The 72089-nt window shown below is 41.1% G+C and overlaps 4 protein-coding genes across 5 annotated transcripts; 3 read left to right on the forward strand and 1 right to left on the reverse strand.

The window, feature by feature from the left end:
- The first annotated feature begins 12675 nt into the window (after positions 1–12675).
- Positions 12676–32167, forward strand: LOC147248728 (androgen receptor-like). The gene is made up of 8 exons (XM_086179024.1): positions 12676–13981; positions 18597–18748; positions 19010–19126; positions 23228–23503; positions 24397–24541; positions 27988–28118; positions 28249–28400; positions 28855–32167. Exons 1-8 carry the CDS (start codon positions 12822–12824, stop codon positions 29011–29013), a joined length of 2292 nt encoding a protein of 763 aa, XP_086035150.1. The 5' UTR covers positions 12676–12821; the 3' UTR covers positions 29014–32167.
- Positions 32168–33716: 1549 nt separating this feature from the next.
- Positions 33717–59029, reverse strand: ophn1 (oligophrenin 1). Its single transcript, XM_086226484.1, has 24 exons — positions 58356–59029; positions 56722–56817; positions 55542–55603; positions 54724–54795; positions 51512–51613; positions 51315–51425; positions 51068–51172; positions 50848–50977; positions 50645–50745; positions 50451–50542; positions 48244–48322; positions 45015–45048; positions 44834–44896; positions 44212–44286; positions 43246–43330; positions 42835–42893; positions 41803–41908; positions 40856–41015; positions 39253–39400; positions 38287–38595; positions 37558–37702; positions 36659–36709; positions 36096–36141; positions 33717–35955 (listed from the first exon to the last, which is right to left on the reverse strand). Exons 1-24 carry the CDS (start codon positions 58507–58509, stop codon positions 35944–35946), a joined length of 2397 nt encoding a protein of 798 aa, XP_086082610.1. The 5' UTR covers positions 58510–59029; the 3' UTR covers positions 33717–35943.
- Positions 59030–62732: 3703 nt separating this feature from the next.
- gjb1a (gap junction protein beta 1a) lies at positions 62733–66336 on the forward strand. 2 transcript variants are annotated; one of them, XM_086225610.1, is made up of 2 exons: positions 62733–62864; positions 64773–66336. In XM_086225610.1, the coding sequence occupies exon 2, from the start codon at positions 64787–64789 to the stop codon at positions 65507–65509; it is 723 nt and encodes a 240-aa protein (XP_086081736.1). In that variant the 5' UTR covers positions 62733–62864; positions 64773–64786; the 3' UTR covers positions 65510–66336. The 2 variants fall into 2 exon arrangements, with proteins under 2 accessions (XP_086081736.1, XP_086081735.1); XM_086225609.1 differs by lacking the exon at positions 62733–62864 and adding an exon at positions 63200–63414.
- A 1521-nt stretch (positions 66337–67857) lies between these two features.
- Positions 67858–71979, forward strand: gja2 (gap junction protein, alpha 2). The gene is made up of 2 exons (XM_086225983.1): positions 67858–67892; positions 69773–71979. Exon 2 carries the CDS (start codon positions 69824–69826, stop codon positions 70892–70894), a length of 1071 nt encoding a protein of 356 aa, XP_086082109.1. The 5' UTR covers positions 67858–67892; positions 69773–69823; the 3' UTR covers positions 70895–71979.
- Positions 71980–72089: the final 110 nt, after the last annotated feature.

Consider the following 72089-nt stretch of genomic DNA (forward strand, 5'->3'; position numbering starts at 1 on the left):
TGAGGGAGGATTACATGTTCCCTGCCTGCTTCTAAAAAAGTCATTCAAATAGAAACATCACCAAGCTCCCGTAATTACTTTTGCATTGACTGACTGAACATCTTTATTATGTTCAGTCATATCTCATGCAATGATACTTAATTGAGGGAGAGAGAGCTTTTTTCTTTTCTTTTTTTTTTTAATTTGGTTGAGCGGATGAGTAGATTTAGTTTGTAAAATATATCTTGAAGGTCTAAATAAGGCACCAAAAAGAGGGGTTGCCCCGGTAACAACAAATGCTACAACTTCCTGCTCTGTGGGCTGCGCTTGGTCAACTAAATAAAAGCTGATCTGCAATGTACGTTTGGAAAAAAAATATATATATAAAAACCGCATCTGATATATTCCAAGTTTATTTATGTGTCGCAGCAATTCAGGTAGCAGGAAGAAAGTGTTGTTAAAAGAGGTTATTGCTCTCTAACAGCGTAACGACAGCGAAGCTGGAGGAAACTCATGGTGTCAATCATTATAAATCACAAACTTGTGTCCCACATGCGGCAGCAGAGGAAGAGAGATCCCTCAGCTTTTAGAAAGTCTCATCAGCAAGGGAGGAAATCAATTATCAATCAGAAATGACTGCCGATTAACTTTTTATTCGTCAATAATCATTACATATATGAGGTATACGGGATTTGATATTTTAGACCACATGTTTAGGTGCATCCTACGACCCTCAACGGATAAGCGGTATACAAAATGGATGGATGGATGGATGGATGGCTGGATGCAAGGATGGATGCAATCTAGTTCTCCTGATGAGCAGAATAGATGCAACTGTTATAAGACCCTGATATGAAATAACGTCTTTGTATTTTCTTGTATGTTGTAAAAAGGATGATATTAACAACATGCAAATAAATGAATGAACCTGAAATACATAACATACACATAGAATTCAAGTCTATCTTGGTCTGATACATTTTTTAAGATTATTGCAACATAATGTTTTTGTAGGAGTTTATAAACACCTTTTGTTTTTCCATTTTTTTTGTGAGTCATGATGGTTTCTCAACCTTGGTTATACATTTCTAAGCATAAACAACCCATATTTATATTGAATTGGACTTATAATATCACAGGAATAAAAAGTTATCAAAATGAAAATCCTTTTTTGATAAATAGGACATTGGGCCTTGTTTTGATTTTGCTTTTCGGACTTAAAGCTTTGTTCCACACACCTAAACTTGAAAATGAGTCAAATTTAGCATGTGAACCGTTGGAGGGTTTAAGATTCTGTTGCACTTGATGGCAAACTGAGCAAAGTTTGGTGAAGGTGTTTTTATTTTTTTTTTTTTTTGTTCTGTCAGACAGAGAAAAGTTAGGACGAAGTTGCCTGTTATGAGATATTTTGTCAGTTTGCTGTCAAAACAAACCTTCAAGGCTTGATCATATAGTCTTCAACACCTTTTCTGTAACATCTGGCACATCTGCAGCAGCAGGAACCTTCTAATGCTTAAATACTGAACAATATATATAGAATTTACCGTTACAGAGGGCGCTTGAAACCTGAGCTAATTTCCTTTAAAAAGTGACTCCACCTTATAGAGAGACATTCTGCTCAGAGTAATGGTGACATTTCTGTTGTTAAAGTGGCAGCATCCTGGTTGGTTTCTTCCTGCAAAGGTGCTGAGGACCCATCGGGGACCATCGCACCAACTCCCCATGTGAGAATTTTAGCCCAATTGTTGAAAATCATATTTCCATCATAGGGAGGATGCATTTTTTTAAACTTTTAGTTATAAATACAACCCAGCGTCAAAGCTCCACTGTTGTGAAGTAATGCAAACTGACTTTTTTCTACGTTAAGAGATTAAAAACAACAACATTCAGAAATCTAAATCTGTGTCATGCCAACAGAAATGCTCTTGATTCATAGTTAGAGAGCAAAGATGCTGACTTTGACGGATCCTCGTGAGAAATTCATCATACAACTGTGGGTTGCTGCAGAGGAGAGTTGATCTAATTACACTGAAAGTTTTGACAAGAAACCACACCGGAGTTCTGTTGTATAAAACACGCTTGTACTCAAACTTTCCTTAGGTTTTTTTTCTTTTTTTAATGAAAGACATCACAGCTAATAGACAAGAGCATTTCCTTTAAGCATGACAAGATCAATTTGATTTGATTGGGTGTATATGCAAGAGGTTCAAACGTAAGCATGACAAACATTGACCAAATAAAACACCACTTCATATAGAATACAAAGCAAGTATTGTTCAGTACCTTGTGCTATAAACGCATACGCACTTTAGCACTCAGCACTATTCCTGCACTTGAAATTACCCTGCGTATTTGTATATTCCTGTACTGTCAATGTGGAAGGAGTCCACTGTGTCAGGATACATGTACGCAACTCTTTTTGTGATGATGTTTTTGCCTTGGCTGTCATGAGGCAATGAAATGTAATTTTGTTGTTTATTTTGAGAATAATTCAGTGGGCATTTTACACTCAAAGTGGGCTTTGACTTAAATTTAGACTTTGTTGCATTGTGGATTCCAAGACTGAAGTAACTGAATAACTGCATCAGCCCAGCAGCTACAAAGGCTTTCAGTTCTGCCGTCGTCTGAGAGGATCTCTGTATTTGGAAGAGCGGGAAATTAAAACTACTGCCCCATTTCCTGCTGATTCAAAGGATTATCCGGATGGGTTGCACAGTAAATAAAACACAAGCAGGAACACAAACATAATCCTTCCTACTTTGCGGACGTATGAGAGAAGTAATTGCTTATGTGTACGATTAATTTTTCGATATTAAAAAAGCATTTAGCATTTTATTCTAATTCTCGTCGTCGATTTTGGGTGATTGCTGAATGCCTTTTTTTTTCATTCAGCGTGAGCACATGTGTCCTGCTACTAGAAATACTGTAAATGTCATGCATGGAACGACAATCATGAAGTGACATTTTAAGTGTGATTACAGCTCAAATAAGGGCCAATTCAGGGACGAAGCGAAGACGGGTTAATCCTGCAGGAATTTAACTGTTAAAAACAGCAAAAGAAAGTGCAGCTGCCATGTAAAAGTACTCACGGGAGAACTGCAACTCAAATTTGTGTAATTTCTTAATGTGTTACGCAGCACAAGAAAATGTCTCTTTTAACCATAATTGTGTTGAGCTGGTTGGCAGAATCTCTGCGGCAGATATCTGGAGACCAAACCTCATCCACATACTCAGTAAATCTTAGTGTGATTTGTTATCATGCATTAATCAACCACTGTGGCACTGAGATGTCTGTTCAGGGACTTTGTTTTGCTGAAGATTTTGTCTCTTTGGTTAATAATCTTTTTGGTGTCCAAGAAGAAAAAAACAACAACAACAAAAAACCTCTTTGCTTTGGAATAGAAATGCTTAAAGTACGCGAGCAAACTACTCGCAGTGCAGTTTTCTGAATATACTGCCAGTGTATACTAGTAATTAATGGATGATGTCACAAATGGTGTACAACTTACACATAGTTTTCAGTTTTTCTATGATTTTCCTGTTTGCAATATTCTCTAAACAGTGGAGTGGAGACATAACAGCACAGTATTGACCAGAGGATTGTGACTGAATCTCTATAATGTTGATTGTAGATAAGCAGCTTGTATCGTCTGCTGTGAAACATTCTTTAACTACTCCTTCTATTTAATGAGCAGCGTCTGGAATAAGGAAAACAAGTTTTTTTAATAGATCTACAATTATGGATATAGAAAAAGGGTAGACAGCACTCAGAACAAAGAAATCTTTCTATTATGGTCTGTGTTTTGACTGTCACACAGGTGCTGCATGGAGTGTGACGCTAGACTTGAGAACATGAAGTACAAACAGAGACTGCGCAGCTGTGTTGCTGTAGTGTCGCATTAACGTCACGACAATCACACACTTATGGATTCATAGAAATATAAGTAAATATATTCATATGAATCGGAATAAATGTAAATGTACATAAACTAGCAGTTCCACCAGATGACATTCACGTTGTAAGTGATCAATGTGCAAAAAAAAAAAATAAGCCCATGAGTATGAATCATCTCTGACTGTTTTTTACTACCAGTGCAATGTCAGATTGACCCCATCATGTTTTCTTTCTCCAAAGTGTTACATTATCTCATTTTTATCAGATTATAATACAACAAAAAAGGAAAGTATTATTGTGTTCCTTAATTTCACTGTAAATACACCTGAATAGAATTATGCATGGTTGTATTAGACACTGCAAAAGCAGCAGAATTATTTAATAAGGCAAAGACAGCAATCTCGGAAACGATGACAGCATAGGTTTAAAATGGAAACAGTCTGACGGAAGGGAAACATGAACGCTGGCTCGGACTATTGGGGCGTACAACCACAAAATGATCCAACAATCTCTGCTGCAACAAGAAGCCGTAAACTACTGAGCCTTGACGTTGTCTCCATCCCGTCCAACGGCATCGAGGGTTCCCCCGTGACATCAGTTGTCTTCTGTCAATCGTGTTTTTAAGCTATTTCTTTTTGCAAATAAATTCATAGAGTCCATCACGTGACTTGAGGGAAAATGATAACATATTGGTAACATATCAATGCATCCTGGGATATTCTTTTCTTTCTTGGCTATTCACTTTAATGTGGGATTTACAGATTGACATCCCAAGAATATGCAATTCCTAAGCCAGGCAAGTTTGGCATGAGCTATACCATTGAGTTTTGGCAACCAAAACACAGCCCTTCTCATGTCATTCCTGTGTATGTGTGTGTGTGTGTGTGTGTGTGTGTGTGTGTGTGTGTGTGCATGTGCGCGTGTGTGTGTGTGTGTGTGTCAACCCTCTTGAAGGACTGCATTATTTTCCAGCAGGGTGAGCACTACGAAGGCCATGAATGACTGCCAGACAAAAATGTCCCAGATAAGAACGCTGCCTGCAACATTTAACACCTGCATTTTCCACTTGGTTCCAGGTCTGGAGGAGCCTTGCTTGAATCCGTTTTATAGGAGGAACTACAGAACACAAAGTTTGGTATTTAAAGCATTTAAAATGCTGTAGAGGTCAATGAAATAAACCAGACTGAATATCTCAGTGCAGCAACATCGGGGTGCAACCTCCGTATTGAAAAAGCACTTTCCTCATAGAATTCCCAATAACTTCCACATTTCCTGACTCGTGTTGGTAGTATATGAAGCCCAATATTACTCCCTTAGCTGAAAAAGGGAAGAGATAAAGGCGGGAATGCGTGGGAGGGTAGAGAAGAAAAAAGAGCAAGGTTTCTAAGAGGCGAAATGCCAAGGCTGAGACATCAGACCTTCTTCCCCTGAAAAACTGAGAAATCTGTGAGAGTGAAAATTCAAGGTTACTAACAGCACGGGGGTTCGCTAAGTTTGCGCTATAAGAGCAAAGAAACCTCGAAGATCTTTAGTTGAAATATGAGATCATTAAGGTTCATAGAGCACATCCTTTTTACTGAATTGAATATTAGAGAGCACAAACACTTGAATCCTTTAGTCACTGACGGTGATGTGCGCCGTAGAGAGATGCAATCATTTCTTAAAGATCGGTTTCACCTCCTTCAACAGCTAAATTACCTCGATTTTTTTGCCCCCCTGGCCAATGTGGACATCTGCAGAGATATTCCTCCAGGACAGAATCAAGGTAAATGTGGATCAAAAAGACAGATCCTTGGCCTACATGGACTGCTTGGGTCACATGAGTGAGTTGTAACATTTGGCAGCCTGATGTTACTTCACTGATAATTTAACCCTTAAAACAAACCCCGCGACCCAACCCTGGATAAGCGGAGGAAGATGGATGGATGGATGAAACAAACATCAAATATTCCTTCGTGGAATAAATCAAACTTCTTAAACTTGGATCGAGTTCTTGGTATTTGTCACTTAAAGGGCTGCACCAGTGATGAGAAGCCTTGACGTCTTCGTGACTGCCAAGTCAACTCGCCGATGCATATCAGCTCTCAGCTGCTTCAGAAAAAGAGTGTTTTCCTGTCTTTTTTTTTAATTTGCTTTGAATGTCAAGGCTCAATGCTCTAAATTTAGTGTACTTATTGCCAGACAGCACAGAAAAAAAGAAGATATGAATACACGTCGACATGTGACAACATTTATTAGCAGCTTCATCTTAACATTGTAGACGTGGGAGTGTAGATGTCCTTCATTTGTTTCACACTTTAATTTATTTCAATGAAAAAGTGCAAAAAAAAAAAAAACCCCAAAGGATGATGTTCAGCAGCTGAAAATGCCTCAGGTGTGATTAAAAAGCTGGATCTTAAGAGAGACTTTCCAGGTTTTTATTTTTTAAAGGCGATTGTAATTGTCTCTCAAAAGATTGTCGACTGCCTTTTTCTGTTCACAAGTGCCACATTTGTATCATCCTGCATACGACTGAGAGACACTCAGAGTTTAACAGCATGACTGGAAACGTCAAACTTGACTCCTCTGCAAAGATACAACCGGCCGTGAAACATATCATCTTTTGTGTTATTTTAAACTTGATTAATCCTGTCTGCCACACATTTATTCTCTTTAAATTGGGATTATACACAAAACTTCCTCTGATCTTATTTTATTACGGTTCTTGTTGTCATTTTTTTTTGAACACTCGTGCTCTGACATGCAGTATCTCCACTGTTTCCAAAAGCGATAAAAAGAAAAGCTGTGGAAGTTTTTCATGAGGGAGCTATTAAGAAAAGGAAATCACTCGCACGTGCCGTCAAGTCGAGAACACTGTTATAACTGTTATACATACAAATACATACAGTATATATATATATCACTACCAAAAAAAGAAAGAATAGCAGCACTCGATCGCCGTCAAGTTGGAGTAATCAAAAGAGCGAAGTTGTGAGTCATTAAGTAGTAAAATGAATAGCCATGAGGTTACGAGTGTGCCGGTAGCCAGCACGCTGTTTCTCAGTATGCTGTTTTACGAGTGCAGCCGTTTCCTGGTGAACTCATGAGCACCTTCTTCAAATTTACCTCACACTTCAACAGGTTACACCGCGGTACACTGGTTACGCCATGTGTGGTGTATTTGAGGGGCTTCACCAGTGATGAAAAGCACTGACAAAAGTACAAAGCCAAGTTCATTCTGAGAGACGAGCAGATGGAATGAAGACCCAGCTCCGTGTCCCACACCAAGTCATCTTCTCCCAGCTGGCAATGGATTAAAAGTTCAGATAAGAGAGATATAAAATAAATCTGTGAAGGACAGCCAATAAAAAAAAAAAAAAGTTAAGATCAGAGCTCAAACTTTATGAGAAAAACAACTCTCAGATCCACTACCAGGGTCAAAGTCAAACTAAATTAACAGTATCAAGGACACGGTGAGAGGAGACAACAATAGAGACGTCCCATCATGTGGCAACACAGAACTGATGTTCATATCTTAAGCTGCTACGTCTTTTCTTTCTAGTGAGCTGACAACATTTTTTTTTTAACTCAGTACAATGCAACAGTAATGATCTGACATTCTCTTTACTGGTGGATTTAAAACACTGAGACAAGGTGAAGATGGAGACGTGATGTCACACAGAAACCAAACCAAACCCTCCTGCACTTCCAGCAGCATCGCTGCACACAATGTCTTTACCGTAGCTTCAAATAATTTGAGTTCATTCGTTCTGAAAAAAAACATTCTCGACACTTTTAAAACCAAACGGGTCGTACGGTGACTGCCCAGCGCTCACGACCACTTGTGGCTGAGAAAGTAAAGCCCGAGAGGCTCGGATGTTTTCACATTGAAATTCTGACCACGTATTTTCAATTACAAAGGCTGCACTTTGGAAGTAGATGGTAATCGTTGAGACCTACAGGGCGCTGCAGCACACTAACAGCAAGTAAAGGCTTTAAGGCTTTAAAAGCAGGGGGATTGAAATTCAGTCTGGTACACTAATGGGCCCCGGTCAGGTCAGTTCTCCATCTGACCAACATTTTGAGAAAATATAATCGACTACAATATAAACACCCCAATAACAGAAGCCAGATAGAATTACCCTTTTCTTCAGTTTTTATATGTAATTCACTGAGAAATTTCCTCAAACAGAAGCACCGATCAGGGTTTTCCAGTCGTTTTCAAGGCCGATAATATAGTCTTGATTTTTGATCGTTTGATGTAACAACGGCACAAAAATGTTACATTTTGTGCAAATGGGCCGAACACCCAGTTAACTTGGCATTTAAAACCGCAACTAATAAGCACTTATCATCAATTTGTCAAAGGAATGATATCCTGCATGTCAAGACAATCAGAGGGTAGCAGAACAACCCTGTCAGATGTGTGTGTGTGTGTGTGGGGGGGGGGGGGACATTAATAGCTCTGTTGCTTTTCAGCGGCTGAATGTTTATAGCAGTGTTCAAATGAATCTAAATATAATTAATGCACTTTACACCAGGCTATACTGGCAAGGCAAAAGCTCTAACTGGAGGTGCTGCCGCCTCATCTCGGCCTCTATGGGCGGATGAGTGAGGAGCTTCAGCTGAGGATTAGTTCAGCCCTCGTGTGGGACTTAACTGTGGGTGTCAGCAGGTCCATCAACATCCCAGACATCACCAGCATTCAGTCTTATGCCGCTGCAGGTTAAATAGCCGACAAGGTGATTCATGTTTATAGACTAAACCACCACAGTGTGACATCTTCAAGCAGTAAACACATGCTTGGACACCATACCCAACTCTCTGAGGGCGTATAACATTACATGACCCAAACCTGATGGGAACAAGCAGCAAAGGAGGTAAAACCTGACAACATTTGGATTCTGTGCGAAGGCTTGTGAGTCAAATATCATTTCCTGCATCCACTGAGTGATGCTGGAAAACACACACACGTCCTATAAGTTCTGTAGCTGTGCGTCGTGTGAAGACAACACCGGAATTCTGATGTAAATCAAATGTTTGTAACTTCAGGCTTACTTCCTGTTACCACTAAGTGGCGCTCCGACTTAAGTTCAGCTTTCAGTTGCGTCTTCTGTTTGGAAGTTTTGGACAAGATCTGACGCCGTGGAGTCCAGTTAGAACAGTCTCATGTTCCGTGTCTTCTCGCCATGGAAACATCAATTAACTAGAACACTCAGTCTGCACAGTCTTTGAGTGCTGAAGACATTTCTGACCAGATCAAGGTGTGAAACTAGAGATATGACATCGAGATTGTATGGTTCAGCCATTTGTGCCTGTAACAGCGACCTTGACCTTTGACCTCAAATGATTTTTCGGGTCATCCTTGTGTATTACTGGATGTTTGCAACATAATGGAAGAAATTCCCTCAAGGCGATCCAGAGATATTGTGCTCATGTTAGGTGACGCTGATCTCCGACCACCAAAGTCTTTTCAGTTCATCCTTGATTCCAAAGTGGACGTTTGGAAAAATCCCATCAAGATTTTCCTGAGATATCATGTTAACAAAATGGGTCGTACAAGACAAAGCGCCTGCAAAACCCTGATGCTTTCCAAACCACTAGTTGGCGCTATTACGAATAACACCCCGATGTAAAGGGGTCTCCTTTGGCCTGTAAATCAGCCTCACGGTTTTTGAGTTATCCTACTGAAGAGAAACAGACGAACGTAACAGAACACGTTTTCTCCAGAGTAAGTCAAGCAGCAAATGGTTGCATTGTGAAATGTTTTCAAATTGTATCGACTGCTAATAAGAACAATCTGAGTTTGGAGTATCAAACAAAATATGTTAGAATATTATTGCTTTGTCGACTGTATTACTCAAACATGATTATATTCAGCGATTTTCGAAGGATCTGACGGAATGGAACCCTCACGCGTGATCAGAAACACACTGGTTGCTTTCATGGCTTCATGTTTTTTCATTCCAAACAAAATGCCACCAGAAATCATGAAGTGGAGCTAATAAATGTTGCCTTAAGAGGCTTAAACTATCTCAGATAGTTTGAGTAATGACAGGCAGATAAAATCTGACAAAGCTTCCATACCCTGTTCCTGTTTATTACTGAAAGAATGTTTTGAGCTTTAGGGCACTGAGAACAGAACGCAACGCGAGATCTGGATTGCAGAAATCTTAGCATCTGTTTATAGTCAAGACTGGGACCAAAGAGGATTCTTTAGAAGTAGATTTGATAGCTTCAATACCACACGAGGCAAACACTCTGTGAAATATAATGGGGAGTAATAAAGAGCTGTATAAATTCTCTTAATAGTCAATAGAAATCATTTTTTATGTGCTGTGCTGGGTTTTTGCAGGTTTCTGCGAGTGAATGACCATCTTCTCAAGGGAGGACTTCGAAGTCGGTGTTGGGTGAGGCTTCCGTACACAACTGCTTCACACGCTCCCTGGTCAACCGGACTTTTTAAACATCGGACAAAGCAACGGGTAGCGACTTGACGTCTGATTGGTTCGTTTGAAACTGACTCTCACTTTAATTCCCAGATACAAGGCACATTTTGGCCTCATTTGAAACTATCTTTGCCACTGACGGCTCAGTTATGGCACGAGCAAATGTTGCACGTGCAAGAATTTGTCCAAAAGGAATGAGTCGGGCTAAACCTGGCCGAGATGTGGCTCGTAACGATGGAGCGGCAGTTCGGTTCAGTCATGGTAAGTCGCTGCATAGGTCGTAGGAGACGTGAACTTTGAACAGATGGTTCATTGCTCTCTGGGTTGGTGGTTGAAGACAGGAAGATGGATGGACATTTCTTCAAAGCACAAAATGACATCTTCTTCCTGGTGATTGTGAATCCGAGAGACAGTGGAAGACTGATGGGACTATTCCGTTCCCCTCGTCAAAGGTTAAAAAAGTCAACTGGACAACTATGAAAAGTTTTCCCTGGCAACAATGACAGCAACGGTGCTTGTATCCAGGATTATTTTGTAATAAATAGAACCATTTCTGAGAATCAGTGACACTTCAAATACTATTAGCCAAATAGTGCGATGGTCATTTGAAACCCGGCTCTCGGTCTGTGTGTGGTTTTGGCCGGACAGCTCATTTCTTTCATGGCTCTGAACGACTGACTTCATGGCTGCCAGAAGCTCCAGACTGATCTGTCCTCATGCTGGTGAAGCCCAACACACACAAAATAAAATAAAATCAGCATTCATACAATACCTCTACCTTTATAGGATCTTGTCATCAAACTCTATTATTGTCTCCCCATGTCCTCTGTTGTGTTACAATGTTGGATGTCATATTAAACAGCCATTAGAATGCATGGAACTTTTTTTTTCTTTTTTACTTTTGTGTTGAGCTGGCGACACAGAAGCCTTTAAACGTTCGTCTGACAGGTGCAGCACGAGCGTGTCTCACTCACCCCATCCCACTCAGAACTTCTTTTCAAGTTTTTGGAGGTTGTGAGTGTCTCTCTCTCTCTCTCTCTCTCTCTCTCTCTCTCTCTCTCTCTCTCAAAAGTGCTCTTTTTGATTGTAAAGCCAAATTAAGAAGGGGCAAGCAAGTTCAGGTGCTACCACTCGGCAGGCTTCTGCTTTTGAGGGAGGGGAGCTTTGAAACAAGTTCTCACAAATGTTGTCTGGAGCTCACAAAGATGTTTTACGCTGCTGCTTCACTTCTGTGTGACTCCAGAAGGCAGAAAGAACCGACTGCGTATGTTTAGCTCAACGTAAATACTGGCCCATGGCCACCGACTACAAGCAAAACGATTTTAATATTTGGGTGACAAAAGCTCAATATCAGAACAATTAACGGCAACATCAATTTGATGCAGAATACTGAGGATACCTGATGTTGCGTTATTAACTAACAGGAATCGGATGTCTTCCAAACATCGGAATGTCAACGACCGCATAACCAGACATTTTAAAAACGTTTGAAACTGAAATTTGAGCTGTGGAATCAGACCAACATTGGACTATAATATCAACCAGAAGAATGAAAAAACATTTTCATACAGTCTATATTTAATTTCACTGTTTGACTGTTTGAATTGTTGTAGTTTGAATCTCCAACTCAGATTAGTTGACTGAAGGTGGAGAAAATCCTCCTGGTGTCATTCTGCACGGCCGACGACAAGTCAAGCGACATCGAGCCAAACATGGTCTACATTCCTCTAAATATGGGGGGGGGGGGGCTCAAAATATGCCACACTCAAATCCAGGGATTATGGGGTTAACAATAAAACTCGGAATTCCCACAGTATTTCAACTGAAGACCCAGAGTTTGTTATGGAAACTGCTTCACATTTGCGTTCCTTGGCTGGAAGTTAATGGCACTTTAAAGACTCTGGGCTGCCAGTTAGAAAATGTCTGACTGTAAAAAAATTACAGAAGAATCCACGTGCCACCTCTGCACAGAGGCATGAGCAGAATTATGAGCAACATATCCAGAAAAAGAATTACGTTTTGTTTTGGTTTTTTTAGTGCAAAAGAAAATGACTTCATCTAAGGTTCGGAATTACATGAATCAACCAACCAGTTTGTGTTGTTGTTGTTGTTGCAGCACTACTACTCAAACACAAAAGTGGGGTTTGGTTAGTGTGAGTCCACGTGGCACACAATTCAGTTTAATATCACTCGCGCACTATCGTTCCTCCCTGACGCTGTTAGAAAAAAAACAAACAAACTAAAAAAGTGATAAATTAATCATTCGACGCTCTTGTTCGTCCGGATTTCACTGGTGGGAAGTGCGAAGTTTCAGGCAACAGACGACATAACTTTCAGTCTGTGAATCAAAGCGAACCGGAGCGTCTGCGTCTGAGGAGCTCAGTTTAGGGGGAGGTTGCGACTCCTGCTGCTCCTCCAGGACCTCAAAACGTGTTTTACAACGTGAGTTGGTGTGAGCGGTTGCAATTAGTGGAGCGACTTGTAAGTTCGGAATTGAACTAGTGAATCATCTTCGGGAAATGAGCAACCCAAACGGACAGTTATCCTGCCGTAAATTTTGTTCAGGGAGGGAGAAAATAAAGACAGGTGACGTTGTGGTGAGCGCTCCCAGCATGCCGCAAAAAACTGAGGAAAGTCGCTTCTGTTTCGCCAAAGACTCCCCCGGAAATGGTTGCTGCAACGTGAAAACATCTGACAATGCGAACGCAAATATTTACGGACTCGGGCACATTGATCCGCAACCCTGTGACATGGAAAAACACTTATGTCAAGCAGCTGCTGCACCTCAGGAGGAGTTGTTAAATGCTGAGTGCCGAGTGGGCGACAGCCGCTCTTTTTCCGGCTGCGCCACCATCTCAGAGACAGCCAGGGAGCTCTGCAAAGCGGTGTCCGTGTCGCTGGGACTGGCCACTGAGCCCCATGACATGAGCGACTTGGACCCTGCGCCTCCCCCGTGTGCTGCCGCCGACCATATGTCTGGAGAGTATTTATTCCGAATGGGTGCTCGGAGCTGTCCGGAGGTTCTGAAGCACAGGTGCTCGGGTCAGGACGAGCGGTCGCAGTACGTCCACAAGCAACTGTTGGAGATGTTCAAAAGTTCCGAGAGTACGGCGCCTCTGCGGAACCTCGCCTCCGCTCGGACGTCTGCCGGCGAACTAAAGTTCCCACCGTGCGAGGCTGATGACATAACCTCTAGAGACATAGATCATCTGGACGCGGCGCGTAATGCCGCGTGCCCCTATGCCCCGTCCGCGCTAGACAACTTGGAGCACTCAGCGGGCCACTTGGCCGTGGAGCGACCGTGCCGAATCTACAACCCCTCCCAGGACGCTGGGGACTTCGGGGAAGCGATCGAGAACAAGTTCGGTGGTTACCGGCCAGATCAATACGGTGTCAGCGTCAAATCGGAGGACAGAAGCGAATCTGGGGCTGTGTGGAGCAGTAATTACACTTTTAATGAGAGGTACCACTCTCAACTTTGGGGTTCGAGACAGCACATGAACGCACATGGCACAGGAGGGACCACCACCGCCCTCTTATGTAATCCATACGAGAGGAGCTCCATGCGTCCCGAGCAGTGGTACCCTGCTGGAGGGATGCTGAGGCCGGCCTGTCCCAACCCCGGCTACATCAAGACGGAGGTGGGCGAGTGGCTGGATGTCGCCTACAACGACAGCCGGTAAGATGGAGCAATAAGAAGTATAATAATATTAATAATATAATATATCTTTCTCTGCAGTTATCCTGATGCTAAATTTATTGACCACAGTCTGACCTTACACACTCTCATCCTCCATGATATGTGTGTGTGTGTGTGTGTGTGTGTGTGTGTGTGTGTGTGTGTGTGTGTGTGTATGTGTGTGGTCAAGTGTGTTGATAATCATCAGGCAAACAAAACATGGGATGTGCACTTAATTTCCAGATACTCTACGCATCCATCCATATTTTTTAAAATTCAACAGACAATCGTTTCAATGGGCAGTTATTATATTGAATACTTAATAATAATTGGAACAACAATTTTAATGACGTGAATTTCACCAGCTGGTCCACATCTTTGTTTTGTTTTTACTTTTCCTTTATTTATTTTTCAAAAGTCATTTGATGACTTAGAGGTGTTAAATGAACACAAGTAATATATATATTGCAGCTAATTCTTTTAATACATACATACACACATGCTGTGGAATAAGTAGAGCAAAAAAATAAATATTTTTCATAGACTGCCTCGGTAACTTGTTATGATAGAAGTCTGGAATCACATTTGGGGGAAAAAAAAGTCTGCACCTCCGTACATTCTTCACATGAATTGTTGTAAATGATTTAGTAAAAAGTTCCAACAGGATGAAAATCCAACAAATGTACTTTTCTTAATAAAGTTGAGCAGAGATCATTTCACCAAGCTTTTAAAGTTTCCCTTTATTTTGAATGGAATGTTAGCCTCTCCAAACTACCTGGTGGCATTTTTAATATTTAGCCACATTGGAATGTGTCTTAAGTGTGAATTTGGCCTCAGGGAGGACATATAGTGGACATGCCGGCTGTGGCGACGCGCAGCTGACGTCAACTTGCCCTTTCACTGACTGTCTGAGATTTGACAGGACTGGTGGATGATTGAAAACACTCTCTCCCATCATGTCTCCGTCTATTAAAGCATAGTAGAGCCATAAATATCAGAGCCAGGAATAAGAAACATGAGTAAATATTTGTTTTTTTTCCTTCTTTTTTCAACAAAAAAGCGGAAGACAGTGAAAACCAGCAACAAAATCCCAAACGAGGAGCTTCTCTTCCTCCCGCGATGGCAGAGAAACAGAATGGGACAGTCGCGGCTCTACTTTGTGCTACTGTACTTTGAAATGCTGGATGCTTTTTATTTTATTTTTACCGGGAAGTGCCTCATGTGAATATATCGTGACTCTGGAGAGCATCTGGAGACGATGATTGAAGGGAATAATTTATGATATTATTTATTTTACAAGTCTTCCTCTGTCAGACCTCAAACTGAGTTGAGACTAGACCGCCAGTTGGGCGACCCGAGTCCAGCTCCCTTCTGGCTTATTAACCCAACTCCAGGGGCTTGTTCCATGCTGCTCTTAGATTGGGCCCCTTCCAGGTTTGAGTCATCCTGAAAAAAAAAAAAGAAGACTTTCACGTGTTTACATTTCCCTGAGTTGATCTGTCCACATCTGGCCTGTGTATTTTGCATGTCATTCATTTTTTCCCCATGCTGTGTTTTGGAGCTGATTGCAACCGGGCTCACAGTCAGACAACAAGCCTGAGTTTTTGTAACTGTTGGTGGAACGAGTGGACAGGAAGGTTTTTGTTAAGGTGAGAAAACAGCCGGGAGAGAGGTAATCATCTGTACAGCTACAGTCGCTCTGTCTTTTTAAATAGTGGATTGGATTGATAGCTAACAAACAAAATCAGATAGAGCCTACTGTACTCAGTTGGCCTTCAGCTAGCTGCAGCTGCAGAGACCATCTGCTTGTTGTCCAGCATCATCTGCCATCTTGTCTCATATTGCGGCTGTTTAACCTCCATCTCAAGAGATTATTGTGTAGCGGTACGTACGTATCGATAAGTCACAGTTGCGCCTGTATTGTGACAGCTGGGAGGAATAGCAGTTTACTGTGTAGGTGTAGATTCTGGCTGACCGACCTGCAATACTGGCCAGCCGTCACGCTTGAAATAACTCTGATGAAAAAGAAACAAAAAAAATCCTGAAGTTAAATTTCACCTTCTGTCTCTGTCTTCTCTTGTAGTTATTTTTTTTCTTTTGTTTCGGTTTCTGAGCTTAAAGCATCCTGTACACTACGCAAGTAAAGAACCCGAGAGTTCATTTCCGGCCATTGTTTTTACTGAATGGGTTTTCATAGCATCGACTTTGTTGTATAGGATGTCAACTGCTTTCATGTTGAATTATTCAGGCCCTTGTCACAGCGTCATATCAAGGGATGATGTCACCAATGCAGCGGATTTTGAGAATTTTACGGAGTGAACAGCAGTCGTTGCAAGTGAGTTTACGCCGGGAACTCCAATGTCAGCTAGAGCACAGCGGTCATCGCTAAATTTATTTATTTCTAACACACTGACTGTTTCTCTACAAAATAATGTGACATGAGGCAGGCAACCTCAAAGCAGTTCTCTACAAGGAAATAAGCATTACAGTGGGTTCATAGGTATTTATGTGCACAATCATCAAAAAATTCTGTTAAAACACTGTATCATCGTCACGCAGATCACTTGAAGACTGTTTTACAGCTATTAAAATGGTGGAGAGTATTAATCTTAGTAGGAAATGGTTGGTTCAGTACAGTTTAATGTATGTTTCAAATTTTCTTGTGCATTGAATGTCCAGCCATGCATCCATTTTCTGTACCACTTATCTGTTAAGGGTCGCGGGGGGTTGGAGCCTGTCCCAGCTGACATTGGGTGAGAGGCGGGATTCACCTTGGATGGGTCGCCAGTCCGTTACAGGGCCATCAGGAGCAATCAGGGGTTCAGTATCTTGCTCAAGGATACTTGGACATGGTCACTGGGGGAAGTGAGGATCAAACCAGCAACCCTTCGGTTGCTAAACGGCCACCCTACCTCTGAGCCACGCCACCCCGCATTGAATGTGTTTATAATCCAATAATTCCTCTCGTCTTTGCATACAGCCTTTCTCAGATTCGAACTGAAATTCTAGCTTACTGCCATAAATGTCATAAAAAAGCTGAACATATAATTTTTACACCAGAAAATCAGTAATAACCAGGACTTTAGCCTCAGAGACAAACATTATTATCAGACATATCCAACAGTCCCGAAAGCTCAGAAGTTGATTGTGGTGGTGGTGTATTGCCACTTTGACTAATTACCCCATCACGCTGCCTAGAGAAACAACAGCGGTTACTATTTGAACAATCATGGCTGTTAGGATGTTAAGTCTGGCACAAAGTAGTCTGGTTTGGTTTTAAACAGTGACTGTAATGTATTTTGGGAGGGGGTTGTTAGATGTCAGTGTAGACTTTTTCAGCTCTGACACTGATGTCTGGACCGTTGACAGATTGAAAATTGTAACTACAATCCAATATGGCCGCCACAGGGTATTAGCAACGGTAACCAAAGAAACTGTGAGTCACCAAGTTTGGTTCATAATGGAACTGTGAGTATGTGTTTAAGAAAGGAAAATAATTGGTGTGTACAATGATGCTGTGTGGTGACGTAATCATCATTTGATCATTGATTACTCTCATGGCCCTGCACAGCAGTTTAGTGGTAGAGTCAATTTAACACATGGTATTGTTGAACAATGAAAAATGCAGATATATTCAAATTGTCATATATGTATTTCGCAGGTAGAAGATTCACCCACCTGGATGCGCACGTGTGATACACCGGCGTATCAACGCGTGTGCGCCTGCTGCGTTGATGCTGGTAGCATCTTCCCGTGTGTGTTCTTTGGCATTCTGAAGTGTGCGTGCATACTAATCACATTTATTTCGGAGGTATCATTAACTATCTGGCTTGTTCCTATGACTGAACTCTCCTTGTTTCAACAATCATTCCTTTTTGCAACCACAGCCCTGCAAAGTCTGAGCTTCGGTCTGAGCTCCAGAGAAACATCCAACTATTGGACCTGTAATCACTGAACAATAGAGGCCTGACATTCAATACTACAGTCAAGGAACTGCTTTTAAACACAGCTCAGATAAACTGTGTTTCTTCATAACACAGAAAGATTCCTAAAGACCAGATTTAAGATGTAAACTGTCCTCTAATTTCCCTTTGTTGCTGTAAGGTGAGCTTTTTCGGCTTCCTTCCTGTTTCATTTCACGCCAAACCGTCATATCTAAACTGCACGCCACCCAGGCAACGTTATGTCTGAGGGTTTTCCAATCTCTCTGTGTTCAAGGCTGAAGGGGGGGGGGGTGCATCTCCCCTCCCACCAACCCCACCTCCCTTTGGCAGCAGCGTTGGTGCCAAATGTTTCCCAGACCGTCCTCAGTCATCAGCCATACACTGAGGCGCTGCAGAAACTCTGTGCTGGGGAGTGAACAGTAACGGCTTTGTGGTTACAGTTTGGACAGTGTTTGCAGTCATGGACTTACTGCAATATGATAAAGAGTTCAAGGTTCAGCTGTATTAGTCACGGATGGGCTGTTAGGTTTGCAGGATCATGACACAGGCAATGAAAATAAAGTACGGTCCATAATAGTAATACTAGATAATACGATATTACACCAATATGACCAGCAGTGGCATGTTTTATCATAAAGGTAAAAATTCCATTTGGGTTTGTTTGGCTGCAGGTTTGAGGCCAGCAGGGAGCACATGTTCCCCATGGAGTTCTTCTTTCCGCCACAGAGGACATGCCTGATCTGTTCAGACGAAGCATCAGGCTGCCATTATGGGGCACTCACCTGCGGCAGCTGCAAGGTCTTCTTCAAAAGGGCAGCAGAAGGTAAACAGGGCTTATGTTTAGAATTTCAAATTATTTCACAAGACTTTTGTTCACTCTGTGTCCTACATCTCGCTTTTGATGGCATCACGAGTGATCCGAGTGTTCAGGCCGTCAAAGGGTCAGACGCTGAGCCCCCTAAAGACGTCACCGTTTGAGCTCGTGAATGTAGTGATACTTTAAGTGTCATTGAAGTGCCAAGGCATTTCCAGTATTTAACATTTTCAATCATGTCTGACGTCTGATTTCTTCTTTCTTTTTCAGGCAAACAGAAATACTTGTGCGCAAGCAAAAACGACTGCACTATCGATAAGCTACGGAGAAAAAACTGCCCATCGTGCCGGCTGAGGAAGTGTTTTGAAGCCGGGATGACTCTGGGAGGTGAGATGCTTTCATGTGAAGTCTGATTAAAACAATTTTATTGCTGTTTTTTATTGCAAATTATCACTTTCTTATTAATCCCAGCTGGATTATAACGAATCCCTGGTATGAGAAGGATTTCATCCCACAGAGTTGACTGGATGGACCGTAATGAGCACCCTGCACTACGTATGATACAGACAAAGGGCACTACAGAGAAAGTGAAGTTGTAAAAGTGAAACTATTAATGGATTGCCAAGACCAAGTACTTTATTCTTTCTACACTGCACATCTTAGCTGACTCCCTTCAATTGCAGCATCATCACAATAGGGGATGTTACTGATAATCAAGCCCCAGACTGAGCTGCCATGCAATTTAGACCTATTCCATTCACTTCTCCTTACTGTCAGCCAGACCCGCTCGTCATATTAGGCTGTAAAGATTGACATGTAGTGGACTAATTTTAGCCTTGTGTTCAATTTCCACTCCCTTCCATTTTCTCATTCTGTTAACGGTGAAAATTGTACTGGAAGCACAAAGCTGACATGAGACATGCGAATTAAAGCAGCAGACATGCTGGTAATTTGGCCACTAGTCACTGACAAACCCATGGAGTGAAAATGTGATCTAATGCTATGATTGTGGGTAAAAAGGCACACCTTTTCTAGTTGAGGCTAAAGAGAGGTTCCTTTCACTTCTCTTCTCCATCATAGATATGTAATTTACTAGCAGCATCTCACAGGAAACTTTATCTAAATAATTGATACATTTGGCCTTATTATCCAAATATACATAAATGCTAAATTACAAAAAAAGTAGTGAAGGAAAGGAAGTTGGACTAGGACAAATTGGTTTTTGATTCACCTAAATATCAATGAAATCCTAAACTTAATATCGTCCTATCATGAGAAGATAGTATGTTTTTTTCACTCACTATAGTTGGGAAAGTCTGAGGAGAAGCGAAAGGCAAGAAACTTTGATTACCAGCTAAATTGATTCGTTGAGTTTGGCATCTGTTCAAGATTGAGGGAAGAAAAAAGAAGTGAAATTGCTTGAAAGTTTCATTTTGATCATTTGAATTCCATATTATTGGTGGAATGTTAATTACTTCCCCAAATAGAAGCTGAGCAGAGAGGTTACTTTTACCAATCCAGGGGAGCATCGAGCAGAGGGCTGAAGGAGCCTCACTGCACATCTACATCCAGGCTTGAAATGCACGTTTGAATCATGTGACTTAACCTCTCAACTGTTAGACCACGATTGACTGCTGTATGGAGATTAATCCCATCATGCACTGGTGCTTTGTTGTTTTAAATGACTCTGTAAAGGACTACAGTATATTACGTGTTTGGAAACAGTAAAATGACACTTATCATTTGCTTTTCTTTCATGACACACACTTCTATAAACTTTAACCGCACTAAAGGGAAACGACGGCAAATTGTAGTTCCACCCATTGTCTTTCTGACAAGCATGTAAACAAGAACGTTGATAAACTGTGGTAGTGAAGGCAGAGGTTAGTCACCCTGGTCTTGAATCCGGGTCCAGGTAGTAGCAAATATACTCAATGACCACAAAGCTAAAGATCCAGGCTTGTTGGTCCAGTACCCTTTGAGAAGAGAACCCATGTACCTCACATATACACACCTCCCTCACACGATCCTCCCCAGACCTCTAGGGTGCCCCCCCCCCCCCACATGCGCGCGCGCACACACACACACACACAGACACACACACACACACACACACACATACTAGGAGTCCCGTGGTACTAATATCTTCACCCTTTGCTACAGTCAGGTCTACTAAACAGCACGGTCTATCATCATTTTCTGAATAAGTGCAAAACTACTGAACTATCAATGCAGCACATGTAAGTGTAGTCAAGTAGAGCTTGACACCGCATCGGTTAAGGGGCATCAGCAGAGTTTATGAACAAGCTGTAGTGATTCAGCTCCTTGTGAATGAATGACAAGTGCACCGGATGAACAGGTTGTACCTGCGATGTGTGAAGGGGGTTCACATCCCTCTGACATTCAGTTGTCCAGCAGTACTTGGAAGCTCCCTGAACAAGGACCTCTAATTACTCCTCAATGTGTGAGCTATTAAGAAATTTAGAACCTGTTAAGGCAACGCAGACCCTTTATAAGTGAACCCCATTTTACCATTACAGTCATTTTGGCTACCATTTCACCAACAGCGACTAGATGTTTAACTTTTGTAGGACGATCATTCACGCCAGCTGAAAATCTTCAGCTTCCTAATAAAGAGAAAGCAGTTCATTTGTACAGACATATACAGTATCTAGACAAATTAATTAATATGTGAGTGTAATAGAATCCATGGTTTGGATGTCTCCTCCTGTTTATATTGGCTTCTGCTCAAGGATGGAGATCTTGAGGTTAGCTTAACCGAACCTATTTACACTCCACTTGGCAAAGATCAGATGCCTCCCCGTGTCACAGTTGACAATCCCCTGGAAGGGTTTTTAATTAACAATTTTTATTTGAAATGTTTGTTTTCGGATTAAAAAATTGGACATGTTAAGACTTGCAAATTTTATATGTAATCTGCAATTTGCTTTCAACCTCGTTAGTTTTGAGAAAGACTTAAGTTGTGACTATAACTGGAAATTAAATATTTATGGAGGTGAAGTGAGAAGTCAGGTGGCAGCTTTAATGAGATCCTCTCTCGCACAAAAGCTGCGGAACTGCGAGATGATTAACAGTTAATTTTTTACTGTCAGTCAACTTAGATTATTGATTGAAAGAAATAGTATTTCCCTTTAGTTCCTTTAAACCTCCAGTTAAAACTGATTGTCAAATTAGATTGCATCATTGTACTTATTTTAAAGATCTCATCCGCTTTGGGAGACGAACAGATCAACTGAATAACACAAGCGTGCGTTCTTTAATGCTCTCAGCAGCCAGTTGCTGGTTGATCTATTTGTCTGTCACTTGGGCACAGCTGTCAGTCTGAAATAACAGGCTGAGCTGGAACTGAACTGCTCTTAGGTCTGTTAACTGGTGGGAAGAAAACATTCAGAGATTGAATGGAATGAACGGTTGGCAATTTTTAAGGAGACGAACACAATGCATTTGGCAAAATGTTTAGCAAGATTTAATTCCTCCGTTCTGAGCGTGTCATTTTTTTCCCCCTCCGTGCACCGAATTCTGCGACCAATTTAGTTTATATGTGCAGGTTGTCATATAGAGCAGCTGCCTCGGGGTTGTCAGTATTTGTGGGGAAAAGTAATGTCATTTTTGTCATTGTTCAGGACGGAGGAGCACTTAATAATTAATATTTTTCATTGGGGGGGGGGGGCTGTCGCTTAAATCCTGTATACATTTTAGTGCACACAGGAACACGAATGATGTAATGCAAATCTGAATAGTTGTGTTGTTTGTGGATATCTTTCCAACTCTGCGATATCATCTATGGAGGGAAAAACATATAATAAGATGCATCCACATCCCTAGCGAGGACTGGCGCACGACGACCACCGAGCCCTCCACCAGACGAGGCTCATCTGTTCGGGGAGTTTCTTTGAAATGAAATACGATTCAGAAATTTTAAAGCTTTTAGAACATTAGTCTGACTATTGTTGGGTAAAATTGACATTTTTAGGTTATTTAAAAACCCCAGTTGCAGGATGGGGTATTTCTAACAGATGATTTTGAAAGTAGAAACCCTTAAATTCTCAGCGCAGATGTTTTTTTGCACGAGTTTCCTTTCGTGTTCAAGACATTTAATGGAAAGCCTCTGATAACTTGAAAGAATGGCTGAATCAATCCTAGTTTTAACTGCTTCGATGACACTTTGATTTATTTTTTGTTACTTTATTTTCTTGTCTCTCTTTTACAACAATGGTGGTCTTCCTTTCTCTTTAATCTCTGTTTTATAGCATTGCTAAATTTGATCTCTTTTTTTGTGTACTGCAGTAAATTTATTATTCATGTTGATATTAAATCAAAATGTAAGAGTTGATAAATATGGCTTTTATAATCAATCCATGATTGTCGGCGTCATTTTTGAAAGGGAAACCCTGTGGTATCGAGCACCATCTTTTTTATTTACATTTTAGTGTTAATTTTCTTTCTTTTCTTCCTTTTTTGGTATAGCTCGTAAACTAAAGAAGATCGGACAGTCGAAAAACCTCAAAGAGGATCGTCCTGTTAGGGACTCAGCAGAAGTTATTCAGAACATCCCTAAACCAGGCCTGAACTTCAACTCCCAGCTGGTCTTCCTCAACATCCTGGAGTCCATTGAGCCCGAGGTGGTAAATGCCGGACATGATTATGGCCAACCAGACTCAGCTGCCACCCTGCTAACCAGCCTCAATGAACTGGGAGAGAGACAACTGGTCAAAGTGGTCAAATGGGCAAAAGGTTTACCAGGTAGGACACTGGTTGAAGCCTCTTGGAAGTGTTTATGAACTGATTTTTAATTGGCATGCAGCCATAATTTATAAGTCCTTATAAAAGTTGTTTGATTTGTTTATTAAGAACTTGAATACTTTGTTCCCTCAGCTCTGTTCTCCACTACAAATGAAACTGGTGGTCCAGAAAATACTCCATAAATCAACCTTCCTTTTTGTATCAACAGTCAATTTTCTGAATAGATGACAGATTGATAGTATGACAGTAATGCACAAATAACGAAGACAACAAAATAGAAAAACCAATCTAAAGTTTCAGGATCTAAGATTATTTTTTTAACACATCAATGCAGAATTCAGAGGGGAATAATCCGTCCCTTTGCATTCATACTTAATCACAATGGCTCATACCAGAGGACATGGGGTCCTGTTTTAGCTCACACATTCCAAGTTTAATAGGCAAATATTCAGTTGCAAGAATGATTTAAAAAGAGGTAAATTAATGTTGAAATCATGATGAAAACTGATGAAAAACATGTAAAGACTTTGAAACAGGTATTATGTGTTGTCTCGTTACCTAGTCAGCACTCGGGCAGTTCTGGATAAGCTGTAAACACCAACATTCCTGACTTTTCTTTAGACAGACCACAAAGAAAAGTTCATGTCTTTTCCTTGCAGTTAACATGCAAAGAACATTGGGATGGAAATTGATCCCTGAGGAACCCCAAAAGCTATTTTACTCTGAGAAACTGACACAAAGAATCTTTCCCAGAAAAATATGAGACAACTCCTTTCAAACGAGAAAGACAAATGCGCTCTCTCAGTCCATTTGATGTGCAGTGTCAATAGTACCTTTACAGCAAAATATATCCTGTAACTTCTAAGCTTATAGTGCTTAATCTTTGTTTGTAGGTTTTAGGAATCTCCATGTGGATGACCAAATGACCATCATTCAGCAGTCATGGATGGGAGTGATGGTGTTTGCCTTGGGATGGCGATCCTATAAGAACGTCAATGGCAGGATGCTCTACTTTGCACCTGATCTTGTGTTCAATGAGTATGTACACTTCTGCACTCCAGAATCCAAGAATTATCTGGTACAGACACTAGTTTTTCTCACCATCATTCTGTCATTTGCTTTCCTGCTAGTGCACAGATGCAGAGGTAGAAATTAGATTTTTTTTTTTTTTTTTTACAACCGTGAAGTAGAAAAGGTTGCCCGTTTTCTAGCACCATGTTCATCCAATTCCTTCCTTAGTTGTCCTTTTGTTACTGTTAGATTAAAGTGAGGAACATTAATACTCAGCATTCAAATGCTCATGGCCCAAGTGAGTGAAACGGACTCCCATCTGAATATCACTCATCATAGACAACAATAGTGGAGAGGTGTGTGTGTGTGTGTGTGTGTGTGTGTGTGTGTGTGTGTGTGTGTGAGAGAGAGAGAGAGAGCGATAGAGAGAGGGAGTGAGAGTTGTGAGGAATATTAATATTTGCAACTGAAATCTCATGCATCTCCATGAATGTTTTCCATGCCTATATTTGTGGAGGAGGCTGCACGGTGGTGCAGTGGTCAGCACTGTGGCCTCACAGCAAGAAGGTTGCGGGTTCGAGTCCCGGCTCGGGCACGGGATCTTTCTGTGTGGAGTTTGCATGTTCTCCCCGTGTCTGCGTGGGTTCTCTCAGGGTGCTCCAGCTTCTTCCCGCCATCCAAAAACATGCAATTGGGGACGAGGCTGAATGGATTCTCTAAATTGACCGTAGGTGTGAATGGGAGTGTGAATGGTTGTTCGTCGTTGGATATTTGTGGAAGCTCCTACAAGTCAATTAATAAATAATTGTTTAATCAAATAGCACTTAGAATACCAGCGTACGAGTCCAAACTAATTAAAAAAAATTCCATTCATATGGATGTATGAATGCCACGCTGCTGTTTGTCTACAGTAGCCAAAGTTTACTCCTCAATAATTTAATCATTTTTTGATTTATTTAGAATTGTCCTTGTTTTATCATATTTTACAACTTTTAGTTGCTGAGTTGAATCCCATTTTCATTTAGATTGAGAAAATATAGCTGTCTTATCTTGTTGAATCATGATTTTTAACAAGATCTGTCAATGCTGCATTCAAAGTTTGGGGCTAAAGGGTCCACTAATGTGCAGTAACAGATGTTGAAATCACGTTTCAGTGGAGGGCAGAAGATTCGACAGAAGTATCCTGACTTGAGCATCTCAAAGAATCTTACATCCAGAGAAGATAGACAGTAAAATATGTATAAAATATCATATTGATAAACGTATAGTTGCTTGTCCAGTCATGACTGGAAAGATAAATCTGAGCAACAAAAACACAAACTGCTGAACTGAAGTTGTGTCCACTGTCAAAACCGTTTGTCGGTGGCCGAGTGGGAGGCTCGATGTCACTGACAAAAATTATTTGCGCTCGGCGAGGCAGCGCTGAATAAATAAAGCTCTTAACATGTTCAGTGTCAGACAATAAGAGAATTAAGTAAGGACTCGAAACGTTAATAGTGTCTCACATTGCTCATAAGTGAATTCTTTAAACCCAAGTTTAAAAAAAGTACATTAAGCTTTTTACATTTCATTACTTGGAGAGGTTCGCTGCTGTATGGCTGTTGTTTGGTCCACTGAAGTCAAACTGTCACGGAGTCACTTCATAAATGAGGGAGGATCCATTAGAGTGCTGTTTTCTTTCCCTTTTTTTTTTGGTGCCTGTTTTTACTGTCCCTGAATGTGGCACCACAATAATTATGCAAAACAGCAGTAAAGTGTTTGACAAAGAGGAATGGAGTGTATGGAAGCGTGTGGGCTGGCAGGTAGCATCAACACGAACAAAACATGGAGCTTAATTGTTCAAAAAGTCCTGCAGAATTGAGTTGCTGGTTTAAAGGAAATGCCTTACTTTCTACTTGATGTATACTTCATTTTGATGTATTTCCCACTATTATTTTCTTGTGTTTTCCTCTTCCTGCTCTTATAAAGCATTTAAAGCAGCCAGTGCATGTCAGATAGATACGTTTATGTATTAAATAGGCATTAGAAATGTAAGAGATTGGCTTTAACGTTGTTTATTAACGCGTGTCGGCAAAAAAAAAGAAACTTATTTTGATTTATTTAGTCAGTTTTGGATGTTTTCATTTAACTTAAGGTCCCGATTAAATCGGCTTACTTTGGCCTTGAAATTAAAGCTGATATTTTTTTAAAATCATTTTTATTAAGGGTAGAATGTAACATCTTGAAATCTCAAGAGTTGTTGGTAACATTACACACCCTATGTTAAGCATTTCTTAGCAGGTGTAAGTACATTCCATTAATGTTTGAGTTTTATTGTATGTAAAATGTCTCTTGCGTCTTCTCCTTTTACATCACAACAGTTAAAACTTTTGGAATATAGATTATAGTGTGTTATAAATCATTATAAAACTTTGATTTACACCTTGTTAATGCCAAATAGTGAGACTTACAATAAATTGCTATGATAAAGTTTGACACTTCGTTAGAATGCAGATTATTTAGTTGCTCTTCAATTTTGATGACTGAATCAGGGCTGGTGGAGCCCAAATAATTCAGAAAAACGGGGGTAATTTGAGCTATTTGAAAGAAATGTGAGCGGTAAGTGTTAATGGACTGAAGTGCTCGGTGGCACTTTGCTTTCGGTGGCACTTTGCTTTCCTGCCAAACCACCACTGCCTGTCCTTTAAGAGGGACACAGTCGTCTTAAAAAGACACTAAACTTCAGGGGTGATTGAATAATTGTTGGGCTTTTCAAATTGGGGTGGGGTGGGGAGGGTGTAGGTGTATTCCACCTTTATTTTATGTCATGTCCATCACATCAATCACAGCAGGCATCCATTGTAGCTTCTTAGGATTCGTTTTCTTGCTTTTGTTGTTGTTGTTGTTTTTTGTTGTTGTTGTTGTTTTTAACATTCTTCATTATCTCCAAACAATGCAATCTTTCTGATCAGGAAACATTCCATTTATCTTTAGTTACTCCAGAAACTTTGATGGAAACTTAAGTGTATTAAGCGCTGACCTGGTCATTTATTCAACCATGTGCTGCAAACTAATGGAGCAATAAGCTCTGTTTCAATTTGAGCTTCTTTCTGTCTCATCCAATCGCTGAACAAATTCTTAAAATAAGCTTTGCTGCAAAGGAATATATTACATATTCTTCCATGTTCAGAAGCAGATTTGAAATGGTTTCATTCTTTCAGACATGGAAAACTTTTCATCCAATCGTCTCACATTTCTGAAATATAACTGATTGAAAAAGCAGAAATCTATGTAGTTATAAAGGTGATTGAAATGGCTCTTCCTATTACGCCATGAATAGATAAAAGCTGCCACGGCCGTTCCTTTCCTGCACTCATTCATTACGGAACAAATGTCTGATAGATGCCCAATGTGTTAAGCAATTTAACCTTTGGCTTGTGGTGATCCTGACCTCATCCTGACCTTTTTTTTTTTTTAAATTTCTACATCTGCAGACATCGGATGCACGTCTCCACCATGTATGAGCACTGCATGCGGATGAGACATCTTTCGCAGGAGTTTGTGTTGCTGCAGATCACCCAGGAAGAGTTCCTCTGTATGAAGGCCTTGCTTCTCTTCAGCATTAGTGAGTTTGTTTTCACGCAGTGGCTTCCTGTGTACCGAGCATTAAAACGTCAAACCTAACACTGTCCCACGCAGTAGACAGAGCAAAATAAATGACAGGTGTTTTTTTTTCATGTTTTTGTTTTAACCAGTTCCGGTCGAGGGTCTGAAGAGTCAGAAGTACTTCGATGAGTTACGCCTCACCTACATCAATGAACTCGATCGTCTCGTCAACTATCGAATTACATCCAATTGTTCTCAGAGGTTCTACCAACTCACCCGAGTCCTGGACTCCCTACAGATGGTTAGAACTTGTGACTGAACTTGTTGTGGTCTGCAGAGGGAAAGGGTGGGCCACAGTTTTAATGTCCAAACATGTGCTTTTTTTTTTGTTTTTTTTTGACAATCTAAATAAGCAACAAATCTGAAGCAAAAGCTGTAATTCTACAAATTTGCTTAAAACATGCGCTGCATGCATGCAATTAAATCCCAGAGGATGTTGGTGCAGCATTTAAGCTCCTGAAAACAGAATCTGATGGCTTTTTAAAATCTACGAACTTCGGAGTATTACAAAAAAAAAACACAAAACCGCACATTGGATGCAGTGATTCAGATCAATCCGTGTTTCGTCCTCTCAGGTTCTCAGCCTCCCACTTTAAGGCATTTCTTTTTTTTTTTATTGCGGTTCATTAGCAGATATGAGTCACAGTGCTGAAGTGTCTCATTGAAATGATATCATGTTGTTTCCTCCATTTCAGACGGTGAAGAAGCTCCATCAGTTTACATTTGACCTGTTTGTCCAGGCTCAGTCGCTCCACACCAAGGTTAGCTTTCCAGAGATGATCGGAGAAATCATCTCAGTGCACGTACCAAAGATCCTGGCAGGTTTGGCCAAACCCATCTTGTTTCACGAGTAGAAGGATTTTTTTTTGTTGTTGTTGTTGTTTTTCTATCCAGAAGTGACTCATCTTTGCTGCCTCCATAAACTGTAACAAAGGCTTTGTACTGTTTTCCTACATTCTAATAACCCTGTTCTGTAATCATCATTTTATTGCCAATTTTTTCCCTCCCTTTTAGACAAGATTGAAATTATTTGTTGAGAAGCTTTTATCTGAGTTGCACTGGTGACAGTGTTACTCTTTGAGTGGAGAGTCCATGTTGTTGTTTTTTTTATAGCAGAAATGCTACTTTACATCCCCCAAAAAAAAAGTCTGTGAATCAGGATCACAGCTACCCAGAGGAAGCGGGTTGGATAACAAACACAAAAAAGTTGACTCTTGTAGGTAACCTCCATCTTACATGCACTCGCCACGTTAATAAAAACACTTCAAAAAACCTGAAATGGCCAGAAGAGTACATGAGAATTGCATTAGATAAATGAACACTTAGCATAATATCTTATAATCGCTGCTTTAGATGCACCCATTACTGCCTGATCTGAGTCAAGCCAGCCCGGATGTGAACATGTGACCTCCAAAACGAAGCTGCAGGTGTTGACACGGTTTATTTTTGGACAAAAGATCATGTTCAGGTTCAAGGAGGCACTTTTGTAGAAGTCTGCGCAGGTTGACTCAGACCAGAGACTGACAGTGCCTAGTTTCTCTGGAGAGGCGTTTAATTACGTCAGTGCCTTAACACGAAACATCTCAGACTCGTTCTAAAAAGTCACACAATTGAACTCGGTACAGTATTTTAACAAAAAAATGAGAATCTTGTTACTTAAATACCAAAATGGGGAAATCAAACGTACAAAATCGTCCTGAGGTGAGTCAACTGAGTCATTATTGTGATTCCAACTGTAAAAACTACTACTACTACTACTACTACTACTACTACTACTACTACTACTACTGCTCATGTGCAGTGATGCTACAGAGGCTTAGTAAGTACAAAGGTGTTGTTAAACCAGGTTGGTCATGGACATGCAGCTCTATAACAACCCATTCTTGTGTTTTAACATTTAAGCTCGTAGAAAGCAGTTGGCGACAATGTCTGAACACAAAAAGTTGCTGTAGAAAAGTGTCCAGAACAGCTTTAGTGTCTTAGTTTTGCACTAGCTGGCAGTTGAAAAAAAAAAATAAAAAAATTCCAGGTTGCATAAATTCAGTAGTTGTTACATAACTATGGCAAAGAACATCGGAAAAATTAAGACGAGTGTCACGTAGCAGCCATACAACCAAAACCTCACGTTACCTGTTTTAACCATAAAACATTTTGCCAGTTTATTTCTGAAGTCCAATATAAGTTCCAACTTACATAATGTAACATTTCATTGAGTTACAGTGTGTTTTAAAAGTTGTCAACGATACTTTATCATTACCACGTTTTCCTGACATTCTGAACGCGCTCCACTCACCACGCTGGCAGCCAACGCGCCGAGCTGTGGTTTTGTTTTTTCTCCTCGTTATTCATTTTAAAGCATTAACTGATCAGCGCGGGGAAGGTCTGGGGATTTGGCATGCGAATCAAAGTCTGGATATTTTAGTTCTCCGCTACACACTTTCACAATCAAGTTTGTTTAATAGGAACAACGATTAAACATTGGTGTCATTTTGGTGGGTTGTTCATGAAAATTGTGTTTCATAATGCAACTAATCTGCATGCCAGTCTGTGTCAGCTTAGATAGTGCCTTTATCAGCCCCCTGATGTCACGGCTTCTATTTAGCATTTGAAACAAAGAAGTTTAAAGACTTCTCTACCGTCATACCTGCTCGACCGTGTGGTTTTACGGTCATTCCAGCAGCAGCAGCAGGGACTGGCAGACATGTCCAGACATGAGGAGGAGGAGGAGGATCTCACCGCAAATCACGCAAATTCTGAAATCACCATCCCTCAGATCCTTTTTTTGAAGGCAGAAATCTTCTAACAGGACAACAGATGTAACTCAGAGCCAACTCCGAACTGGAACGTCCTGAAGTGTAGAATGCGCGAGTCCTTGACTGGCCGTGCCAAAGATGAAAAGGAAAAAAGAAAGAAAGTGGAAAAATCGAAGGAATACCTTGAAGAATCACAGGCTTTTAGGTGAGATTGTTTGGAAGGTATTACTTAATTCACTGAGGTGAAGACAGTTGGCGGTTTTTGTATTTTGTTTTTAAAAAGAGTGAATAAGGCTTTTTGTATTGCATTTATACTGAAAATGTCTTTCGGCGGATGAGCTTCAATTGTAGCCGAATACAATTTCCCTTAAAGTAAACCTGAGGTAACCATTTAAAGCTAAGGTGTAAATTAGACTTTTTTTTTTTTTTAACAATCCCACCTGTCTTTAAAAGCTTTGTAGATGCATGCGTCGTGTGTCTGTAAAACCGTATGGTGATCGTTGCCGTGACGACATTCTCCTGTACAGTGACATGTTGACTATGGCGGTCAGGGTAATTTTTTATTAACCAATGTATTCATTAGTGGATTGTTCAGAGTGCTTTTACTTCATCCACATAGAAGAATGTTCTCATTGTCTTTTTTAATACAATATTTGGGAAGGGAAAACTAAGGAGAAGAGGGAAAACAGAAGATCCGCGGCGCTTCACCCCACCACAGCCACGAATTACAGGCCGGCTCTTGAGTAGACGTATTGGCTGTCACGCTGTCGAAAGACTAAAGCAGCAGTTTAGTGTAAACGACACCAAATTCAAATAGAGATCTCCTAAATGCACTCCGCTGTCAGATTGTTCTCCTCCTAACCAACGCTGGCTCGAAATGAGTGGATCATTTCACTGTGCAGTTTTAGAGGCAATAGCATTGCCAGTGGATCACACAGCTCAATGAGCCCGCTAAATAGCATGTAAATCTCTAAGACTAATATGATTTCATAACACCAGAGCACAGTGTTTGTGAACCGACCATGGACAATAGCTGGTATGTGCCCAGTGTACTGCATCTTAATCTTTGTTCATGCTCCAGTACTGTATATATTGATCCGTGTCCGTTTTGGTGTCATTTAACATTTGACTTTAAAAGGTAATTTCTCGTATGATTTTATAACTCTGTGACCTGTGTGTGTGTTTCTCAATATGTGTGTTTTTTTAAAAGATGGAAAGCGGCATCATCTTATAAAGGCGATTAAAATGATTCTGACACTGATGACTGACGTGTTTGAATTTGAGTTAGGTTTTTTTTCCAATTTGCGGCAGACTTGTATGAGGTCACATTTAGCATGACAAGACTGTATCGAATTAGATTTCAAACCTGTAACGCATAAACAAGCATGCTTGATGTCATCATTTAAGGATATCATGAGTCGCTGCATGAATAAATGTTTAATTCATTTTCGATATCCAGTAAATGGCGTTCTCTCATTAGTGAGAAAACTTTTCTTTGTGCTAGTGTGTGCGCACGCGCGTGCGTGCGTGCGCCCTCATATGCAAGTCTCCCGCTTGGCTGCATTTGAATTCACTGCAGCTTGATGTCATAAGAATTGGCATTATTGCGGTGAGGGAATTTCCAGCGCTCCACCGCTGAGGCTGATAATTGTGAGAAATCAGTGGATTTCAATGTAGAATGAGAGGGAGTGGAGGATGAAATGTGGTGGAGGAGTAGATGGACAAAAGAAATACAAAGTTTATTGACAGCTGGTGACACAGACATCGTCACATTGTTCGCACCATTAGAATTAACGTGGATGAGTGAGTGTTGGGCGGCACGGTGGTGCAGTGGTCAGCACTGTCGCCTCACAGTAAGAAGGTTCCAGGTTCGAGCCCCGGCTCCAGCACAGGATCTTTCTGTGTGAGTCTCCATGTTCTCCCTGTTCCTGTGTGGGTTCTCTGTGGTACTCCAGCTTCCTCCCACAGTCCAAAGACATCAAGAGGGGACGAGGCTGATTGATACTCTAAATTGACCGTAGGTGTGACTGTGAGTGTGAATGGTTGTCTGTCTCTATGTGTTGGCCCTGTGATGGACTGGTGACCCGTTTAGGGTGAACCCCACCTCTCACCTGAAAGCTGCTGGGATAGGCTCCAGCCCCCCCGCAACCCTTAACAGGAAAAAAATGGATGGCGTGAGTGTTGACCAGTCCATTGCAGGGCCATCAGGCCCTGGATCAAACCAGCGACCCTTCGGTTGCTACAAGGCCACTTTACCTCTGAGCCACGCCGCTGTTTCTGCACAATTTTAATCTTAATTCGAGGTGACAGGCATGAAACTCCCACCAGTTTGTGGCGTAGCTCTCAGGTGCTCGAGGTTAACTTGGAAAAACAGGAAATCACATCAGAGGCTGAAAAGAAGAGGAGGAGAAAGCTCGGAAGAGGGGAAAAAAGGATAGTTTCACTTAACAAATTCATCTTAAAGTTATACTTCATCCCAAATAACTCTTCCACGGTGTAGAGTGAGACCAGCTGGTGGATGCTAGAGCGCCCAACCAGAAGCGTGATAGTTTGTTTTCACCTCAAATGAAAGTTTGTGTATCATAGACAAAGAAAATGAATTATAACGGACAGTTTGGAAACTTTTTTTCTTCTTTTTGCAGCTTTGAAGTTGTTAGCCGTCCTTCACTATTAGCTTCAAGCTAAATATACATGGCTGGCTCTTTCTGCGCTCTGCAGTCACTAAGAAGTGATGCAGTAGTTAAAAGAAAAAAGTGAAGATACCCATTTGTGAATTCCTGAAGGGCACAATACACTTTTATTTTAACGTGTACATAACTACTGCGGGTCCAGACTGAGTCACCAGAGATCAATCATAAAGTCAAAGCATGTCAGATTACAACTACAAGTCTCTTGGGAGTGTGTTCAAACATTTCAGTGTGGTACTCTGCTAATTCTCACACGAACACGGGAAGTACATATACCAGCCTCCAGTACTTTACCTCTTCCTACCAGCAGGGACTGCTGCTGCTCAGCAGAGACAGCACACTGCTGTATTATGGGATGGTTGCCTTGACATTTGGTACTGACAATGTAGCTTCCATTCAGTCTTCAGACAATGTTAAAATTTGTGCAGTAAAATGTTAAAACTTAACAATCAGACCGTGACTGACGTTCACATCGGCCTGAATTGCAGGGTGTTAAGTTGAGACGCTTCCTGAACGTGAGCACTGTTATTATCGTGTAAAAAGTGGAAGAACTAACGTGAAACTAAATTTCCTATCAGACATTTGCAGTTCCGTGGAATTCAAATTCTATGAAACTTAATTTTTCCACATTTGTGTCATTTCAAATAAATTCTCCGCCGTCTTCTTCACCCATTGTACTTTTTGTGAGCCAGCAGAGTTTCACTTAACCTGACACCCTTGGTTTTCTTCTGCATCCTAAACTTGTGAGGACTCAAGCTGTCACACAACTGCTTATGAAAGCACGACTACCTTTTGGAAGCACCCGATTTACAGAGACAGTCCACAAAAATAAGTGTCCGTGAACGGGATCTCATGTACCAACAGTCAACGTAGTGTGTTGCAAAATCAACTGGGTGTAAATGGTAAATGGACTCATTTTATATAGCGCTTTTCTACCCCAGCGGCACTCAAAGCGCTTTACAGTGTCATCTTATTCACACACACACTCACACACTGATGGTGGAGGCAACCATGCAAGGCACCAACCTACTCATCAGGAGCAATTATGGGTCCAGTATCTTGCTCAAGGACACTTCGACATGGTCACCGGGGTCGAGGATCGAACCAGCAACCCTTCGGTTGCTAGATGGCCACTCTGCCCGAGCCATGCCGCCCAATGATACAATACACTGTACAAATGTACAATAGACAGAAATCGACAAATCTCCTCCATCCAAATATTCCTGAGTCAAGTCAAGAACAATTCACGTTTATTTTTTTCAAAACAAAAAAGAACCGGACGACAAGCACACCGTCCAGGCTGAGCTATCAAAAAAAAAAAAGCAAAATAATAAAACATACAAATCCTTTTAAGACAAACTAAACACTTGAGTGTTACTTTCACACAATGTAACAATTATTTTTTGTTTCCTATTTGACCTCGCATGTGAGGAGGAAAACATTCAGTTAAACTTTCAGGACTCTCCAGTACTCGCTGACCTACAAACATTAGCTTACCACTAACGGAAAGTACACTAGAGGATCCGTCTCTGGAACTCCCAGCCAGGAACATCTTCTGTTCAAAACACAAGCTGAATTTTCTTCAGAGTAAAATACTTTTTAATGCCTCATAAAGCGACAAACTGTATCTTAACTGAACTACCTGAGTGAAATTTTGATCAAATATTCTGTTTTTTTTCTCAGCAGACCAACGATAGTGAACTTGTTGGCTTCTTGACAGCTGCAACAAACGGCATTTTCTCACATTTGCATGTTTTTTTTAAAAACTGAAATCTACCTGTTGTTTTATTTAAAATCATCAAATCCAACCATATCCATTAAATGGCCCATTTAAGAAGATTAATATTTAGACAAATATTTTTTTTAAAGTAATTAGGAATTAAATTGGCTAAGTTAATTTGAATTAATTAGTTTTGAGGAAGTTCTATTTCACGCTGCAAAAAAAAAAAAACAACCAAAGTTTAACTTTTAAGAATTTTGACAAAAAGAAGCATAAGTGCACCTTCAGAACAAATTATAGCAGTTAGTTCTCCGTAATTAAAGTGGCCAGAAATCACTGGAACTACTTAATACTGTAAAACAACTAATATGATTGGACAGAAAGTCAACCATGGGAATAAGTACTTCTAATTTATCCTAACTTTGGAAAAAATGTTGAAACACTGAGCCAGTTTTTATTGTTTGTTTTTTTTCTGTACACATTCAAACGTCACGTTGCTGCTGTGTTGCCTTTCAACACAATTCCAAACAGCTCCATGGAGCGACAAGTCTCCCGTTATCCAGTCGGATCAGGAGCGCACTCGCGGTGACGCAGCACGGGCCACACGATGCGGTCCGAGTCCCTTTAACTAGAATTCTGGGAGAAAGAAACAAATAAGTCTTTCTAAAGGATCAAAGGGAACACATTTGTATGCATCAACACAAAAACATTTTTATGAACTATGACAATCTGTGACAGATTCAGAGAAAATATTGGAAAATGACTGTTTATCTCACCTCTTTTTTATTTGTCACTGCTGAAGATGAAGGAGAAGCTGGTGGACTAAATTAGAAAAGAGAAATAAATTCATTCTAAATCCATCATTTACTTCATCTCAACCTCCAGCCCCCCCACTGACTGCCACCGCAATGTGATGTACAACAAAGTACTGCTGCGTCAGACAGCCTGGTATTCATTATTACTACAATATCAGTAAAAAAACCCCAAACAGATCTAATTTGTTTGAAGCCATCAGCATTTGTCTTTGCATGTTCGTACTCTGTACAATCCCCCGGAACGATCTTCCAACATTTGGACTGTTTAGAGCAAAATGATGCTTCGACAGCGGTCACGTGAAAAGGAAAAGACCTCAAGTAAGAAAATAACCGCAATGCAACACATGAACTACCTGGCTGAAGCTATCTTCAGTAGTACGTTTTTTCTAATAACATATATTCAGTCACGATTCACTTACAAATGTCTACCCTTCCAGTGGTTTTGCACTCTGATTTTCTGAGAATGCACAGACTGCACGTGACCCCGCTCACAGAAACGTACACAGACGACGGCGTTTACGTACCTGCCAACTTGTCGAGAGGCGTTCTCGAAAAACTTTGTTTTAGACGCAACGCTGAAGGGAAAAAATGACAAAGATATGCGGGTGCAGATCAATACATGATTCATCTTCTTCAAACGAAATTCCTCAAGTTTTTAGGGGTGCAACAGTAAATATGACGACTTTCTAATTCCTGTTGACGACTGAGTTTCAGATTTGTCTACAGAAGCAGAAAGGATCGTCTTTAACAGCTGTCTCACAACATTAAATGAAGAAAAGCACATTGTAAAAAAAATGGAACTTAGCCTTTTTAAATGTTATTGCATTCAAGTTGGTTTTCTTGTATTTTTCATTTTATTTTTCTGTCAAATAAATATCCCAACTACCACCCACTACCTTCCTCTGCTTGTTATTGGCGAGTTCTAGGAAGCTTCCAGTTACAGGGTCAGAGTCGACCAGAGGAACAGAAGGAGAAGGTCGGTGCAGAGTGCAGATGGGAAAAACATTAAACTCGGGTTTATTTGTGATGGAGGAATTTGAGAGGATACTACAATTTATTTTGGCATACTGTTCACCCCCCCCCACTTTGGGATTCAGGGTTCCCGACTAAAACATCTGAACAGATACATGTGGATGGATTTTTAAGAAACCTCATTAGACATTCATGGTCCCTGGAGAATTAACATCAGGAGGACATTTGAAGTTCAGGGTGAAATATTCGGACGACTGCTGCATGGCTTGCTCTGAAGTTTTGCTACTGCTATTCAACAATAAAACCTGGTGATTTTAGTGAACCCGTGTTTAACTACGACTGCAGACGCAACACTTAAATATTTAGTGGACATCTGGACCCTGCGTTTGCAAAGCTAAAAAGTATCCAAATACAGTGGTTACAGACTTTTGCATCTCTGAGTAGCACTTACTAGGATGTAGGTGTTGCATCGCTGCTGGCAGCAGTCTGGGTCTTTTGTGGAGCGGGGAGTCTGGAAGGAGGTTCTGGAGGCCTGACGGGAGGTCTACAAATGGCAGGTTTCTCTGTGGGTCTTGATTTGGCGGGACCATCACAATCTGGAAAACAACAACAAAGAAGGCTGGATTTAGGGAATTTTCACTCAAGTTGCAAATGGAAAACTCATTTAAGGAGAAGTGAGCATTAGGAAACATATGCATACATCCCTGCAATCTGCTGTTATTCGAACAATCGCTGACAAAGATGGCACCAACCACAACACTGTCTTAGGAACTGGTTTAATTCATTAAACAGCTCATCAAATCAGCACCAAATCCCATAATTCCAAAACAAAATAAAAGCTCAGCTAAAACTCAGCGCTGGTGCAGCCATATCGGTAATTTGATTTAATGTTGGTGTAAAATGCCTCAGCAATGATGTTTAACTAAACTAGTCACACTAAAAGCCTTTATTTGTTTATAGAGGGAACCGCTGGATGGAAAATCTATTCCAGATGACCACTAACCTCCTGAGGCAAATGTAAAAATCAAGCAACAGCACACTGCAGCCATAAATTGTCACTTGGAGAACCACTGGCACCACTATCACCACAACAGAAACAAAGAGTTCCTCCACATCCCGGTGTTTCAAAGTGGAAGAAGGTTTAGCAGACAGACAAACTATTTCAGGAGCTACACCCTACCTTCTTTGTTGGAGGATGCGCCCTTTGGAGGTGGTCGTCTGCTCTGGAACGATGGAACCCGGCTCACATAGACTCCAGACTCCCCATTTGCCACTAAAGAAGAATCTGGTTTTTGCTTTGTATCGTCTAGCTTTACAACCTCAGGGTCTGCGAGTCTGTCCTGACGGTTGGCTGGTCTGGGCAGCAACGCTTGTCTCGGCGGGGGTTCTCTCGGAACAATTGGAGCAAAGTTTGCAGGTTTGGTCCGTTGCAGGGGGACGGGGCTTGTTGGGACTTCGCCTTCTGTGATAGAGCTGTCGTTCTGGCCGTCTATGACAGAAAGATGACGTGACAGTTCATGAAAATCCTGACCCCCAAAAATTTATCCACACGAAGTACGTTCAAAGTAAAATAATCATGCGAGTACAGCCGTGACGGTCACATATAACAAAACCATTCATTCATTAATTCAACACATACTCATGAGGTTTGGATCATTTACACAGAGTTCGTCATTTTGGCTGCAACAAAAAGAACGGCTGAATAACAAAGAATGCAAGGAGAACAAGCTTCAGGTGCTCCAAATTCCTTGGCCACAGTGGATGAGAGGACTGACTCACACCCGTGTACCCAGGGGTGCAAACAAACCAAAAATTACATGGTTTAACCTCAAGCACTGGAAAAATCGACTGCGAGATTAAGAAGTGCAAAATCTGTAAATTTATCTGAACGTAAACTGTTGCCTGTCTGTCTACTGTTGCAATATATAAGTAACAGACAGAGGAATCCATTCCATATTCCTGAATGTAAAAAAAAAAACAACTAATCACTGGACACAAAATTACTGTTGTGTTGTGGTTCAGGCCTTTCAGGAAATTTTTCAAATCATTAAAAAAAAAAAATCCTGCATGGTACATTCAGCACAGGCAGGATGGGATAATGGCGAGGAGGATGACGAGAGTCAGGGCTCGGGAGGATGATAATTACTCTCTGTGTGCTGGAAGTGGTCGTGACTAAGAGCTTGGTAAACACGAGGTGGCCGCTTGGAGATTGTGATGGGTTGCCGCTTTCTCGGGGTTATCCGGGGAGGAGGGACAGGTGGGGCGGTGCTATCTTCTGGCATATTACTGAAGATCTGCAATCACAAGAAATTGTACGATATAGTTTACCACTATTTCAGCTGCATAAAGCCTGTTATGTACACATTTAATTATATACATGAAAACAGCAGGAGAAAATTAAAACAAGTCACATATATGGACTGTGTTTAATAAGAAGCTATTGCCATTTGCTGTCTAAATTATCTTAGCCAGAAGACTGGAGACAGCTAGCCTGAGAATCCTAAGGTAACAACATTCACCAGCAGGCTCACTTAGTTTAGCACAGAAACTTAGAACAGCTAGCATGAAAGTCCAGAGGTTACAGAATTTATCAGCAGGCTAACGCAGCTTAGCATTACAACAATTCTAAGTGTGGTGAAAGCTGGCGCTTGGTTGAGCACAAGCATCGTTGCTAGTGTCAGGCCAGCACAAATAACGTATTCACAACAAGCACCCTAACCTTCACAATTGCACTTGGGCTCCACCAAGCATGTTAATGAGGTGTGTTCTGGCACAACCATGGCACGTTGCCATTTTGGATCATCAGAAAACATTTGTGCCATAGACCAAGTAGAGGCTGGTTTTTGATCAATGGCGTTATGTGTTAAGTGCTATCTAAGACGTGTTCACGTGCCTTCCCCTGGTGCATGAGGAGGTCTGATTCTTCAGATGAGAAGCACTAAATTCTCAAATGTGTTCAAATGTGTGAGCCACTGAAATAGCAACACACCAAGTCCTGGTGCAAGTTAGTCTCTAAAGGGAATGACAGGAGACAATCTGATTTATTTGAAGGATGTCATGCCCGAAACACACATACACAATTGGGTGTCACATCGCTGCCTGCTTATGCCGTGTGCTCTGATTAATCTTCCATCCAGCCATCCATCCATTTTCTTGCTACACCGCTTATCTGTTAAGGGTCACGGGGAGGCAGGGGGCTGGAGCCTATCCCATCTGACTTTGGGCGAGAGGTGGGGTCGCCCTGGACGGGTCGTCAGTCTGTCACAGGGCCATCAGGAGCAATTAGGGATTCAGTATCTTGCTCAAGGATACTTGGACATGGTCACCGGGGGAAGTGAGGATTGACCCAACAACCCTTCGGTTGCCAAATAGCCACCCTAACTCTGGCGCTCTGATTACATGCCCTTTAAATACCAAATGAGGTAGATCACGCCCCAACCCAATCACATAGCGCACACAAAGCGCCATCCGCCAACTGCAGACAACAACAGATTGCTTAATAGGGCCCCTACAATGGCTAGTTTGAGCGTCCACAAAGAAATGAAATTCACCAGCGAGCTGACTTAGTTTAGCATGAAGACTCAAATTAGCTAACCTGAGAATGCAGCAATAACTCAATATGCCTGCCAGCACCCTTGAATAACATCAATATTACCCTCTATCTCTCAGCAAGGCAGCATGTGAATGACCATCTCGAAATGTCTCCCCCCCCCCATATTGAACAAAGATTACAACCTGTGATAATTTACCTTTCTGTGGTCCTCTATCAGAATCTCAACAACAATATTTTGGAACTTGATGTCCAACATGGCTGCAACAGTCTCCTCCTTTGCCCTCATCAGAGTGGGTCCAAAGATAACAGCCATGTTTGAGGGTGTCATGAGATTTTCTTCACTGTGACTGCACACACTGTTCACAAAAAAAAACAAGTTGGTGGGGTTAAACATAGCCAAACCGTCTTGAGGAGCAGTGGCACATTGTCTCAGCCCTTTACAGCAGGGGTCCTGTTAAAAGCATATGGAATGGAGGTGTGTTACACCCCGCTCTCAGGGTTCAGGGGTAACAAAGGAAACTTCCCAAGATGTTCAAGGTTGGAAAATAAAGGAAGGATTTTATTACAAAACTTAACTAATTGGGTGAGCACACGGGCCTCACAGGCGCGGATAATACAAAAACGAAATCAATGAAACAAAACAGGCACACAAAGGAAACTAAAAGCGGACTACTAGAGCCGATGATAACAGGGACAATCACATGTACAGCTGTTCAACAACAACAAAAAAGAAAATAACTCAAAACGGACTCCTTGAAACCAAACACACGCGTCACATACGCAGAGGGCACTAAACAGAAAGAAAACACACGCGAGGTTCACAGAGTTAGGCAAAACGCGAGACGAAGGCTGTTTGCAAATGGAGCACCGGGGCGCTGTCTTCTGAATTCAGTCGGCGTGCTGGAGGATGGCTCCTTTTAAGGCTTCTCGATTGGCTGCGTGCTCCTCCTCCTCGGCCAATCACACGCTCCCACCTGCTTCCACTCATCCAATTCGTTACCATAATCACACCACACCCACACTCACACGTCATCCACACAAACAGGGGGGAAAAAAAACGGCTGGGGCCGTAAAAAGGTGGAATGTGGAAGAACAATTTGAAATGATCAAAAGAAAAAATACACTGAGTGTGATCATACTTACACAACCAAATGTTTAATAAGCATCTCCAGCATCTCCTGATTCTTCTCTGGCAGTTTGTAGGTAAGAGAATGAATTTCACTTAGTCGAAAGTCCAGATTATCTGACTCTAAAACACAAAGAAATCGCTCATGTTAGAAATGGAGGAAAGATAAATATCAGGCCACATGGATGATATCAGGAAACCCAGAATCCAGAAATCTTTCCATGACCATTTGAAATAGGGACAGAACTGTTTTCCATGTGTTTTTATTACATAATTACAATGTCACTCACAATGCTGGTGCTGTGGCACAGCTGTGTAAAGCACAAGCATGTGAACAACAAAAGAAGGTCTCCAAAACAAGGCCCGTTCAACAGATGACCGTTGGTTTCAGGAAAGTGACGCCACTGCTTGTCTGAAAGACCTACTGCAACATCCTGACAGAATGAGGCTGTCGCTATTAAACTCCAAGTCTCAGTTTTACAATAATGTGTGTATATGAGAGAGAGCGAGAGAGAGAGAGAGAGAGAGAGAGAGCGAGAGAGAGAGAGAGAGAGCGAGAGAGAGCGAGAGTGAGAGAGAGTGTCAGATTTCCTTTGGAGTCATCCAGACTGGTCTGCTGAACTTGGAGCTTGTGCACTGATGCTCAAATGCATCCAGCATTTTAGATGTGTATCATACTTTCCAGTTGCAGCTCTTCAAAATCTAAAAGTGTGATCTGAGATTTGTGATTTGTATGCAGCTACCCTTGAATCGCACAAGGCAACAGACTCTTTTTCTCGTCATCTGAGAAAACTGTATCTAACTGCAACATAAGTAACCACACAAGCATATGTCCTATTATCTTTTTCCTCTTACCAAAACATGTGCACTTCAAAAAAAAAAACAATGTTTCTCGGTAGTTTGCTTGCAGGTGAGTGGGTTGGGTATCCAAATGTTTGTAACATTTAAAATTCTCTGAGGGGAATTTTGTAGCACGCCTTTAAATTTAAATGGTGTAAATATGATACCCACATATCCCAGAGAAGGTGAATTTCCAAAATGTGTCTTACTTGCAGCACACATGAGGTCTCTGTGGAGGCTGTAGGTCATCAGAGGTTCAGAGAGACTCCTGCAGATAAATAAATCTGCTCATAAGCATGCACAAGAGCGTGGTGCATTACATCTCACCACATCAAACAGGAGAGACAACATCAGCACTCATTTGTTACACAACTACAGTAGGAGGCTATCAGAGCACCTCGACCCTGGACAAAGTTGTGTTCGTTATTGCAGCAAATAGCTTTTTAAATGTGCATCTGGATGTCGATCTGCACATAAACCTGAAGGACAATCAGGCTGAGAACAATCAATCGTACTCTGATGGAATTTAAATGTAGATTACAGATAAAATAAAGATTTTATTACCAAAAGTCAGGCTTTTTTTTTTAATCCATGCGTATCTTCAACACACACAAACATACCTGAGATAAAACTTCAATGCACTTGTGATGGTTTTTATGTCCCAGTCGCTGCTGTGGAGATCCACATCTCCTGGGTTTGAGGGATCTACCGAGGGAGACCATTAAGTTTATTTAACAACGCTGAAATCACATGAGGTATTTTGACTGACAAGGTGGCAAACTGTCTGTGTTGATGATCTGTTACACTGAAAAAAATAGATCCACGGATCCAGCACAGAGTACTGTCTCTCTCTATCTGTGTTGCTGCCTCTTTTCCTCACCCCGACTGGTCAGAGCATATGACCGCCCATGCAGAGCCCGAGCCTGCTCCATGTTTCTGTTTGTTAAAAAGCTGTTTTTGTAACTACTGCGATGGCTTAATAACTTAAAGAATATATCTATTTACATGCTCTTTTTGGCAAGTGTAATGAGATAACTTTTGTTGTAATATGCACATGAGGAAACTCAACTTGACTGACTTGTTGTGTTTGTATCCACCTGATGAACCCTGGTCCAACATTCACTATCCTATAACTCCGTTTTTAATCTTTATCAGGTCCAGAGAGCCCCTTTACTGCTAAATATCCCACATATTTCACCAGCAGGTCATCAACTTTTTTTCTGTATGTCACAGAACCACACAGTAGATTTGTCTGTTTTTCAGAAACACATTTCCTGTTGCTGCCTATAATTAGGCTCCAAGAGCGAGTGAGTCAAAACAATTAAACTAAACATAAAAGCTTCACTGAGCTGAACTGCAGTGTAGGGTGATTATTTTCTCCCAGTGCATCTGACCCCTTCTCTGTTATTCTACAAATATAGATGCTAGCCTCCTTTGAGCAGAGCTGGTGTGCTATGAGTCACCTGTTAATATTTTCACCAATGTTGCAGAACCTGTTATGGCGCACAGTCAGGTAGGCCAGCTGAACTGAGGGAAGCTCAATGAATGGGCAGATGTAGTGCAGGTTCGCAGGCTTATTTTCTTACCAAAGAAGGCATTTAAAAGCTTCTGCACTTGGATGTTGCTGCCAACTGTTCTGTACACTCCCTCTTGAGCGACTCCTGCAAAGAGGAGAGGTGGGAGGTGTAAAAAGACAAGGAGTGTAACCTGGGTGGATGTAGAGCAATGGAAATGTACCACATGCTTGTCTTCAGAGATTGCATCAACCCCAAGAAATATACAGATGTTCTTTCCTGATTATGGATGCTTCATTTAACCACTTAAGAGTTTGAACAATGTTCCACTCTTGGATCATGAGTCAAATTACAAGCTTATGACTTAAGCACTTAATTTCACCCCTGTAAGATGAATAGCTGGAAAAACAAATTGTGACTCTTAGATTATATGGTTACATCTTCCAACAAGACAAGATTGAAATGCTTTTTTACGGAGGGAGAAATAATTCTTCAAGACTGACACAAACCTTAAACTCGTGGAATAATGCTGTTCAAGCACAGCGAGATTATTATTATTACAGGCTATTGTAATAACAGGATTTTTCCTAATGAAAGGAATCAAATAAAAGCTTTGACTCAACTATGTGCCCCTCAGGGAATGGGACGGAGAGGTACAACTCAAGATAGCAGCGATGCACATCCGAGCGCTCACCTTTGGTTTCAACGTAATTGATGCACTTTCGCACAAATCTGAATCCGGTCTCGTTCAGTTCCACTGTTAGAATAAGAAAAGCAGTAGTGAGCAAAAATTCGGTGACATGGTTGAAGGAGGGAGACGTGGAAGTATTGCTGTGTCCTTGCAGATCTTATAACAAAACTACTGTCTGACTTACTTTCGGCTTGCTTGTGAATTGGGGAATGATAAATCTGAAATGAAAAAATGTCAAAGGAAAAGTGAGGACAGATAAACGGAAAATTCTTGCAGAGGACTATACCAGCCTAATTTATGTGTCCAGCTTTTTCAAAACTGACAAAGAGACAAAAAGACTTGAAGATGACAAGGTGGAGATGGGTGGATGGATGGATGGATGGATTTAGTGGAAAAGTGTTCCCCAAATATAATCAAAAACTGAAACTACTTCAGTCCCTCTAGGGAGAAATTTGGGAAACTTTAAATATCAAAATCCATGTGTTTTTAATAGATATATCATTGCAGGTATCAGTAGGAACATCTACCTCAAAGAAGAGTCACACACTCTCACACATGGTGCTTTTTAGTTCAAAACTACCTTCTTTTCCCACTTTCTCCCATTCGGTTGGGGTTCTTACTAAAGGTCTGCTACAGAACAGCTGGAGACAGTAGAGTCTTGTTTACAGGTCTTGTAAAATGGCCAATGTTTGTTGTCACAGGTGGGCGAGGAGTGAAATATAACCATTAACACCCTTCCACTGAAGTTTCAGACTCGAGAGTAGAAAACATCCAAGTGAAATAGATTGGATATATCTGCGTATTCACTGAGAGTTTTGATCCAGCCCTGTATTGTTAATGAGAATACCGTAGCCAAGGGCTTTGTTTTTCCAACAATACTTGAATGTTTGATTTCATTTCAGTAGCTTTAAAATCCATTGCCAAAATATCCAATCACTCGGAGGAGTTTGGAGAGACACAGCAGGCACTTTTCCTTATGCCGTAGACTAGCCAAAATACCTCATAAACTTTCAGTGGGAAGTGTGCAAGGGGCGGTCTATATGTGTAAAATCAGAGTTTGTCATCTTGGCTAATTCATATGCACGTCAACCACAACTTGGTTAGAGGATGAGACACATTTGCTAAAACAGAGACTTGCGTTTCAACTCAATTATCAGGGAATGTAATGTAGTGTTTTGCCTTAAGAGAAAGCTGATGAGGTTGGGTTTTTAATTTCACAAGAGTACAGAGTCAAAAGAGTGCCATAAAAAAGGAATAACTCCATAAAATAAAAGGAAAATATATGTGGCAGTGTAAAAGGAGTATATAAATCACCAGAAGTGTAGTGCACAGACCTCCGCCAAGGTCCTCGAAACAACTCCTGAGTGGTCAATAAAAATGTCCAGTGACATTTTTATTTTCATGAAACACAAATGATTACTCATTGTTTGATAGACAAAGCTATCAAAACACAGTTGTTCATCGCTGAGGTGAACACAAGAGGCAGGATTCTGGCTCATTACTCAAAGCAATACAACGAGTGTTTTTACAATACGATAAATTCAAAATAAAATTCAAATGAAATGTCAATCAAGTGTTTGGTAAAACACCAAAGAAAAGAGAGCTGTGGTTTTATCAGCTGATCATAAATCATCAGGGGAGGCTTTCTTCTCTGCATCTAGAAACTAGTCAGCTGATGACCAGATAATAGCAGCGCACACACAGAGGAAGGAAATCCTGCACTTCCTTTCAAACCACATTCCCAGTGTGCATCCATGGCATGTCTACTTCTCTTCCTCTGCCAGAGAGAGGCTGCATCCCTACTATCATCTTTTCCAAACCACTTTTCCTGAGCCTCAATGGGAAACCTCAGGAGTGACTGTATGGAAAAAATAATATCGATGTATATAAAAAAATGCCTAAAATATTTCTTGATATTCTGACATTTATCTCTCATTTTATTTTTCTTGATGTTTCAAAATTTATGTTGTTCTTTTATAGATGCACTTTTTTTTTTATGGCACTCCCATGATTCCATACAGGACTGACTTATGACCATCCTCTGTTTGCTCTGAGTTGACACGTATGATGACAGGATCATAGCCCTTTTGGGGCGCTTGTAGGTTTAGAAAGTGCAGCTGAAGATTGCTCATTTAGCATTTTAATAATAAGAGAAATTAAGGATCTCTATCTATATATGTCCATAATTTATATTATTATCAAAATGCTAAATGAGTAATTAAAGGTGAGAAATGCATCAAAACTGCTGTGCCCCTCCTCACCGTCTCCTCTTAAAAGGATGCCTATGGCTCTCCAGCAGTCTGATTTGTGGCCAAGTGCAATACAATAAGATAGAATTATGTTGAATAGATCCTCCCTTTTCCTCTAATGTCAAATCCAGCTTTTTGACACAATATCTGACTGATATCAGCTATCAGCATCCCTAGTAATGAACTCAACAGACTCAATGTAACAGAATCCAGCACAGAGTTGCTCATTGTGTGCACTAAAAGCTGCAGACTTGGCATGAATATTTGCTTCTGAATATTTGGACTAAGTGGGTGGAAAATTGCTTGTGTAATTTTGAAGTGATACAGAAGTCAGTGGGGAAGTTGCACAGGAAAAGGGCACAGTGAAGTGTGACTTCTCTTTTTTTTTTTACTTCTGCCTCCCCCATCCTGTGGCATTGACCATTTATTTGTTTTGTTCAAAATTCTGGACGACTCCTCACATGACTGCAGAAGGTCAACTGTCTGATGTGGAAGAGATTTGAGGAGAACGGCAAAAACGTTCATTGCAGCAACTACAAGACGAGTTAAAAATGTCTTACATTAAGCAAGCATTTAGCTCTTGAGGCAATTAATTAATTTAACACGTCAAAACTGCTGAACTGCGGCTTATGACAAAAAAAAAAACAAAAACACTAAAGAAGTTAATTCAGCCATGACATAAGAAGCTATTAAGAAGTAGCAGGTGCCACTTAGTTGTACAATGATGGAATAAAGGGCCTAACAAGCTCTCTTCAGTCAGTCACACATCTTTGATTGCTTTCGCTACCGACTACTTTGTCATCTCCCATGCAAGATGTGAGGCTTCATAAATAATGTAAGATAAAACACATTTAATTAGGTGCAAATCCAATTAGAACCTGCAAACGACATCTTGGTAGTTGTTGCGTGTTCAAAAGAAAAACTAAACCATGCAACAGCAGCTTTAACTACCTGCCTTTTTTAAATTTAATAAAAAACACCTGGGTTAAGAGTCTTATATGAAGGAGTGACGAGGAGAAACCGGTGTAGGGAGAGATATGTGTCAGCTGTATCAGCCCCATAGTGGCTGTCTTCATTTGTCATTAGCAATTTTTTGGCAGTTTTTCAGCAGGAGAGTAACAGTAGATGAGATGATCTATAACAATAAAATAATAATAAACTCACAGGTTCTTTTCCATCCATGGCCTCCATCCACAACTTCCTGTCGCCCTCCGACAGAGCCTGGAAAGTGACAGGTGTGTTTCTATGGAAACAGTAACAAATGTCATTAAAGAGGTGATGGCTCCAATTAAATTATTCAGTCTACAAATGCATCAATAGAGTATCTAACCCTTGTGTAACATTTTTTTAAAACTTTTTCTGGGCTTTTACACATCATGGTTCATGTAGATTTCCAAGCAAAAAAACAAATTAAAAGACAGGACAATTAGGCGGCCATGTAATATTTGGAAGTGAATGATTAAATCCCATGTGGAAGTGAGGGAGATGAAAAAGAAGAGATGATGAAAATCCACTATTGTAATCTGTCTACTGAAGAAACAACCGACTCCGGTGCCAGATATTACAGCTTGGAGGCTCTTGAATTAATTGTTAACTGCGACAACTGTGCCACCGCTTTAAAACTGCCAACTGCAACCAACCACAAGATTATGAAATAACTTTTCAGCAACTTCAAAATATAACATTATCTACAGGAGCCTACAGGAGAGAGAGAGAGAGAGAGAGAGAGAGAGAGAGAGAGAGAGAGAGAGAGAGAGAGAGAGAGAGAGAGAGAGAGAGAGAGAGAGAGAGAGAGAGAGAGAGAAATTTAAAAATTTAAAAACAATTATAGTTAGATTCATGTAATATTCTGAATTACATTATACAGTGATGGGAGATTAAGTTCTTTTTGCACAAAAAGAGACAGCAGACGTATCCTCCAAAGAGCTATGTTGCGTAGATTTCTGTTGTACCTTTTACACTCTAACTTGTGTAAAAAAAAAAACAAAAAAACAAAAACCTGCTTTCTTTGTTTACACATAATTGGTACTTCTACTTAAGTAAAGAGCGCGTGTACTTGCTCAAATTCTACTCTTTTGTTTGAGACCATTTAAAAATGGTTTGACACATCGGTGTTGTCTTCCTTTGATAGCAGCACACCAAAACTAGACAAATGAAGCAGCTAATGAGCCAGCTGATCTATACTGACCTCCCCCACCACTGCAGCACACCGGTTGTAGAAAATACGTGCGTGGGTGCATGTTGTTGATCAGGATGTGCTGGTGTGCAGGCACTGACGGTAATCAGTGATGCTGTCAGTGCTTGTGTCATCCAAGTGGATCTGGTGCTTCTGGGTCTAGTGGATGTGGATCCGGTGTGCCTGGATCTAGTGGACCTGGATCTAGCACCAAGTGGGGGCTGACAAGATGGGGTATAGCATCCATCTGGGGATTTCTTCTTATTTGGAGGAGAACTGCTGTAGAATACTGGGACATTAACACTTGGGAGGGAACGATTATTAGTATTATAATTAGCAATGATTGGAAGTGGGGTTGGATTTTATTATCATGTTGTTTTTCATGTACATACTATTCTAACTTTTACCCTCCAGTTTTTGTTTGTGTGTGTGTGTGTGTGTGGGCAGGTATCTTTCTTTTTTTGTCTCTTTATAATGTTTAAATGGCCCTGCTCTGGAAGAGGGAAGCTGGGGGTGAAAGTAGGAGTGTCTATGGTTATCTGTTGTGTACAGAGGAAACCAATAAAAAGGAACATCCAAAAAAAAAAGAAAACACCAGCAGAGACACGTTGTTATTCATTCATTCTCTCTCTTCTCTGGAAAGGCCACGAGGTCAGCACCAGGTGCTGCACTCAGACAGATGCTTGCCTTGAACATCCTGGGCTGCCAACACCATCTCCTACACAAGGCAGCACTGCCACCTTCAGTTTATCAAACAGCAGACTCCTCCATTATGTTGTTGTTGGCTTCACACACACCCGCTCAACTTAGTTGCACAACGTTTGCTTACACTTTCATGTGCTTCCTGGTGAATTATTCAAGCAGCTTTTAATCCTTTAAAAGCCCCCTGCTGACTTTCAACTATTTCCACCGATTTCAAGTAACGAACCCCTAAATATGACAGAGCAGCCCATGGCTCGAGTGTGACTTTGTCCCGAATGGCCTGTTTATATAAATATGAGCTTGCTGTGTTCCTTCCCTTGAAATCACTGGTTTAGCCATCTGTTTCCAGCACAAGTCTGTTGCTCAAGGAATTGTTTGGGCTACAGTCCATTTAGCCCTCACACTGTGTCCTTGTAAAACCACCTGTTCACCTCGCCGCCTCAACCTGTTTATCCCACAAGGCTTTCCAGTCTCATCACTAAGTTGCACTAACCTCTCGATAATTTCCACGTCAAAACAAAAGCGCTTGTCTATGGATTCAGTCTTCCGGCGGATGCAGGATTTCAGTGTCATTTGCGTAGGGCCCTGCAGGGAAAGAGACGGAAATGGAGAGCGGTCATTACAGGGACGACGAGCATGCAGACGAATAATAATAATAATAATAATCATCTATTTTCAATGGAGCACCTGTTTAGTTGCAGGCTTCTGCTCACATGGTACCATGACCAGCTGTTTTCCCTCTTTATGATACTTGCAGTAGTATTTCACCCATGACACACCCAAAGCCCCTAATGGCATGAGATGAGGGGAGCAAAACAAGACGTCAGAACTGGCATTTATACAAGCTTGTACAAGTATCAAGCTCATGTGTCAACATGTAGCACACTTACACTTCTCCTGACAGTACAGATAACCCTCCATTGGAAGAAAACTGTGCATTTTACAGATCTGAGATGGGTGTTTCATCCGCTTCATCAGGTCCTCCATCTCCTCTCGAGTGCTCTCATAGTGGTTTCTTGTCTGCAGGAAATCAGATAAAACTTGGAAAACGAATTTAAAGAACATTAACTCTGACTAACAGCACCGATCATTTCCATTAATTCCACTTACGTTCTGCAAGCTGAGCTGCAGCTCTTGTTTGTAGGGCATGAAGTCCTGTGTCATCTCCACCGTCAGGTTGTTGAGAGTTAGAATGCTGTGAAGGAATGCCAGCACCTGCCCCAAGCACAGCATGAATCACAGATTTATGACCGCTGCTGAGGGGAGTAACCGCTGCCATATTAAACACATGAATTACTATGTTCTCGTTACAAATGTGTGGCAGCAAAGAGGAAGAGTGGCACACCACAGCACTCACAGGCTCCACCACATCAAACTTCTTCTTGTCCTGCACCTGATGGATCTGGTAGACGTATTCCACTGACGACTCGTAGAAGTTCACTCGCTCTTTACCCACTAGTTCATCAGCCTGTGGTGCACAATTGACGTAGTTTGAATATTATTTCTCAATTCTGTATTTTAAGTCAAAATTGATGAAAAAATACTTCCCCCGACCTCTTGAAGTTGACTCTCTTTCTTCTTTGCAGAAAGATTCAGGTGCTTGTCTAGCTGGGAGTAATACTTTTCACTCTCTTTCTCAAATTTCTTTTTCTTTTCCTGCAGGAGAGATGTTTTTGTCAAAATTTATGCTATGAATAAAAGGAATAGCTTGACTGAAAGACAAACATCGCTTAAAAGACTACTGTGGCCTCTGCTGTCTGAGCTCCATAGGAGTTTTATTTTGAGTTGATTGTTGACGCAGATATTGATATTTGAGCATTCAAAACATTTGATAATGTGGGATGTTGTTCATTTTTATTTCTTTTGGACAAAGATTCCATAAATGTGAGTTCTGAGGAATTCTGACCACAACATGTACTGGCCAAGACATTTTAGAGGGGAAAAATAAACCAAAGAATAGTCTGAAATGTTAATCTGGCTGAGCGCACAGCTTGAAGATTGAAACTGTTAGCTGAAAAATTAAAATAGCACAATACGAGCAAGACAATGTCCAGATGTGGTCAGACGGATGAGATCCCAACGCAGTCACACTGTGCATTAAAAGGCTTCCTTATGTAGAAGACAGGATCTTGATCAGAATCGGTTCTTTGCAGTTTTCCTTGCCTCACTGCAGTGAAGCCCCCACTATTAGCTTATGAATCTTGTTGGAAAGAGATCTTCTATTTCCATGAATGATGGTAGTTTGTGAAGTGCAGTAACTTCTCAAGCTTCCCTACTTCTGCTTCCACTTCCTCATGTGGAGTCAGTAATTCGATCTGATCCCAGTGTTTTGACAATATCTGCTGGTTTCTGCTTACTGTCAAATAAGAGTTAGTTCCATGTGAAATATAGAAAACCCTAGGTAAACTCTGCAGCCTGTTCCCAGGGTAATGGTCTTGCTCATAAACGGAATTTCTCTGAATCACCCAGACTTGTAGTTAACGAGTATCACAGTATCACCTCAACTTCACAGTCCCAAACAAACCACGGTAATATCAACACAAACAGTATAAAAAAAAACTCATCAAGGTGGTGCATCCACCATCAGGAGAGCAAACGCTACAGGAGCAAAGACGTGCGATTCCTAAGTAAAGAACAGGAGATGAGTCATGAAATATTTCTGTTGTGATGAGCGTCAGCGTCATCTGTTGCGGACACTGATTGGCTGCTTGTGCATGCAGGCGGGTCACCTTAGTTGAGGACCTGCTGGAAAACTCCTTTTCTTTCTGCAAATTTGCTTTTTAATAGTTAAAGATATCCACGAATACTGGAGAAGCTGATTATAGCATCTTGGTGGGTCTTTTTACAACAAAAACAGAATTTTAGACTTTATGAGAGCAGAATTGAACTTTTTAGGAACATAACTGTCTTTCAAGACATTTGTACTCTCTTACATAGACACTAACGCCTCTATTTTTGAGTGTGCAGCTTAAGGGGGGACATAGGCGTGAACGATGTGATGGCACACACTATGCAACTGATATTTGGTAATGTCAGGAACCACCGTGTCTCAACAATTCTCCACATAAATGATCTTCAGTGGAAATGGGATTAGGGTTGATATGATGCAAAAGGGAGAGTTCACAAGTAAAGAGGTGGAAGTTGCTGTTCTGCATTTATTTGTGAGGAAGTTTAAGGAGGAAAATAATCAAGAAATGAAATGTGACAGTTTATTTTTTTTTTAAATCGAATAGAACAATTACTGTATAGGGACAGAAGCGTATGGCCATGTCACTGACTGCTAAGGAGATGTTTGCTGTACACAATGATCCCAATCTCAACCCAGCCCAGGTTGGGAATTACAGCCGGTCTCACTTCTGCCATTCATGTCCAAAATACTCTAGCGTAGTCTTCAACCAAGTTTCTGAGCAGCTGCAGAAGAACCATTCCACTGAAACTGCGCTCCTGTCAGTCAGAGAATCCTCTGTCCTACTGCTGCTGGACCTTCTGCTGCCTTTGACAATGTGAACCATCAAATTCTCCTCTCCACACTCTCTGAACTCGGCATCTCAGGATCTGTCCCGTTGTGATTCAAGTCCTACCACAAAGGTTGATCCTTCAGAGCGTCGTGACTGTCCACATAAATGAAGGAATGCCATCTTCTACTAAATCTGCCCAAAACTGAGCTCATTGCCTTTCCAGCATGTCCCTCCGTTCAACCACAGATCAGTGTTCTGCTCGATTTAAATCAACTCGTGCCCACAAACCCTGCCAGAAATCTGGGTGTCAGGATTGATGACCAGCTGACATTTCAGGTACATGCGACCTCGATTGCTCGGTCTTGTCAATATGCCCTCTACAACATCAGGAGCATCAGACCCTACCTGACACAACAAGCCACACAGCTTCTGGTACAGGCCCTTGTGATTTCACGCATCGACTACTGCAACACTCTCTCCTAGCATGCCACCCTGCATGTACATTTAAACCTCTGCAGATGATCTAGAATGCAGCAGCACATCTGGTCTTTAACTTGCCAAAAACTCCACATCCACCCGCTGTTAATGTCTCTTCACTGGCTTCCGGTGGCAGCTCGAATCAAATTCAAAGCTCTTCTTCTGGCTTACAAAACAGTGAAAAGAACGGCTCCTGCCTATCTGTAATCCCTCATCCAGGTCTACACTCCCTCTTGCCAGCTACGCACTGCCTGTGAGAGACGGCTGGTGCTCCCAGCCCCGCATGGCTCTAATTCTCTAACTAGACTCTTCTCCTCTGTTGTTCCCAAATGGTGGAATGAACAACCAAACTCCATACGATCCACAGAGTCCCTTTCCACCTTTAAGAGACATTTGAAGACTCAACAGTTCAGGAAACACAACACCTAAATCTGACCCTTCTCCTCTTTGTCTTCAGGGGTAGAGTGAGTCAGAAGGTTTAAGACCCAGCTCTTAGTCAATATTTAGCATTGACAATGTTGAATATTGAACGTGTTGAATGTTGAAAGATATTGTTGATGCTGAATTATCGGTTGTGGTCAGTTGTGGTTATAATACATAAAAAAAACAAAAAACACACAAGAAAACTGCCACTAGATGGCAGCACCTGCAGCCAATCACACTTGAAGCACTTTGTCGTACTTACTAAGGCTTTCCCTCCAGTCTAAATTCTTGCTTGTTATTGTACGTCGCTTTGGACAAAAGCGTCTGCTTAATGAAATTGTAGAATTGTAGAATTGTAGAGTGATGCAGAACACTCACATTTCTATACAGAATCACTCCAAAACTCACTTTTGTTACTCCTATTTGCTCCTTCCTGAACTTCTCCAAAGGCTTGATGAGCAGGTCTGAAGCGTTCTGAACCTGAACAGTGAAACATGGAGCAGATGTTCAAAATAAAATGCAGAAACACCCACTGACACACACGCTGCGATTTCCATTTGTAGAACACACTCATAAACAAACACACTGAGCTGTTTGATGAAGTTGCAGAAACATGCTGCAAAATGCTTTGAAGTAAGTATGTCTATACTAATAAAAGTCCATTCAAATTGCAGTTTGTGTTTAAATAAATACATAAAATGTTGTGCGTGAGCTTGACAGAGTCATTTTCATCATTGTTCATATCACATTCAGGCTCCAATGAACTGACAACGTCCTGTGTTAAATTTAGATTTGTATGCAGAAAACCAAGTCTAACAGGAACTACAACAAACTAACACACAGACACACTTCAATGCTTTGACTTGTAACGTGTGTGTCAGCATAAAGCCGGAGGATGAAAACCCTTTATGGCCTCTGAGGTTATCTGGTTTATCAAGAGAGGAAAGTGTGATGAAAATGAATCAAGTGTATCAAACCAACGGTAACATAGGACCATGAACAGGGAACAAGAAAAACCAATAAAGGAAGTGAGAGTAATAAACAACAAAGGCAATTCCCCCAAACAGCTGCCAACAGGCTCGGTCTTGAGAACCATTCGATTCAATTAAAAGAAACAAATTAGCGCTTTTATGTGTGATTATTCTTTTGGTCAGACTGGAACAGGATGTGTTTGTAATATCTAATGAGGGTCTGATAGGATGGGGTGGAGGAAGCTGATAACCCACCAGCATCATCCTGTCGTGCTCCACTTCCTGCAGGAGTCCAGCGAACTCCTGGAACGACTGAGCTGAGGAGGGAAACACAAAGACTTTCTGACACTTGGGAGGGTTGAATAAAGCGGTAAAACATAAGCGATGATATCTCCAGCGACTTTTTCATAATGAACATCAATCTGTTGTGTGTTAATAAGCTTCAAGCCAGATGATTCAGTTTCCCTTGAACCATTTTCTTCCTTCACTCAACACATTCAAATTGAGAGGAATTATTGAGGGGCTGCAAAAAAGTAAAGATCGAATCCAACATGGCGTCCTGATGGCATCCGAACTCATTCAGCAGATATGGGAGTGACGTCACTGATCCATAAACTGATCACAACAGCAGATTTAGCCACGATGAGACCGCTGTTCCATTCCTGTTTCAAACCAAAGCTTTCCAAGTCAAGAACACGATCATCCCCTCACAGTAAATAACGTAACCATAGCAACAACCATGACCTAACTTTTGAAATTCTCTTACTACGTTTGGAATCATCAGTTGAAATCTGTTTCGCAGTAGTTGCTAATTCATTGTTCTGCACCAAGTGTTTCAAGACTTTACAAGGAGTTGCCATGGTGACTCACTCTTTGAACACGTTGATACATCACGTGAGGTCTAATTCACGTACGGTTCAACTACATTTCTTCACAATACATACATTGAGATGTAATGCCTTTTTTGTGTGGCATAATTTACGACATCCTCCAATAGATTCCTATAATCTCAACTCACGCACTCAGCCGGTGACATTGGTCATTTTGTGGTGGTGTTTTGCTAGGGGTTCTTCTTTGGTCATTATCTGTTAAAATATGCATTGAATTTATAGGCTTTTCCCAATGTTATAAAAATAAAGAAGAAAAAGACTTTTTATCAAATTCTCAATGTTTACATGTGTTTTCAGTGGGTATAAAAAGGTAAATATCATTAAATTTGTGTTAATACACACAATATCCACCTCAGTTGCTATCAGCTAGAGGCCACATCGGTGGTAAAAAATATATGGAAAAAAAAATCCATTATCGCGCATCCCTGATTTATGACTGCTTCCCCCTGTGGTGGAGGTTCTGCTGGACTGAGACATCAACACACCACAAATCAGTCAGTCATCACAGCTCTGAGTTGTGTTTCGCAGCATCTGGATCATCTTACCGATGTTAATCTCATCGTCCGTCAGGGAGTCACCGATGAAGTCAAACTGGAACACACTGAGAGTCTGCGAAAACTTCTGTACCGCCAATGAATAGCCTGGAAGAACATAAGTGTTTAAAAAAAAAAAAACACTTTTGAATGTGGCTCTGATGATAGAGTGATAATATTTATTAATGTGTGGGCTGTAGCGCAGATCCTGATTTAAGTTTGGTTCCAGCGGGCTGTTGGCCTTGGCAGAGGTCTGTGCTCTCTGAAAGTCCTTTTAGTTCCACTCTGTTTTTTCCCCCCCAATGGAAGGAAAGTTGCTAGTGCATAAGACATTCATAGCAGGATTCAGCAGCTACAGCAGCAGCCAGTATGTGGTCAACAGAATATCCCCGCTATGTCTGACTTCTATTAAGCAAACAAAACAGAACCAGTTAGATCAATACTGAGCAGGTTTGCCCGAGGAGCTTGGCTCACTGATGAAGTGTCATATTTTAAATCCTCCTTTTTTCTAATTGAACTTCTTTCCATTTTTTTAATCCATCTGACATGTTTTTCCCCTTCAGCCATTTCTGTTTATTGTTGTTTTTCCATGCCTTGATAGAGCTTTTTGTTTGGTGCATGGAAAAACACAGAAATAATACAAATGACCAATTATTGGTTTGGCTGGCTTTTTTTTTGTTTAACTTAGCACTGTATTAAAAAGGGGGGGGGGGGGGAATAGTTCAAACGTGTGTAAGATTTCATTTGACAGTTTTATTGTTTCATCCAGTTCAGTGAATGCCTGCAGGGGGACTGCTGATTGTTGTTGCTGTTCCTTGTAAAGCATCCTCAGTTGTTTAGAAAGACACTGTGCAAATCAAACTTATTATTATTGCTATTATCAAAAATTTGTGTTGTAGGAGTTATTTATATGTTCAAAATCTACACTTCATGCACATTTTTTAAAACTAATTGTTCATAAATAAACTTTCCAGTAAACACATGTACATTTCTATCCAGGCTTGTGTTGTGTAACATTTACATCAACTGCATATTGACAGTACAAGCTGGTTATCGGCCTCCTTGACTTACTAATAACTGGCATCAGTGCTGGAAAACATTAGCGGTCAATCCCCTAAAAATGATTTTGCATTTGCAGGTGGTAGTCAGAGTTAGCATTTAAAATAGATTGTAAACTGGATTAAAATGTGACATTTGAACTCTTGGTGCAGTCAATAACAAGTAGCACTATCTAAACTGAAAGCAGACCACTCACCAGCTCTGCAGCACCTACAATGACAGTTTGTTTTCGAGGTGAAAAGTCTGTGCTGGTGGTTTGGACAGCGGCAACAAAACCAACAGTGTCCCCCTGATGGGTGCCACACTGACCCAAATCTATGCATCTGTGTGCAGCTGTCCCTGGCTGGACTCCATACTATCAGTTGGTCTGGTTCAGCTCTACGGGGGAGATAGCTGGGTGCTGTTTGGACATCTGTACCAGATTCATGGCATATTAAAGTAGGTGTAGTCACAGGGGAGCACTAGCACCTCCCTGAGCGCCTCTCCCACCAGCCCACATTGATCCTGAAGGCCCCTGAACATCTCATCACACCACCGCAATAATCACATGCATTTACCAACGTAAAAGATCAGCTGGATTTACTCACCCCTGATAGCTGTGATGACACTATTGCCATCTTTTATCAACTCCTTCAGAAATTTGCTGGTTCTCTCCAGCTCCAGTTCATAACACTTGAGCGTCTCTCTGAAGTCCGGGCTGTCCAGGTAGCAGTCACTGAACTCCAGAGGAGGATGCCCCATCGTCGGGACAACAGGTTTTCAGACAATAGAGACACTGAGTTTGATTCACTGAGGCACGCAGCCTACGTAGAGGCGAGGGGACTCCACTCTCATCGGCTCCGGACTGAGGGAACCATGTCGTCCGTGGGAGCCTGCGGCCGCCGCTGGTCTCAAATGACGAGCTGTAAGCACAAGGAGGCACGACGTGACTTCACTTCCCTCTTTCCCTCGTCCGTGCAGCTGTTTCAGCAGTATTTTACTCGTATCCTGGTCCGCTTGACCACTTTTTCCTTGTTTCAGCGTCCTTTTTAGAAGAGCGGCTAGTATCCCTTTGGCCGCGTCCCATTCCGAAATGTTTCACACTGGCAGTAATCCTCTTTCCGGTTTTGTACTTTGATTTGAAATCAGCTCTTGCTTGCCAAAATCAATAACTTATAGTCAATAAACTGAGCTGGGGAATTATGAAAGAAAATTTGTTTGTAGCCCTAAACATCATTCGTATCCCAACGGAATAAAGCGGAATGGAACGTAACCAACTGGCTACCGCCTCACAAAAAACTTCCCCTTTCTCCACACCCAGGATGTTCTTAAAGGGGCCACAACAGGATGGATAGACGGATGATCAGATACAGTAGATGGATAGACGGTAGTCTGAAGGGCTACAAGGTTTCCTGGTCAAATACTGTCAGAATGTGACATAAAAATATGTTTCAGTAATATTGATTTGGCACAGAAAACCTAGCAGAGATCAAGTGTTGGAGGACTGAATGTTCCCAAACACTGGAATCCACAAATATCATGTAGCGTGTAGGCAACTTCACTTTTGATAAGTCAGTTGCATATCAGGTATTTCTCTGCTTTAATTTCATTTGAAATTTTGAATAGAGATTTTTACTCATAAAAATAGATGGTAGAATAATAGTTGATCATCTCCTCCCTCAAACAGGTTGAAGCACAATCTGACATTATAATTCTATGGGCAGGTTATTACTGGATGTTTGTTATTATATTCAAAAGAAAACCTGTCAGTGGTATCAGTGTTTGGACTAATCAGTCTGTGTATGGCCATATATTTTTGAAATATTGATAGCAGTATTTTAATATCATGAAACCATGAAAGCAGTTTTGAAATTTTACAAAAATGTTTTCAATTGATATCATCAAAATAGATTTTAACCCTTCGGCAAATATTAGTCACACACTGGGCTTCTACCCACAGTGAGACACTTGAATGATTAAAGGAGTTGAAGCCATTCGCAGGACTATCTCAGTATCTCACGTCTGTACTATGGTGTAATCTATAATAGCCCTTTTTATATGGTTATGTGTAATAACACAGTCTTGGGCTAATTCGATTTATTTAGTTTTGTCACCCCAGCTTCCAGCTCCCTGATTTCTGAATTTATTGCATTTATATTGTTGAGTCCTTTTTACCATTGTTTATGTGTGTTGTGAGGTGACCTTGAGTGCCCTGACATTGATTGATTGATTGATTGATTGATTGATTGATTGGTTTAGACCTACTAGAAAAGGCAACTACATTGTTTTCTGTTGGTCAGTGTTTGGATCTACATGCTTTATTAGAAAGTCAAAATAGGTGGTAGAGGGAAATGATGTTCACATGATATAGTTAGCATTCGTAGTAATACATGAGATTTTATCCATGGGAAATGTATAAAATGTCCTTTAAGCAGCTTATTGTTTCTGAATGATTTTGGAATCGGACGCAAATCGAACAAGTTGTAATTTGTTCCATGATCAGTTGGCATCAAGCATCTGTTTTTATAAAATAGATAAGTCAAAAAAGTAGGTCATCAGAAGTCATTAAGTTTACCTGGGTACTTCCTACTTGAGTGGCATCTCATGCCAAAACTGACATGAGTCAAAATGCTGCACGTTTGTGTCCACATGTCAAGCGTTTCTATGTCTTTGATTTTCAGTTCTCTTTAGTCAGTCAGGCTCCTGTCATGCTGCGAGTCTCCCGTCTGTCACTGGATGTTGTGGTTTTTTCACAGTGACCAGAAGGGTTCCAGCATTAAGTGATTTAACTTTGTTGCACTGGCTGCTTTTCCAAACTTATAAGAATCTCTTTCAGGAAAAAAGGTCAAAATAAGGCTGAAAAAAAAACAAACAAACCATGGAATGAAGGTGCGATATGATTCTGTTATAAACATCTGCAGACACCTTCATCTGAGGGGTCTGTTTGGAGGTTTTTCCACTCAGATCTCTGAACACATTACTGCCAGCGTGCTGTCCCCCTAATCAGAAGAGCCACGCTTTCACTCTTAAATAGTCTGGTCGTTGTAGTAACTAATGATTATCTCCAGATGTCGCCCTTCACACTGAACCGAAGCAGAGGACATTCTGCAGTCAGACACTCTGGGTGTAAATGACAAAGTCTCTAATCGCGCCAGATTTACATTCAGATCAACATTTGTGTTTTGATCAGTCAACCAGGAGAAGCTGGTCTCCAGCATTAAAATGTCTTTCTGGTCTTCATTTGAATAAAGGAGTGTTAGAGATGTAAATCATTCGTACAGGACCCTTTGTGAATCATGGTGTTTCTTTAAAAACCTCTCTCTGACAGCAGCAGTAACAATGAAAGAGCTGCAGAACAGATCCACTTATCTAGGTAGTTCTCTCTGAATTATAGCGTAAAACTTTATCCACATTAGCACACCTTCTTTTCATTCCCTGGACAGAAACATTAATATTTAACATAATTCACATTCTACATTTTGAGATAGTATCCTGCATTTTTATTGGCTTTAGTTTTCAGAAGTCAAACCACTGCAGGACAGATCATTCTGGTTAGAGGAAAGGAAGCCATGATGGGTTTGTGTTTGGTGTCAGTCAAACTGTGGAGGTTAAATGTAGATTAACCCGTTCAAATTGACAGTTAGCATGAAGCTACAATAGAAAGCAGAATATGGTGGAAACTACAGCAAAGAAGAGGAAACAAAGCTACAACAGAGACTGAGGAATCACACATCAATGTACCCGGATAAGCAGTTAGCGGGTGACGCGCATAGATGCTCACTCATTATCTGCTCACTCATTATCTGCTCACTCATTATCTGCTCATCCTGACGGGGTTGCCAAGAGCTGGAGTCCCAAATGAAACCCGGTGACAAGCAGGGTTGACACTGGAATCCTAACCCTCACCCTCGTCCTTCAAATTACACACACGCACACACACACACACACACACACACACACACACACACACACACACACACACACACAAAATGCCTGGGGGGGGGGGGGGGCTCTGATTATCCAGCTCAGATCAAAAAACAAACACCAAAAGGAGATGGTAACTTCAAAAATAAATAAAAAAGGATTTTCAAAATGAGTGGTGGCTCAGTAGCTAGCAGTATCATCTTAAAGCAAGAAATGTCCTGGTTCAAGTCCCTTCTGCTGGCAGTGGCTCCACAGCTGGTCCCCGAGGGCTGCATGCCGCCATGTGGGAGGACTAAGAACATGTGAGGACAAGCGCTAAAAGATAACACAAGCTTCCTGTGGTTCTTGCCCCACTGACCTGATTGTAATCATGTTGATCCACAAACCAAAAGTAACACAACCTGTTGTCATCTTTATTAATACAGTTTTTGTGTCATAATAATGATGACAACAACAACAATGATGATGGTGATGACGGCAACAGCCGCAACAACAAAAAATAATTATAAAACTAATAAGAAGAATTATAATAAGAAGAAGAATATTGATGATGATAGCATTATATATATAGTGAACTTGACATAACTCACTATTGGTGGGCCATGTGAAATTGTGGGGCGGACCATGTCTGGTCCCCGGGCAGGGAGTTTCAGAAGAGCAAAAGAACTTCAACCAGGGTTTGATTTCCTAGATAACACCCCGAGGGAGGGATGCACGGCTAAATGGTTAAATTAGGCGGACAGCGGCAATGTGGATTTAAAAACTGAGAAAAGCCTTGTCTTCTTATCTTTAGATTTTATGGGTCAGTCTTTGTTTAAGACCTTTATGTTTTACTCCACATTGCGTCAAAAATCATCCTCCACTTCCTCTCCAGAACACAGCACAATGAGGAGGAGAGGACCGACTACAGTCCCCACACAGATTCCTCAGCTGGGCAGAAGTTTAAACATTTGATCTGAATTCTGAAGCTTTTTGTTTGGTCATTGTAAATGGCGCTATTGTATGCAAATCCTGCCCATCGGAGCATATGACTGCTCCAGTGCAGGGCAGTGGCTAGTGTGAGAGAAATCATTAGCAATGCAAAGTCATGGTGCTGTGATACTCTTGTTCACAGTCACAGATTGAAAAAATAAAATCGGCCAATGTCAGCGTAAATGTTTCTGGATGTGTTTTAGTCAAAACTCCAGCTGAAGGTAAGATCATTTCAATTTTCAGGGTGTTACAGGCCTAAATAGGTGAAGATGCGTGTCTTCTATGTATTCAACTGTCTTTGCTCCCAATGTATTTGAGAGATAAAAGAAGCTCAGCAACAAACAGGCTTTCCTCACGTTGAGCATAGAATAAAACTATTTATCTTGCCGCGTGTGCAGCTGATCATGAAGTGGTGAATAGACTGTTCATATCCTCTGAATCATCCAAGGCTTAGTACCAGATGAGTCCTCCTTGACTGCACATAGAGACGCAGTTGGTGGGCAAAACATCTCCCTGCCAAGTATGAGAGAGTTATCACAGACTCCGTTATGTCAGGTGCAGATGCCCACTTTGCATGCAACGCCATGGCGGCATGTCACATGACACATGGTGCCAGACTTCACTGTGGCACTCTTAACTAGCCTGCCAAACACAGCGGGGGGGCAGAAAGTCTTTCATCTCCTCTGGATTCACACATCCATGCCAAACCAGCGGCTCAACATTGGTTCTCTACGCTGCCTCATATGCCTCTTACACCTCCTGCTGAGCCCGGTAACAACTTTGACATTTATTCATGATTGAAGATGGATTAAGCAGTCATAATCAGAGTGCTCTGGATGTTTTCTAAGACTCTAGAAAAACTGTCCGATTCGATGAAAAGTAAAAATTCACTCAAAAAAGACGTGCTTTAATATTTCTACATGTTCGAATTCATATGTACGAAGGTAAATTATTATGGGATCATACATTGCAACTTTGTACTTTACCAGACTGAAGTTACTCTTGTATGGTGAACTTGAATTGTAACACTTCAGACTCTGGGCATCACTGGACTAGATAACTAAGACCACGGTTGGGAACTGAGCCTGTAACCACTGAACTGTGAGTTGGCAGCAACACTTGTTCTGCTCTGCTAACTATTTAGACTCTGCTGCAGCACGTTTGTACGTTTTGAGAATTTCATTCAAGTTCAAAGTACTACTGTAATAATTCAGAGTGGTTCATTGCAGACCTGAGCACGTGCTGTTAGTTTAGAGCCCTTTTTGTATTTTGTGTGTCTTTCGGAGATGTTCACACACGCAGAAGACCATGAAAAATCTCTGCAGGACATAAACAAAGAAGTAACATTATCTCCAAATGGCTGTGAGAAAGATTTGGGAAACAGAATTTTAAGTTAAATTTAGGAACAGATACATGGAAAATGCTGCAGGCTGATTCAGAAACAGAGTTATACACATAATTATAAATCAGTTAATGTGAAATAATTGGAACTGGTGGATGATATTTACCGCTTTAAGAATAAAGATGATGCCATTTCCTTTGATAATCTCTGTTTTTCTTGCTTTTTGGAAACAAGGATTTTCATCGCTTGCTTCAGCCGATGTCTAGCTAACTTTTTCCCGGCGATGCACATTTTAAAAACAGAAAAACATCATGGCCCAGTAGTACTTCTCAATGAATATAGTATATAGATAGTAAAGCTTCCATTGCTGCATTACCTCATATTATCAGCCATTTTGACAAGAAAAATGTTTGAAAAATCACATTTTTCAATGCACACATTATATAAAATGTGTGTTTTGCAGATATAAACCTCAAAAGTTTATGGAAGAACGTCTCCAAATGTATTTGGCTTTTAAATTAAACAGATCTCCAGCCACCCACAGAGCACAGGCCAATGTTTGGAAAGGGGTTCTTAAACCACGGCCATAATTTTTTGTCTTTGATCGCTGTAGCTCTTTCTCTGTGATAGCTGTCGACTTTATGTTATATTCAATAACTAAACAAAAGTAATTCGCGTGACTCATTCTTATGTTGAAAAACTTAATTGCATGAATACAGATGTATTCAGCAGAATATTCTGACTTTCATCAACCCTTCATTTATTGTTTTTTCTTCTCTCTATTCAGACCCGGAACCGAAGATGAACTGGGCATCCTTTTATGCCGTCATCAGTGGTGTGAACAGACACTCCACAGGCATCGGTCGAATCTGGCTGTCTGTCCTCTTCATTTTCCGTATCCTGGTTCTGGTGGTTGCAGCCGAAAGCGTGTGGGGGGATGAGAAGTCTGGCTTCACCTGCAACACCCAACAACCGGGCTGCAACAGTGTCTGCTACGACCACTTCTTCCCTATCTCCCACATCCGCCTCTGGGCCCTCCAACTCATCCTGGTCTCCACTCCGGCTCTGCTGGTTGCCATGCATGTGGCCCACCGCCGCCATGTTGACAAGAGGCTGTATAAACTGTCAGGGCGGGCCAACCCCAAAGACCTGGAACAGATTAAAACCCAGAAGATGAAAATCGAAGGGGCTCTCTGGTGGACGTACGTCATCAGTTTGCTGTTCCGCTTAATCTTTGAGGTCACGTTCATGTATGTGTTCTACATTATTTACCCCGGGTACAAGATGATCAGGCTGGTGAAATGTGACTCGTACCCTTGTCCCAACACTGTGGACTGCTTCGTGTCGAGGCCCACGGAGAAAACTGTCTTCACCGTGTTCATGCTGGCTGTGTCGGGGGTGTGTATTCTTCTAAACATTGCAGAAGTAGTCTACTTGGTGGGGAAGGCCTGCACTAAGCATTTGCACACCGCTAGTGACTCGACTATGGGGGCCTGGATCCAACAAAAGCTCTGTACATTCTAAAATAGATTTAAATCCTGTAAAAGGGACATTTAAAAAAAGTTTTAACGCCAATTATTTGGGGATATGACAAAGCTTTCCCAACAGAAATACATTATCTATGTGTGTATTTATGCACTGACTTAAAATCTTAAAATACTAGCTTGATTTTTGGACAAATATAGATACAGACGAGTGACAAATGAAAGGAAAAACCGATGGAAAGCGTCATAGTGATGTGATAGGCCACCGCAAAATCTGGTTACTGCAAAGGTCACAGCGTAGGATTCATATCATTCTCATACTTTCACTGTTTCACTGAGCAGCACTCATGATCTGGTTAGTCAAGTTTTCCCTTTAATTTTTCACTCATCTGAAAAAAATTACTTTTTTTGAAGGCATATTCCAACTGACCACGTTATCACTTTCTGATTTTCTGAAAAAAATTAAATCGATAAATGTTAATCCATACGTAAAAAATTTTTTTTTAAAAACCCGATTCTGTCCAAAAAGCAATGGCCTGAAATTACAGAGTAGTAACATAGCTGACATTTGAATTCACAATCCATAAAAGTCATGTTTTTTGCCTTTATTATAACTGTGGACTGAATCTAATTGACTCGAACATAACATCAATGGCTGGTCTTGTACTAGATGTGACACTAATACATGGGAGTCATGCTGCGGTGCATAAATGCTAAATGGTTTGCTTCATACAGATGGCGATTAGATATTTCCTTGGGATATTTGATAAATGAAGCATTAAAACTTGAATTACAAATTTTCTTCTGAAGTTTACAAATGATTGCTAAATATATTGTCAGTACACGGTAGAATAAAATCCCCTTCAATTTGTGCACTTGTTTAACTTCACATTTCATAAACATTTGTAATCTGACCAATTTTTGTTTTTATATATCCGGACTAAGTGCAAATAGGTTCATACAATCAATATATTGAATCACATGGATGCTGCTTTCTGTGACTCCTCTCTGGAACCAGCAGAGCAAAACACGGGTGAGGTTTCATTTACTGGCACTGTCACCGTCTTTAGATGCTAGATCCACGGAGCCGTGTCGGCACCTGTGAGGAAACATCTCGGGCTGATTAAGTCCTCCTTCTGAAGGCCGGAGAGCAGAGTTTGAGGTTATCAATAGCCTGGCCATGTAAGGGGTCAGTGAGAGGGTGACAATGGTCGACCCGCAGACAGCTGGACCTGCATGACGGCACTTTTTATGGAAAGCGTCAACACACGCCATCTGTTACAGGTCAGATTGACCAGAAGAATATCGGCACCGCTATAACAACAACAAATGTCTGTGATATACTTTTTAGGAAGACCGTGAATAATTCATATTGTGGCACAATCTCGCAAAAATTGAAAATTTGGGAAAAGTCGTTGGTTTACGGAGATCAGAATCAGGAGTATTTTAACTGCCACGACAGTTACTCACATGCAAGCAGGGATACAAATCCAGAAATATTACGAGAAATTCAAGGAAATTACAAAACCAATCCAAAAATACTGCAAAAGGTTCAAATAAGTTTTATGGCAGTGATTTCATTTAATATGATACTGCATGTGTGATCCCCAGTACTGCTTGTTGGAAAGTACACTAAGTAGAATAGTCACCTTGGCTGACGTAAAAGTAGCAAAACATTATCAGTGAAATATATCTTTGTATATTCTTTATTGTAGTTTTTCATAGGGAATGTTGTTTTATTTGCATTGATGATCACGTGTCTCAACTGCCAATCTGAAAAGCAATAAGTACACGTTTCAGTCACGTGATAATTCTCCGCTGTGCAAGAAGCAACATTTTTAAGTTATGTACAAGTACCTTAAAAATCACACTTCACTAGTGTTTAATCTGCTCTGTACATAAAACCTTTAACCAAACTTGAACTTTCAGGAGACGATGGTCATGTGCAGGTATAAAGCTCATCTGTAACCTTCAGGTTCTTGTTGTCAGATGCTCCTCCACACAGTCAAGGGTCAGATCACCATGAGACGACCGACAGCAAAGCCACTCCCTTCACCAGGGATTATATTTAGAGCTCACTGACATGTAGGACTAACCTGCATCCTCACTGGACTCCTCAGCTGCCACTCAGTTGAGCAGAAACCCTTCTTAAACACAGGGTTTATTGAACTTTCTTGTGTTTTCATCTGCACCGGCTTCAAAAAACAGAGAGGGTTTAGTTGTGGTGGAGTCATTGAGCAGCTCAGAGAGGGATTGAAGAGTGGGATCATTGAGCCTCAAGTGAAAAATCTCTAAGAGAACTTTATCTTTGGTGCTGCAGTTTGCGCAGTGGTTGAAGGGAACATGGCCTCACTGTGAACGGAGGAGGCTCAGTCACCCGGGCACGCTGGATCTTTCATGCTGAAGGAGATGAACATTATCAGGTACGTCTAGCACAATGAAATCCAGGTTTTTTTGAACTGAACCAAAGGTCCCTTAAAGCCTTCCTGACATTCATTATATATTTCAAACAGGTGCTCAGATTCCGAGTCTGCCGACTTCTGCTCTGTTCCCAACTATTTTTAAAGTTTATATTGGCATTGCTGTAACCAATAGGCCCTGCAGTACACACCAGACACCTAATTCTGGGTCTTGTGTCACAAGATCTATCCCGAAGCAAAAAGACTCCGAGGGGTTTTCTCATTCACTTGCCCTTTCATTTGCAACCAGGGAGGACACACACACACACACACACACACACACAAAACCTCAGATACAAACAGGGAATGCATTACAAACTTAATGTTTTCTGTTTAAAATCACATCACTCGCTGTCTCTTTATTTAATTATTTGAATTGCACTCATCTTGGATGGAGGGGATCTGCTGACAGTGTACTATCCTAGATTTAATCCGTTACCTTTTTTTTTGCAATTTTGCAACTTTCATGACTCTTAGCTGCAATTAGCTACGCACAGCAAACTATCACTACATTTTAGGAAATTTCTCACAAATTATAGAATTCCCTCGAAGACACTAACATTGATTTACCTGTTACCCCTCCAGAGTTTTATTTTAATATTAATGTTTAATCTTCTTGAAGCCTCTCCATTATGGATATATTTTTTTATCCTAAATATCTCAGAATAACCTAAAGTTATTTACCTCATAACCTAAAGTTATTTACCTCCAATCATGATCATTCTGCTTGTTCAAGTGTCAAAAAGAGAAACAAAATAAACACACACACACACACACACATATATATACAGTATATATATATATACATATATATACAATATATATATATATATATATATACAATATATATATATTTGATATGTATTTTATCCAAAATCATTAAAAACACTTGAATTATTCGTCAGATGTGCAATATTTAAACAGCTTTTTGATTTCTCCGTCTTTATCACGCTGCATAATTGGCCTGTTTTTTTTGTTAATATGGTGCAATATCACGAGTCGTTAAAAAGCTTTTTTTCCCATTCAATGAGCAAACGTTGTTCATAAGAAATGCTGCTTTGTCACAGTTGACACCGTTTTACTGAAGTTCTCAGAGTCAGTGGATGCACTACTAAAAGAAAGTAGATTAATGGGTTGCTCTGCTCCACCCCTCTCACAAGTTACATTAAAATCAGTGGGGTAGCTTTTCTATAATTCTGCTGATGGACAGAGAGACAGCAAGACCACCAAACGGGTGAGGTTTGAACTTCTCTATGACCAAATTATTAGCAAATGGTTTAGTATTTCATTAAGGGTATTTTTGACACTTTGATCCATTTCTCAGGAAATTTGGCATCCATCTTTCTGAAGTAAATCAGCCATCATATGATGGTTTCAGCTGGGAATTTGCATATAACAGAGGAATGATAGAGCTGCTGCCCCTGGCGAATGCCTGTGCTCCCTGAATACCACTCTAGTTTTTAATATTTATAAAACCCGAACAGTGCAGTACTGTAATACAGCTGGATGAGTTCATAACCATTTCAAATTTTCAAACTTTATTAAAAAAGTTTTAATCTTACATTAGATAGATATTTTATTTATTAAATAAGAACATTGACAAATTACCATAGCTATCAAATAAATGCAGCGAGGGTAAATATTCTCCTCTATAATTTTTTACTCAGGAAAAAGTAGCTTTAAAACTGACAGTACTTTTACCTGCTGCTGTATGGCTTGGGGACCAACTAGATCTGTATTACTGAGCTATCTACGGATTATTCATGAGATTCAACCAATTAGAAATGAAATGGTCTCTGATCAGCTTATAGTTTCACATCATACCTTTTCCTCTCTCCACTCAGGTTTCTCTTCTGGTTTTGCCGATAAAGCTGGGGGTATATTTTTAAGGCAGCATGGGGGACTGGAACTTATTGGGGAAGCTGCTGGAGAGTGCCCAGGAACACTCAACCGTTGTGGGTAAAGTCTGGCTGACCGTCCTGTTCATCTTCCGCATCCTGGTTCTTGGAGCTGCCGCTGAGAAAGTGTGGGGCGACGAGCAGTCTGGCTTTACATGTGACACCAAGCAGCCTGGTTGTCAGAACGTTTGCTATGACAAGACCTTCCCTATCTCTCACATCCGCTTCTGGGTGATGCAGATCATCTTTGTCTCCACACCTACTCTCATTTATTTGGGCCACATTCTTCATCTGGTCCGCATGGAAGAAAAGGAGAGCCAGAAAGAGAAGGAGCTGGCCATCCAGAACGAAAAACAGGAGCAACTACTTGGCAACAAGGCCAAGAAGGCTCCAGTTAAAGACAACCAGGGTCATGTGCGTTTGCAAGGTGCCCTCCTGCGAACCTACGTTTTCAACATTATTTTCAAGACTCTCTTTGAAGTGGCTTTTATCGTGGCTCAGTATTTCCTGTATGGCTTTGAGCTAAAGCCGATGTACACCTGCGACCGTTGGCCTTGCCCCAATGTAGTGAACTGCTACATCTCCCGACCCACTGAGAAGACAATTTTCATTCTCTTCATGCTGGGGGTGGCCTGCATCTCACTGCTGCTCAACCTGGTGGAAATGTACCATCTAGGTTTCACCAAGTGCCACCAGGGCCTCCGCTACAGACGGTCACAGGCTGCACGTGAGAATTCCAAACCCCTTAGCGAGGCCGTGATGCCGTTTGTCCCAAACTATAACTACTTCCCTGATCGTCCTGCTCTTCCTGAGCATTTCCCTGCAGACCCAAAGTACAGCATGGCAGATCCGAACCCGGCCTACAGCCCTTACAACAGCAAAGTGGTTTACAAACAGAACAGAGACAATATGGCTGTGGAGAGGAAAGGGAAAGCAGAGGGAGAGGATATGAATGAAAGGAAAACCTCCAGTCCTGTATTTGAGATGCCAATTGAAAATCAGCGCCGAAACAGTCAATCGAGTAAGCACAGCAACAACAAGAGCAGGCTGGACGACTTGAAGATCTAGAGACCTTCTGTGACTCGGGAACAACAGCAGAGGTCTACATGCATCAGGTGGTACTCAGAAGATTATTATTCTGGACAAATTTTCTGAATGATCATGAGATCAAGGACTCATGTGCAAAGCAGTACTGTACTTTTCTCCAGACAATATGACAAAATGTGTTGCATTTGAAGGGATTTTAAGTCTTATATCCTCAACATTTCCTTGTATGTGTTCAAGAAAACTTCTCAGCTGTTACACACCTCCTTTTTCTAAAATGCTGAAGGGTCATAGCTGTTACACGGGAGTGTGCTGTCTTTCACTATTGTCATGACAAAGACGCACCCAGGGACGAGACACATGCAACATTAGCACCACTGATAATGAAGGTAAGGCCCCATCTCAAGTTTGATTATTGATAATTCAATAAAAGCCGTTACCATAGAAATAATTAAAAAGCAAATTAGAGATCGATTGAGTTTGCATGACTCACATTCCCAAAAGAAAAAGTCTTCGGCTGGAGTTAAATTTGTTTCACTGGAAGTACGTGAGCTTTGACCAATACTCAGAAATCAGTACAGTCAGCAGAATTCTTAGTGGAAGGATATTCCTCCAGTAAATAGGTTGACCCCAAGGATGACTCAGCGTTATGTAGTCCTTGTTTTCAGCCACCAAGCTTGAACCCATGTGACATTTAATGTACCAATTTGATACCACACAATGACACACAAAACCTCCTCACTCGCTCATTTTGGTTGTAATTAAACTGTAGCTATAACAGAGATACAAAGCCAAGCTAGAAACAGTCAGCTGGGATAAGCTCTGCCCCCCCCCACTACCCCTAACGAATAAGCAGTACAGAAAGTGGATGGATGCTATCATGGTATAGTGCTGGTGTTGACCTGACAAACTCAGAGTGAGAGTGTGATTGATGAGTGCATTGGTATTGAATTACTAACTCCCCTTTTAACTCGCTCAGGAATTTAGCCTTGATGTCCATTTTTTGCGGTTCATGAAGATGCAAGAGATATTTGAGAGTCATACTCCTGTACATGCATGACAAAATGACAATTTAATGGTGTTTGAGTGTGTGTTGTAAATGTTGGTTTGGGGGGGGAAGACAAATTAAAGTACCCAGATTTGAAAAAGTCTGTCCTACATTGACTTCTCTCAATTTAGCATTGTTGAACTTGTGGTTTCCTCGTCTCTTAAGTCAATA

This window comes from Aulostomus chinensis, chromosome 15 (genome assembly GCF_037954235.1).
Source record: "Aulostomus chinensis isolate RoL2024-O1b breed Wild chromosome 15, RoL_Achi_v1.0, whole genome shotgun sequence".
In the NCBI taxonomy this organism is placed as follows: domain Eukaryota; kingdom Metazoa; phylum Chordata; class Actinopteri; order Syngnathiformes; family Aulostomidae; genus Aulostomus; species Aulostomus chinensis.

Coding starts and splice junctions, on each gene's coding strand:
- ophn1 (XM_086226484.1), bottom strand. CDS start 58,509: ATGGGGCATCCTCCTCTGGAGTTCAGTGACTGCTACCTGGACAGCCCG. Junction 51,426..51,511: donor AAGAGAGTCAACTTCAAGAG/GTCGGGGGAAGT, acceptor TGTGCACCACAG/GCTGATGAACTAGTGGGTAA. Junction 48,323..50,450: donor GACGTGGAAATTATCGAGAG/GTTAGTGCAACT, acceptor CTGTTTCCATAG/AAACACACCTGTCACTTTCC.
- LOC147248728 (XM_086179024.1), top strand. CDS start 12,822: ATGAGCAACCCAAACGGACAGTTATCCTGCCGTAAATTTTGTTCAGGG. Junction 13,982..18,596: donor GTCGCCTACAACGACAGCCG/GTAAGATGGAGC, acceptor GTTTGGCTGCAG/GTTTGAGGCCAGCAGGGAGC. Junction 19,127..23,227: donor AGCCGGGATGACTCTGGGAG/GTGAGATGCTTT, acceptor TTTTTGGTATAG/CTCGTAAACTAAAGAAGATC.
- gja2 (XM_086225983.1), top strand. CDS start 69,824: ATGGGGGACTGGAACTTATTGGGGAAGCTGCTGGAGAGTGCCCAGGAA.
- gjb1a (XM_086225609.1), top strand. CDS start 63,387: ATGCCTCTTACACCTCCTGCTGAGCCCG. Junction 63,415..64,772: donor TACACCTCCTGCTGAGCCCG/GTAACAACTTTG, acceptor CTCTCTATTCAG/ACCCGGAACCGAAGATGAAC.